This window comes from Myotis yumanensis, unplaced genomic scaffold (assembly GCF_028538775.1).
Source record: "Myotis yumanensis isolate MYYU_CA2020_CCGP unplaced genomic scaffold, mMyoYum1.0.hap1 SCAF_14, whole genome shotgun sequence".
Lineage (NCBI taxonomy): Eukaryota > Metazoa > Chordata > Mammalia > Chiroptera > Vespertilionidae > Myotis > Myotis yumanensis.
In genome coordinates, this window is record NW_027223765.1 from 7,839,634 (window position 1) to 7,899,511 (window position 59,878).

The window sequence follows — 59,878 nt, forward strand, 5'->3', positions numbered from 1 at the left end:
TGATTTCTCAACAGAAACTTTGCAGGCCAGAAGGGAATGGCAAGAAATATTCAAAGTGCTGAATACCAAGAACCTACAACCAAGATTACCTTATCCAGCAAAGCTATCATTCAGAATTGAAGGTCAGATAAAGAGCTTCACAGATAAGGAAAAGCTAAAGGAGTTCATCACCACTAAACCAGTATTATACGAAATGCTGAAAGGTATCCTTTAAGAAGAGGAAGAAGAAGAAAAAGGTAAAGATACAAATTATGAACAACAAACATGCATCTATCAACAAGTGAATCTAAGAATCAAGTGAATAAATAATCTGATGTACAGAATGAACTGGTGATTATAATGAATCAGGGACATAGAAAGGGAATGGACTGACTATTCTTGGGGGGGGGAAGGGGAGTGGGAGATGCGGGAAGAGCCTGGACAAAAATCGTGCACCTATGGATGAGGACAGTGGGTGGGGAGTGAGGGTGGAGGGTGGGGCGGGAACTGGGAGGAGGGGAGTTAATGGGGGGGAAAAAAGAGGAACAAATGTAATCTGAACAATAAAGATTTAATTAAAAAAATAAAATAAAATGATGGACACATACTTAGGTGGGTGCAGGATCAATTAACATGATAATGAAGGAATTTGTGGTATCTGTCCTGACGCCCAGCACATTTGGTTGTGCCCCAGGGGCTCCAGTAAAAGGGAAGTCACAAGTTACCCAGACATTTCAAGGGTATGTTATCATAGATGCAAAAAGACAGATAGGCTCAGTTAAGGTAAAGGTTGACCTTGTCAGTGAAGATACTGGCCTAGGACGTAACTGCCCACCATAACTGCTTTAGTTAAAGTTTAATTTCAGACCATCCTTTGTGGTTACTTTAGGTCTCTGAGTTTGCAAGACCGCCATGCAGGCCTCTCCTGAGCTTGTCAGGTCAGCATGTGGCCCCTTTCGTCCACACTACTCGCTGGAGCAGCAATTTTCAACCGTGTGCAGCAGGAAGCACATGGCTGTGCCATAAGAATTCTTAAAACATGCAATACCTGACTATTCAATAGGGGGCACTGGCCTCTTTTTCACTAGATTGTAAAACAACAACCAATCAAAGACAACAGTCAGCACAACCATAGCCGCCCGGGGTAAATGAATCAAAATTATTCCAATATGTTTGTGTGTTTTTTTTGCCAGATGGGCAGAAAATATAATACAGTTTTTGTTGTGCCCCAGAATGTTAGTAATGATGTGTGTCCTGAGATGAAAAAGGTTGAAATGGTTGCTCCAGGGAAACACATTGCCATTGGGAGTCAAGGGGGCACCTGGCCTTGCCCTGTAGGGTTGGGGGAGACTCAGTCCTGACCTGGGGGACTCTGGGTCATTCGTTCATTCTATAAGTATTTATGGATCACTTACTAAGTGCCAAGCATGCAGGCACCACGGCTACCTGCCTTGGTGGAGACCCCGGCCAAGTGGTTTTGGTGGGCACCAATCAAATCATCCCAAATGACTGTAAAATTGGTCATTTAGAGACGTGTATGGTGCTCTCTCTCCAGATAGGAGCTGGTCACATCTCCGCGCCTTTGTAAAATCCATTCTCTGGCCGCCTCACAATCCCAAATTCGATCAGTCTTCTCGAAAGACATCCCAGGAGAAGCCCACGCACGTCACGTTGGGACAGGGCTCTGGGGCGGCTCAGAATTGTTTAGGTGCTGGGACCCCGGAGCCAGCGGAGAAGACTAGGAACGGGGAAGAGGGGTTGGATTCCGGGCTTCCATCGGAGCAAGGAGCCCTGGCGGCGGGCAGTGGGCGGGGCAGTGGGGGAAGGAGCCCGGCAGCGGCGGAGCCTTTGCACGTTACCGAGAGGACTCGTGGAGCCCCGCCTCGGGTCTGGCAACCAGCGTGTGGCTGCATTTCTGGGCGGGGCTACGGAAAGCGGGGCTTTGAGTGGAAAGACCCCCCCCCCCGTTATAGGTGGTTTCGTTGAGGCAGGGGCGGGCCTTCAGGCAGACTCGCCTTCTGGTTGGCTACGGCGGTGGTGGGCGGGACTTTGAGGAGAAAGGGCGTGGCTGTCCGCAGGGCGGTGGGCGGTACTTAGGCTTGGAGGGCAAAGGTCCGGTGTCGCGGTTTCGCTGGCGACCGTCTTTTGGTTCCGGCCCTCGGTACCGGGCCGGGTGGAGGAGTCTATGGGGCCGAGCGGCACGATGCGGAGACTGCAGGTGGTCCTGGGCCATCTGAACGGCCGGCCCGACTCGGGCTCGAAGCCTGCGCTGCAGGCCGCGCCGTGCTGGGGCGGCCCTCCGCGCGCGTCGCCGGAGGACGTGGTCGTGGTGCACGGGCGGCGCACGGCCATCGGCCGCGGGGGCCGCGGCGGCTTCAAGGTGAGGCCCTGGTTCCGGGCGCGGGTGTGAGATGGCGGCGAGGGGCGAACCGGGGTCCGGCTCCTCCGCTCGGGACCCCTCGGCGCCCCCGCGGGGACAGCTCTGCCTCCCTGGGGTGGGAAAGGGGGGCGGGTAGCGCAGGCCACGGGGTCACCGCGGCCACGCTTCCCGCTGCAGGACACCACCCCGGACGAGCTCCTCTCCGCCGTCTTGACCGCGGTTCTCCAGGACGTCAGGCTGAGCCCGACCCAACTGGGAGACATCTGCGTGGGTGAGCTCGCTACCCAGGCCCTGGGCTCGGCGCTCTTCGCCCTCCCTCCCCGCGGAAGTCCTCCAACACTTCACCCCCAGGCACGGGCGGGTGTTTTCCCGGAGAGTTTGTCTTTTTAGGGCTGGACTCCGCCCCCGCCTCCAGGCACTTGCTACGCCCTCCAAGTGCCTTCGGTGCATTAAGTGGTAGGAAGCAGGGCTGTCAAGTGACAGACATTCCAACGCCAAGACACTGGGCACCGGGGTTTGAGGACATCCTAGGAAACAGAAAACTATAGGGTTCTTACTGACCCCGACATCCAGTCTCTGCTACAACAGAATGGAGGGAGCGCCCCAAACAGTCTAGTCCAGTTCCTCGCTTACAAATGGAGAAACTGAGGCCTGGGAATTTGCAGCAGAGCTTGGGATCTGAATCCAGAGCTGCCTGATCTTGGTCAGCCCTTCCCCGCACCCGCCCCCCCCCCCCCCCACCTCTACTCTTCTAGCCTCTAAACATAACGTCATGTGGCAAGAGCCTTATTAAATACTGTGGGTGCGGAAATCACCGTGTCACCTATGGAGTGACAGCAGGGATTGGCAGAGGACACCTGGGGAGGTGTGCGTTTTCAGAACCCCGTCTCCCTAAGTGACAGAACCAGTTTGTTAGACACCAAGCTTTGCATTGCGTTCTTTCCTTTCCATGACACCTGCCCATTGTGTGCCGATTTGGGAAGGTGGGGTGCACGGGGTGATGGAGCTTGGGACCCTCAGGGACTGTGTCTAGTGTATGGCCAGGAAGAGCTGCTATAGAGCTTGCTCCCCCAGCTCCGCACCTTGAAATTTCAGAGCCTCCAAGGGAGCCTGCTCAGGGCTTGTGTTTCTGAAGAAAGATCTGGAATGTTCCCTCTCTGGTATTCACACATGTACCTTAGTGCCCCAACCACCACCGGGCACTGAATAAAGGTTTGTTGTCCACAGGAAATGTGCTGCAGCCGGGGGCCGGGGCAATCATGGCCCGAATCGCCCAGTTTCTGAGGTAAACGTCCACTTCGAGCTCTGGGGTGGCCAGGTTGACTCTCCAGTGGGCTCAGGCTTCGGGGAACTCAGCTTGTGGTTGGGAGAGAATCAGATTGGAACCAGACCTGGAGGCAGCCAGGGTCCTCAGCACCGGGCTCGTGAGAACCCTACCTTTCCTCTACTTGGAAGGGAGAGGTGTTACCTGCCACAGGGCGGAGACAAACAGGACCTTTGGGACTGTAGCAAACCATCTCTGTGACCTGAATTTTAGCCAAAGTCAATTTAGCCCAGGTCAACTTTTCTAAGTCCTGTTTGGACTCTGCCTCTTTTGCCAGGTCAGTAACCAGGCAGGTACACTGAAGAGGGACGCTCAGTTTTTTTGCCAGTTGGGCAGGTGGGGACAAGGCAGAGCCCTAGGCCAGGGGTGGCCTGGGAGGGTCCCCGGTAAACTTACCCGTCGCTTCCTGCTGTCCCAAGACAGGAGTGCTTACGTTACTAGTATTTTCAAGTGTAGATTGAAGACCCACTTAGCTATGTACGCCCAACTGCTTAGAGAAGAAATAAGGGGAACATTGGCCTGTGAAGGAACAGGAAAACTGATAAAACCTCTAGGGATTAGAAGAGGTTCCGGCTGCTTAGCCTGGAGTTCAAGGACTCCCAGGATCTGGCTCCAGACTTACCTTCCAGCCTTATCTCCCAGCTGCTGACTGGCCTTGACTCTTCCCCTCTCAGCCAGCCTGTCTGCCTACTGTTCCCTATGCTGGTCATTCTTTCCCCTTGCAGTGCTGTCTCTACCTCCTCTCTGCCCTGGCTAACCTCTGCCCAGTTTCACCATTTGGCACGACTTCCCTGAGCCCCCAGGCTTAAAATGAGGACCTCTCCAGTAGCTAGCCCTGTGCTTCCTTGAGATGTTCTTTCCCATCTCGCTCTGTTGTTTCTGTCTCTGCTAGTTGATTCATCTTCTGTGTTGGTGAGGCATCTTCTAGGGCACTCTGATAAGCATGTCCGCAACCCTCAGGTGGTGTCTTGTACTGAGGAGATGTTCAGTGTACACTTGGGTTGGGTGAAGGGATGGTAACTAGAGAGCGAGGGGACCTAGGAGACTATCTGCACCCCAGAATCACCAGTGCTCTGACACCCCTACAGTTTAGTCCATGGGTCTGGGGAGGGTCTGGTGATTTCCCCAGGGCAGGTTGCATGAGGAGGGGCAGCCCACCAGCTTCCAGGGCAGGACCAGGGTGGGAGCCTGGAGGAACCCACCAGAACAAGAAATGTTAGAACGTCTGGTACCCATCAGGATCTCTCACCAGCTGGGAGCAGGCTTTCCGGAGAGAAGGGGAACAGAAAGGGTTAGCCACGTGGTTGCTCCTAAGGCTGAGGAGTAGAGATGGTTTCTGGCTTCATACTTTCTTTTGCTCTAACTGTCTGTTCTTTGGGAGGAGAAGATAATTTTCATTTTTTTAATCTTTAAAGGGAAAGAAGGATCCCTGTGGCCTAACTAGCCTTCCCTTGCCTTTGGCTCTGTTTGGCCTTGATTGAAGAGAATCACAGGATTGGGGGGGGGGGGGGGGGGCATGTGCTTGTACGGCCCTGGGAACAAGTGCCTGTAGAGATGGGGTCTGCCCAGTCGGGATCTGGCCTAGAGAGGGGAAAGGCTGACGGTGGCCTCACCTTCTGTTTCAGTGACATCCCAGAGACTGTGCCTTTGTCCGCTGTCAATAGACAGTGTTCTTCCGGGCTCCAGGCAGTGGCCAACATCGCTGGTAAGTTGTGACTGACTGGGTGGGTGCCCATTGCCACAGCCTGGCCTGGGGCCTGGCTCTGTGAAATTGGGTCAGGAGTCACTATCTACTGGGCAAGCAATGAGGATGCCTGAGAGGATTCTCATCCCAGAAAGAGGAGGAGCCCCCTGCACTACCCCCAGGCTTTTCTGGGCACTCCTGGGCCTTCCCAGTCTGAGGCTGGGGCCCACGTAGAGACCAGGTGGGGATAGGCCCCGGCTCCCAGAGCAGAACGACTCCAAGGATGTTTATGAAATGCTTTTGTTGCAGGTGGCATCAGAAATGGGTCTTATGACATTGGCATGGCTTGTGGGTAAGAATTCCTTTCTGCCAGAGCTTCTTAACCAGCTTGTAACAATAAACTAATATTCGTCTCCTGAGGTCAGAGAGGCCTGTGATTTCAGGATGTTCCCCCTTAGGCAGCTGCCTGGGAGAGGGTTCCTACCGATTCGGCTCAGTAGCCCTCAGCTCTGGCTGCTCAGGAATTGTTCGCACCTCTCACTAATGGGAAAAGGAAGTGGGCTTCTCAAAGCTTGCTTTCTCGGAACCTGGCGGGCTGGAAACTGGGCAAGCATGAGAAGATGGAGCTCTTGGGTTTCCTCCCACGGCCCTTGTTCCGTCACGGTGCTGCTGAGGGAGAAGTTGCAGTTTTGGTTCCCCAAAGCCAGGGACAACTGCCTACTCTAACTGGTTTATTCCCTTTCTGAGGCTGCCTCCTCGTCCTCCACCCGGGAACCAAGGGGCACGGTCAGATCTGTGGTGGTTTGGTCACTGTCCGCTGTGGCTCCATCTTTGGCTGCAGCTTATGGGGCTGCAGAAGTTGGACTGGGCAGTGTCTCCCGGGAGGGACAGGGTGTGGGGCCCAGGCGTGGTGGGATCTGGTGCTGGGAGGGCAGGCCAAGCAAGGGCTTTGGCAGGCCCGGTGGGGAGGGGGTGGCGAGTGGCCCCATTCAGTCCCCCTGGATAGCGTTTCTTCACTGGAGCATTGCTGGGCCGTTTCAGGGCTGTGCCCACTGGCGCTGGGTTGTATTGCCCTGTGTCTGCAACTGTAAATAAAACCAAAGGCCGCACTACAGGGACTTTGGACAGGAAAGGGCCACTGCCCAGGCTGCCCTCTGATCAGTCTCATGTCCCTCTATCTTACTGTGGGAGGGAGGAGTGGGGGTAACTGGGGAGAAGGCTGGAGCCTTCGTGAGTTTCTTAGACGCATCTGAGGTCCCATGCAGGTTAAAGACCTTGTTACTAGGGTATTAAGGTCTGAGCCAGGACTGTCCCTTCTTCGATCATGAAGAATATCCCAGAACATCCTAATTAGGAGTGGGCTCTGAGGCCAGAGTACCTAAATGTGGATCCCGGCTAAATGATCATGAACAAGTTAGCCTCTCTGAGCCTCAGTGTCCTCATCTGTAAAATGGGGATAGCCACCTCCGCCCTGTTGAAGTTGATGAGATTAAATTAACAACAGCTAATGCTCTAAGGCAGCGGTTCTCAACCTGTGGGTCTCGACCCCTTTGGCGGTCAACGACCCTTTCACAGGGGTCGCCTAAGACCATCCTGCAGATCAGATATTTACATTACGATTCATAACAGTAGCAACATTACAGTTATGAAGTAGCAACGAAAATAATCTTATGGTTGGGTCACAACATGAGGAACTGTATTTAAAGGGCCAGAAGGTTGAGAACCACTGCTTAAGGCATCTATGTGACTGAGTCTGTTCTGAGTACTTAAGACCTGGAAAGACTTTAAAATAGTGCTGGGCACAGAGAAGCATTCGGTCAGGGTTGTGTTATCAACCCTTGAGGCCTTGTGTTCCCCCACCTCCTCAAAGCCCTTTTCACCACAATAAACCAACCTCACTTCCTCTCGGCTCCTAGCGCTTCCTCATCCATGCAGGTCACATCACTCTTTGACCTGCATCTTGTAAAATTTTTGTCTCTTCTCTCCTCTAAATCTGTTCCTGGAGGACAGAGTCCTGGGCTTGTTGGATGTTTTCCCCTCTGTGGCGGGCACTAGCCCAAGCCAGGGGAGCAGCTAAGTTAGGGAAGCATAATCCTGCCTCGAGGGTGGACCATGCAGTTCTCTGTCCCCCGCCCCAGCTCTGGCTCGTTGGCCGTGTCCTGGGGCTCCCTACTTGCCAGCATTGTCAGGTGCACCGGGACCCTTGGCTGAGTCCTAATGATCACCTCTTCCTCCTCCTCAGAGTGGAGTCTATGTCCCTGGCTGACAGAGGGAACCCTGGAAATATTACTTCACGTTTGGTGGAGAAGGAGAAGGCCAGGGATTGCCTGATTCCCATGGGGTGAGTGTGCACCTGTTACGTGTGCCGTGTCCCTCAGCTCCCTACCTGGCCTGGCGCAGGGGCTCGGGAACTTGGATCATCTTGCAGCAGGTGCTGCCAACCCTGGCCTGCTTCCGGCTTGGTCTGCTCTGCAGGGACTCGGGACAGGACTCGATGTTGCCCTTTCTTGCACCTCCAGGCCCTCTCTGTGCCTCTGGGTTTCCAAACATGGCCTAGCCTGTTCCTCCCTCCCTGGGGGTTCAGTCACGAGGGATGATGCAGCTGCACCCAATGCCTTGGAAAATTAGGAAGATGAGGAACTAGGAAGCTTTGGTTACTGGACATGCTGGTGAGGGAACTTGGGCCCAGCAGATGCAACATGGGAAGCGTGTTGTCTGCCCAGCATGTTGTTAGCTCTGCTGCCAGAGCTTCTGGGCCACTTGGAGTCTGTGGGCAGGGAATCCTGGCTCCACCTGAAGCTCAGAGAGGGCAGTGCTCGGTCTGCCTCCACACCCAGGGACCCTGTCTCCAAGAGAAGCCCCTCAAGCCAGAAGGCCTCCCTGTGGCTCTGGGTTCCTTTGGGTTCCCAGGATGAAGGTGGGCTCCACCTACAGTGAGCAGGAAGCTGGGGTGTGATCTTTCCAGGGGGGACGTGGGAGTCCTCATCTCCCACATTAAAGCCATCTTCCTGAGGTGCAGGAGGAGCGGGCCAAGAGCCCCCAGTAGTGCCCCTCCCAGGCCCTCATCTGCCCCTCTTCTATTCTGGTCTCTGGTGTTCGAGCTTCTTAGGGCCTGAGTGACTCCCTGTCTGTGCCCCTACACTCCCTGAGTCATCATTACTGTCTCTGTGGCACGGACTGGCCTTCCTGTCCTCCCGGTGCTGGGTTCCACCACCAGGCCAGTCCCAGCTGCCAGACTCACCCACACTGCTGCTCTTTGTCTCCTAGGATAACCTCGGAGAATGTAGCCGAGCGGTTTGGCATTTCTCGGGAGAAGCAGGATACCTTTGCACTGGCTTCCCAGCAAAAGTGAGTGCTGCGTGGGGTGGAGTGTGTAAAGGCTGACCTAAGTGGTTTCAGGGGAGGCTGTCTGTAGACCAGCTACAGGGCAGCGAGTGCTTTCCACGTCTCATGCCTTGCAGGAGGGAGAGGGGGCAAGAGCCAGGGCCAGTGTGCGTTCCTAGCACTTCCACATCCTGCTATTGTCTGTTCACCCTGGGTGTCTCCTTCCTACTGGGCCTCAGTTTCCCCATCTGTTCATTTGAGGGGGGGGAGTGTAATGAGGGTCAGGACTCTTCTCTAACTGCTGTGCTTTGGTGATTGGACATGGTAGCCACAGGCTCCTCCGGATAGCCTGAGTGTGGGGCCAGCATTGCTGGGACCTGGGCATCCCAGCTTCTGGACCTGAGGCAGGGGCTGGGGGTGACATCAGAAGAACCCCAGGACTTGGGGCTCTGGGCAGGGGCAGGCTGAAGCTGGCAAGCCCCAGCTGCCCAGGGAGAGGATAGCAAAGCGGGGGAGTCACATCTGACCAGTGGGCTTCTCTGAGGCAGTGGTTCTTAGCCACTTGGGGTCAAGTAACCATTTGAGAATTTGGTGAGAGCTGTGGATTTCTCCCAGGGGACTGCCCTGGGCACTTGCATTTTGCCTGTGATTGTAAGCATGATCCTAAAATAGGGGACAGATGAAACCGAGCCATTCTGATCAAACAGAAAAGTGGGCAGAATCCAGCACAGATTCCCTGGGGCTCCATTCTCGCTTTGGCATAGAGAGCCCAGCAGGCTCAGTCCCTCGTGGCTGTCACCTAAACGGAGAGCCCCCACCCCATACTTTCTTCCCTTCGAGGTTGGGATTGGCCAGGATCTGAAGATCTGAGGTCAGTGGTGAAGAAGGGCCCATAAGGCCTTGGGCCTCTCAGGCCCAGGTTGGGGTAGTGGGGAACCCACACCAGTCCCTCCGAGCTCCCCAAGGCGGGCGTGCCCCAGCATCTAGCATTCTGAGCTGCGTGTCGGCCCCAGTGGGGAGGAAGTGGAGGCAGCAGAGGGACCCCAGGAAGGAAGGGAGCCTCACTGTCCATGGTGCTCCTCACGCAGGGCAGCCAGAGCCCAGAGCAAGGGCTGTTTCCAAGCTGAGATTGTGCCTGTGACCACCACGGTCTATGATGACAAGGGCACCGAGAGGAGGGTCACCGTGGCCCAGGATGAGGGCATCCGCCCCAACACCACCATGGAGGGCCTGGCCAAACTGAAGCCTGCCTTCAAGGAGGGCGGCTCCACCACTGCTGGTGAGACTGGGCTGGGGCACGTCCATGCTGGATGTTCTCTGGGAGCCTGAACCACCTGATAGGGTGGGGGCGCTGGGCCTCCTTAGACCTGCTCTGGGGCCTCCTTACCCCTAATGGTTTGCTTCTAGGAAACTCTAGCCAAGTGAGCGATGGGGCAGCTGCCATCCTGCTGGCCCGGAGGTCCAAGGCAGAAGAGTTGGGCCTTCCCATCCTTGGGATCCTGAGGTCCTATGCCGTGGTTGGGGTCCCGCCTGACGTCATGGGCATTGGACCTGCCTATGCCATTCCTGAAGCTTTGAAAAAAGCAGGTAGGCGGCTCCTTCATGCCCTCGGTCTGGATCCCACTTCTGCGCCTCATGCTGATGCCGGAGGGCGGTGGTCCTGTGGGTGTTGCAGAGTGAAGGTGGGACAGACTAGCACCCCTGCCAGAGCCCTTCCTGACCACACAGCTGGGACCCACTCCTTCATCTGGAACAGAGACAGACACACCAGGCAGCCTAAGGCCAGGGATGGGGTGGGACCTTGAGAGACTGAGAGTCCTGTAAGGGTCAGGGGCCACTGGGTCAGCTCAGGCCTTTCCGCCTTTGCCTGCAGGGCTGACGGTGCATGACGTGGACATCTTTGAGATCAATGAGGCCTTCGCCAGCCAGGTGAGCCTCTGTTTCTCCACATTGCCTGCGCCCTCGGCAGCCCAGTTGGAGCCAGGGGTGCCGGGGACGGGCGGGAGTGATAGCTGATGGTGTGCCTCCTCTCAGGCTGTCTACTGCATGGAGAAGCTAGGACTGCCCCCTGAGAAGGTGAACCCTCTGGGGGGTGCCGTGGCCTTGGGCCACCCCCTGGGCTGCACTGGGGCTCGACAAGTCATTACGCTGCTCAACGAGCTGAAGCGCCGTGGGAAGAGGTGAGGCCGACTCTCCATGGGGGTGTCCTGGGGATCCCCAAGCTGGGCACCGAGGGGAGTCGGGGGAAGTGTACTTGCACACACTCTGAAATAAGGATGCAGGGCTGTGACCCCGTTTTCCATGAGAGGCCTGTGAAGGGGACCCTGGCCGGCAGCAGACACCTGCCATGTGTGTGCCTAGGTGGGCAGTCGGGGAATTCCATACCCACGGCTTCCATCCTCTGTGCCCATGAACGCCTTGGTCTGCCCAGCTCGGCCTGGTCTGGAGAGAGCTTGGTGGGGCTTCTGCCCTTTCTGCCCTCACCCAGCCAACACGGCGTTCCTTCCACAGGGCGTATGGGGTGGTGTCCATGTGCATTGGGACCGGAATGGGAGCCGCTGCTGTCTTTGAATACCCTGGAAACTGAACGAGGCGCTGCCCACTCCGTTGGAGGCAAGAAAGCAACACTACAGAAGTGACGCCACGTGGGAAAATTCGGCGTGGTGGTTGCGGCGGCAGTGGGCAAATCGAGGCCCTTCAGCTAATTTGGAAACCGTGACCACTGAGGACATAGTACAGGAGGGGGTGAGGTACTGGGTCACCCAGGCCACAAGGCCACCATGTAATTCCTGGGGAAGGGGCCTTTGGATGAGGAGTGCAATAGACATAGTAAATGTGTCAGCTTCTTAGCATGTTTGTCTGGCCTCGGCTCAGTCTGAGTACTGATTCTTAACCACCACGGTCTGCACAGTGAGGTGGCCTCAGAGGACAGACGTGCAGGACCTGGGCTGAGACCAGCACCCTCTATCCAGGAGCTGCTCACAGGTCCTCCAGCGTGTGCCCTGCACAGCACACCTGTCCTGAGCTCGGGGCCATGTTTATTTCCATGTTGGCTGGGGGCGCGGTGGTTCTGAGGGCGGAGCCTCAGAGCTGGTAGGGTGGCACAAATCTCTCATCGTAAGAGCCTCGGCCCCGGAGCCGCAGGGTGCAGGCCTTCTCGCCGAGCATGCCTTCCACCACCAGCATGGACTCGTACAGCTCATTGCTCCTGTGGGCCGCAGGGGACTGAGGTGAGGAAGGAGTTCCGGCCTTGGCAGTGCCGGGGGCTGGGCGGGGCTGTACCTGGCGGTGAAGAGAACCTGCAGGATGATGGAGGTGGGAGGCCCGTTGACAGATCGTGCCTCCAGCAGCCCACTGCTCGGGGAGACCCTGAAGGCCGCAGGCTCCTTGTCCAGCTCCTTCTGGCCTGCACCGCGGGGAAGGGGGCACATGTGGGCAGGTGGCTACATGCACTGCCCCAGGAAGTCCCCTCCCTGCAGAAAACCCCAGGTGGTGTCAGCCACCTTCCTGGGGTCCCGGCCCAGCTGCGCAGGGGAGCAGTGGGCAGGAAGGACAGCATGGCATACCCATCAGCACAGTCCAGTAGCTCCGGCAGCCACTCAGGTTCATCAGGTAGATTTCCCGGACTCGCTCCTGGTTCACAAAGCAGGTCCCGAAATCCACCCAGCTAGTGGAGAGCTGCAGCTCGGGCACCACCACAGTGGCCCGCAGGGGCACCACCTATGGGGACAGAGCCGTTAACTTGATGGGGACCAGGTGACTTTGCCACTCCCGGTGGGCTCTGAGCCAGCGTCTTGGGGACACACGAGCCCTGCTGACCCCAAGTACTGACACTTCTGGGGAGCACACAGGCAGCACAGGGAGGTGGGTGGGGCCGGTGCTGCCATCTAAAGCCCGAAGCTGCTGGTGGGCTTCTGCACAGTGGGCCAGGAAGGCGCCCTCTGCTCCCCCTGCCACCCTTGCCCTGATCAAGCTCTGTGGCTTCTGCTCCTTGGTCCAGTGCATCCTGCCTTCCACCCTGCTCCCTCGGGGGCTCCAAGACCCAGCCCTGTTTTCCTTGGGCCCTAGGTCATCTCCCCCTTTCCCTTGACATCGGGCCCTGCCTGTGGAGTGCCCTAGCTCCTGACAGCCCCTTTGCCACCACTTCACCCTCAGGCACTGCCAGCCCACCTCCTCACCTCGGCCTCCCCTGCCCCTGGCTCCAGTGCTCAGATCCTCCTGGCCTCTCTGGAATCCACCTCTCAGGCCGGACAATTCCTTCACGTTCCCGATGGGTTCCTACCTGCCTGGGCCCCTCCAGCTCAGCGCCACACCACAGCCCGTGATCTGTCACAGTCCACAGAATAGGCCTGTGGTACTCACTCTGGTGCTCAGCCCCACACGAGCCTGAGAATCTGTCCCTCAGGAGCTCTCTGTTCCCACCCATCAGGCCATTCCCTCGGCCTGACTTACAATGTGGTTCCCTTTTCATTAAACAGTAATGAAATGGGAGGCTTCACATGCCACCTCCTGCAGGAAGCCTTCCCTGATTTTTTACTTACAGCACCTCACCTGGCTCTGAGCTCCTAAGACAAGCAAGGATAAATGACCCTCATCTCTCCCTGGCAAGGCCTCTTCCAAGACTGGGTCCTCAGTAAGGACTTGGGCTCCTCTCATTTCTGAGGGCCCTGTCAGGGTTTGTCTTCCTCTGACCTCACCAGAACAGCATGGGGGCAGGCCTGGGACTCACCTGGGTGGTCTGGTTGGCGTACTCCAGGAGCAGATTCTGGGTAAACACCATCTCTTTCTCTCCACTCCCGCTCTGCCGAATGTCCACTCCGGGCAGCATCTGGTCAGCTGGGAGCCTCTGATAGGAGAGCAGCTCCAGGGAGAGCGAGAAGGACACGTCCACCTGACAGACAAGGTCCAGCTGTCACCTGAGGCTGCTGAAGGCAGGCCCCACCAGGCTGCGCCCCCCCCCCCCCCCCGCTCAGTCACGACGCAGCACAGCCTGCAGGGCTCTGGCTGACCTGGCCCTGCCCTGCCCAGCAAAGAGCCCAGGCGTGTGCTTCCCCACCCCCACCCAGAGCCCGGTCAGACGTTGCATCCCACAAACACTATCTGCCCTGCTCTGCCCAGCACCCGTCACTCCCTGGATGAGGCTGTGCCTGCCCCTAGGAGCCGAGGGGCCAGAGGCACACTGTCCTTGATGCCCTCGCGTGAGCCTAGGCAAGGCCGGGGTCTCTCCCGAGGACAGGGAGGAGCCTCTGATGGGTTTTAAGCAGGGGACGTCCTGTTCAGCGTTGCCTTCCTCAGAGGCCACTGGCTGCTGCGGGAAGGTGGGCTGGGGGAGCTGGTGGGTGAGAGGACTTGGGGCCAAGGTGCAACTTGGGCCCAGTCATCAGAATGAACGGAGGCACTTGTTAAAAGTACAGGTTCTTTCTCATCTGCCCGGCTTGGAAACCACTGTCCTAGACCAAGACATGGGTGTGGGAGGAAGAGAAGGGCGATGTGCTGAGAGGCTGGGGAGAGGGCAGCAGCAGGGCTGGGTGGTCGCTCGGAGCCGGCCGGGGTTGGTGATACTTGCCGAGATAGTGGGCAGGGCTGGGTGCGGACAGGTGGTGTGTGGGAGGGAATTCTGGGCAGGAGTCAGGCGGGGCACTGCAGCACGGGGCCGGTGCTCGTTACACCCACACTGAAGTACACGTTTCGAAAGAAGCTCTGGATGTGGTTGAGGTGACCCAGGAGCGTGCAGAGTGAGGCGGGCGAGGGCCCAAGCCCCTCAGAGGACAGGAGGAAGGAGCCTCTGGAGCAGGAGGAGGGTGGGAGGGAGGGTGGGGCGCCCAGCCTGGCTGGCTGTCCTTGCCTCGCCGCTCACACCTGGGAGCCCACAGTGAAGATGGGGTGCACTCAGGTGGCCTGTGACCTGTCCTCGTTCCACGTGCCTCAGAAACCGAAGGAGGCGGCCATTCATGGTTCCCACCGCCTGGCACTCCCAGGGCCACCCCGCCTCCCAACTCTGCAAATCCAGGGTTCTGTTGTCACAGAAGAGGGAAGGTCACCTTGGGCGGATGGCAATCAAACTGAACTTACCTGAGTGAGGGCACGTGGGAAGGGAGAGGCTGTGTGCCAAGTGGTGCTGGTGGGAATGCTCAGCCTTGACCGGGTGCTGGCAGGGGGGCTGAGGGGTCTGCTTGCCTGGGACTCACATTGTGTTCACACGGGGACGTCTGGTCCTACCTGCCTGTGTGAGCACCTGTGCAGAGGGCCCGTGTTTGCCGGCAGTGGTGTGTCCAGTGGGAGTGCACTCCGGAGTGCCCAGGGCATGGGCTGAGGGGTCAAGCGTGTGGTTTGGACACAAATGTCTGTGTGTGTGTGTCTGCGTACAAACGTGTGAGGTGTGTTGTCTGCACACACGTGTGCATGTATGAGAGAGAAAGGTGACTGCCCAGGGGAGTGTGCCCATCGAGGCTGAGGACCCCAGGACCCTCCACTGACCAGCATGTTCTCCTGCGGGTGGAGCACCAGCTGCCTGCCGGCTGCGGCTGACGCCTCCTCACCCTCCTGCTCCCGGCCAGCACCAGGAGCCCCGTGGCCACGGCTAGCTCCATCTGGAGAAACGGAGAAGGGCCTGGAGACCAGGAGCCAGAAGTAGTGCGGGATGTCCGTGGTGTTGGTCAGCTTCAGGTGGTGGGTGGTCACCAGCTCACTCAGGACCTGGGTGGGCACAGAGGGGGGCTGGGCTGCATCTCCCCGTGCCTCAGGCCTGTGGCTCTGTGGTGGGGGTGCTGGGTCTCAGAAGGGTCTGCGGGGACATGTGAGGTCTAGATAAACGGACAGGGCCGAGGGGGCAGCACACTCACCCCAGCACAGGGCTGCTCGGGGATGAGGTCACTGGCTTGGAGCCGGAAGTGCGTGCCGCCGCCGTAGTCCAGCTCCACGCTTAGCCTGCAGCAACAGGCATGGCGGGGCCGCGCTGGGCCTCTGGGGCCTCCTGGCAGCCCCCACTCTGCTTGGCCAGCCTTTACCTGGGCTCACCTGCTGGCTGCTCCCCCGCCCCCCACTTCCATGGTCTTGCTCCCAGAACCCTGTCTGGTCCCCACCGGTGCCGGGTAAGGGAGCTCCCCACGGGGAAGGGAGGGAGGCCGGGCAGCCCAGCGGACTCACTGTGCGGGCCTCACGAAGCCCTGCAGGTCCAGCCTCAGGGGTCCCACGGCAAAGTCCTGCAGGCGCCGCCGCCTCCCTGGAAGCTCCCTTTCCACCTACCGAGCCCAGGCCTGATCACTGGCGGTTGCTGGGCTGAGCAGGCAGTGGCTGTGGCCCCACCCCAGGCCAGGAGGGCTCACCTTGCTGTCCAAGCTCATGAAGCCCAGGGCGTAGCCAGCACACTCCACCTTGTGCAGCACGTGAGGGCCGAGGACCATGGGCGTGAAGGAGATGGAGATGGCTCTGCTGCCCCCGGCAGGGACCACCTGGCACGGGCACGCAGGCTCAGTGCTGCTTGGTGCCACCGTCTGGCCAGGGGGCACTTTTCGAGGCAGCTCCCAGCCCAGTCCCAACTCACCACCTGCTTGGGGCTGATGCGGTACAGGTGGTCCGAGGGCACCCCCTCGTGCTCCTGCAGGACAATCGAGATGATGTGCTTGGCCCTGTCGCTGGCGCTGGCGCTGCTCTCGGCCTGTCATCAAGATGTTGCTGAGGCTCACACAGGCTCCAGGCCTATTGGCACCACCCCCCCCTCCCCCCCGCCTCCGCCCCACCCAACTGTGCTCACAGAATGGGCCTCTTCTGGGCTGGAGGACGACTCCTTAGAGACACTTGGGGACTGGGAGGAGCTGCTGCTCTCCTGGGTCTCGGGGCACAGGACCTCGTTTCCGTCTTGGTCCCGCAGCGGGAAAGGGGGCCCGTAAAACACCAGCAGCTCCAGCAGCTGGTCCTCCCGCTCCTCCGGCACGTAGGTCTCCCAGTCCAGGCGGATGTCTGGGGCAGGTGTGGGGAGGGGTGAGGAGGAGGGACAGGCAGTTGCGTCTTCCCACGCCCCCCGCCTCCCTGCAGCCCCTCCAAGGTGGCCTGTAACCCCACTCAGCGTGGGGCCTCGCTTCCTCTCTCCTGCCACTTCCGGGCAATGTTTCTGGGATTAAAAAAAAAAAAATCTACGGGTTTATACCCTCCTGCTCTATCCGGCTTCTCCCGGCCCGTCTTCCCTCCCAGCCTGGACCACCACCCCGCACAAACTGTAACGGGAACCCCACTTTCTCTCGTGTCTCACCACAGGGGCTGGAGTTATTCAGGCGCAGGACACGGGTGACTGTCTCTCCTCCAGAGACCTGGGTGCTGAACCTGGAGGCAGGAGACGAGGCTCAGCACAGCCCTGAGCAGCACACGGGGAGCTGGAGTGGAGGCACAGGCAGGGAGGAGGCCCCACAGGGGTCTGTCTTCATCCTGGACTCACCGAGACCAGGCAGTGCCTGGTGAACTATGACCTGGTGAACTTGACCCAGGGCTGCTCACTGCCCCAGTAACACCCTTCCCCTCTCCCTACAACTACCCTGACAGCCCATCCCACCGCAGTTGGCATGGGGGGCCCCAGCCACGCTGACTACTCATTGCTACTGTCCCCAGTAGCTGTCTGAGTTGTCCCCTGAGGCCTTTCCCCTCCAGAGCAACCCTGTCCTGGGGCTTCCTTGCTGGGTGGCACCAAGTGGCCCCGGGCCAGTTGAAGAGCAAGAAGAAAGCCGCTCAGGCTGGAGCCGGAGGGTCTCTAGGGGGCGGAGAACAGGGCGGCGTGGGCACCTGAGGACAGGCTCCTTCTGGAACTGGGCAGCGCTGTAGTTGGTCCTCAGAGAGCTGATGGGGAAGCCCACCACCACCATGTGCACTGGGATGACTGAGGGCGGCAGGTCTCCCACCTGCAAACACACGCCAATCCTTTGTCCCTTGTCGCCGGCTGCCACCACCTTCCCTGGCTCCCCGTTCCCTTCAATGCATAGCCTGTCCTTCTCCAGCCAGCCCAGGGCCTCCACGGTTGGCCCAGCAGGGCCTGGCCTCACTCCTCACTGGTGGATGCTCACCCCACATACCCCAAGGCCAGTTCCCTGCCCATCCCTCTGCTGTCCTACCCGCCCAGCCCCCCGACCCGCACAGGACTCCCAGCCTGGCCATCTTTTACCTCTTATAGCCCCTTTCATCAAATGTCTGTAGCTTTTAAGTGGAAATAACTATTATTTCTCCTGCTAATAAAAATTAAAAATGTTTTTAATTTCCCCTAGCCGGTTTGACTCAGTGGATAGAGCATCGGCCTGCGGACTGAAGGGTCCCAGGTTCGATACTGGTCAAGGGCACACGCCTGGGTTACAGGCAGCCGATCAATGATTCTCTCTCATCATTGGTGTTCCTATCTCTCTCCCCCTCGCCCTCCTTCTCTGAAATCAATAAAAAATCTATTAAAAATGTTTTAAAAACACAGTATGATAATCACTCACAATCCTTCGCCCCCAGCATGACTCACTGTCAACATTTTCATGTACAACTGTCTGGACAGACTTCTTTTGTGCACATGAAACAGGTATAAATGAAGAGCATACGGCATCTCTTTTCGTGACATAGAATTTTACTAATGAAGGTTTACAGTATCATATAAGGGTTGTGCAGAGTTCCATCGGATGGATGGAGCCCACATTTTAAAAAAAATATATTTTATTGATTTTTTTACAGAGAGGAAGGGAAAGGGATAGAGAGTTAGAAACATCGATCAGCTGCCTCCTGCATACTCCCTACTGGGGATGTGCCCGCAACCAAGGTACATGCCCTTGACCAGAATCGAACCTGGGACCCTTGAGTCTGCAGGCCGACGCTCTATCCACTGGGCCAAACTGGTTAGGGGAAATTAAAAACATTTTAACCAAACCTTCTACCGACAGACATGGATGCTTAGGTTGTTTCCTTCCTCTCCCCACTCTCCATTTATAAATGATGCTGAGAAGAAAAAGTAACCTGGCACCAAGTTATTTGTGTATCAATGCCCACCCCCTACTCAAGGGTTTCTTCTCCGTGAGATTTGAGTCAAAGGGCCAGGTGTTGGGGAAGAGAGAGCCTGGAGGTGAGGGCTAGGTCAGGTTCCCCACCCCACAGGCCGTGAGCTGCCTGCAAGCCCGTACCTTGCAGATGAGGCTGTCCCAGTACTCGCCCCACATGTTCGCGCAGCCTGTGATGTCGACGCAGAGCTGCTGGTGGGCGTCCAGCTTGCCCTGGGAAACGTGGGGGAAGAAGGATGCTCCTTTCCCGTGAGACAACATGTTTTCCATAAACTCTGGGGTGGGGGCGGGTGAGAACCAGGGAAGGGGATTCAGGACCCCAGGGAGGGGGGCTATGAGGTCCAAACCTCCAGGTGTTAGCAAAACACTGTACCAGGCAAGCCTCCCTCTCCCCTCCCCCCAATCTCTCCCTGGTCCAGCAAAACAGACCCTCCTTCTGGGATCCCAGGGTCCAGGGGCCAGCCCCCAGGGGAGCCCTCCCTTCTGAGCCACCACCCATCCCAAATCAAATCCTGGGCCTGTGCCCAAGCCTAATGCCCTAACAAGGAGATGGCCTCACTCAACAGAAAGCTGCTGTCAGGTGGGGGGCCACAGCTGTCTCGGGACCTTGCTAGAAAAGACACTGAGCCCCAGCCGGTTTGGCTCAGTGGATAGCATGTTGGCCTGTGGACTGAAGAGTCCCAGGTTCGATTCTGGTCAAGGGCACATGCCCAGGTGGCAGGCTTGAACTCCAGCAGGGGGCGTGCAGGAGGCAGCTGATCAATGATTCTCTCCCATCATTGATGTTTCTCTCTCTCCCTCTCTGAAATCAATAAAAATATATTAAAACAAAAAAGACACTGAGATGGTCAGGGTCCACATACTCAGGAAGCTGTGGACAATCCCGCTCTGGCCAGGCCTGGGCTCGGCGCCTGCCCCTGGGAGCTCTTACCCAGCTGCTCTCGCTTGGCCAACTGCTGGCGAATCCGATCCGTCTTCAGCAGGGCAGGGGACACGTCGGGGCTTTACCAGGAGGACACAGGAATAGCCTCAGGCCATCCAGACCCTTCCTCAGACCTGAGCCACCGCCCTCCCCTCCCCCCCAGCAACCAGCACTGCAGGGGAGAGCTGGCCAGGTCTCTTCTTCACCTCCTTCTCTGGTCTTTGCTCCAGCCACACGCCTGCCATCCAAAGCTACCCACCAGCCCAGGGGCTGCCTCCCAATAAACTTGGTAGGGCTCTGGGGTGGGGACCCCTGGCCCCGTTTCTGTGCCTTGGCAACCCCTGGATATAAGCCCAACGCAGACTCCCCGTCCTTTGCATAGCTTTCTGCAAAGGCCCCTGTTTCCAGTCTTTCCTGCTGACATCTGTCCATCGAGCACCATCGAGTGGGAGACTTCATGTTTTAGAAACTGTTAGTGGCCTCCCGCCGTCGGCAGCAGTGGTTTTCAAGTTAGGCTCCCCTGCGTTAGGCGATTTGGTGGAGAGGTGTTTGCAGTGGTGCGCTGGTAAACTGCCCATTGCTGTGGTGTAAATACTTCGTGGCTGATTTCAAGCTACAGATTTGCAGGATGCCTCACTGCCACATCTCTGCCCACACAGTTCCGTCCGCCTCCAGTAACTTCTCCCTCCTTCACTGGCCCGAATCAGAAGCCCTCCACTCAGCAGGCAGGCCAGGCTGAGGAGAAGGGGCCACCTTCCCGCCTCGCCACAGGGCCTCTCAGGGTGCGGGAGCCGGGCAGCAGGAACCATCTCCTCTCTGCGTTGCCCCAGGTCCACCCGTGAAAGCACGTCCTCCCGCTCCCTGCAGCCACCGGCCGCACAGAGGCCCATGGGGCCAACGCCACCTGGCCACCTCCTCCCCGGGGACTGCCCCTGAGAGAAACCAGACTTACATGCTGGGCTTCTGGCTCACGCGTTTCAGAGGGCTCCCGAAGTACTTGAACTTGAGGGTGAAGAAGGTCTGGATCGGGGAGCGATTGGTCAGGACGAGCTGGCGATTGACGCAGGTCCTCAGTGGCACTGCGGAGCCGAAGTCCAGGCGGAGCTCCTCTGTGTGGCCGGGCTCTGTACTGGGAACACTGCCCCGGGCCCGTGGGCACCAGGTCACACGCCACCCTTGGCCCTGCCCAGTGAGCCACCGTGGGAGGGGACGCGAGCGCTGTCCAGCAACCAGGCTTCACCCTCGGACTCCCACCTCGTCAGGCTGCCACCCCACCGACATCTCCTTCTTGGCAGCCTAGGAGGCCAAGGGGGGCCTCAAATTTCACCGACTCTCCCTGGCCCGGGGCGGACTGGCTTGTCTCCCAGTTGCTGAGCCTCATGCGGGAGAGCCCAAGGTACCCACAGCCCTGCCCCTGCCATCTCCTACCTGCCTGGACACCATGCCTCCAGCTATGGGGCGGGGGGGGGGGGGGGACCACAGAGAGGGCGAGAATGGGGTAGAGGGATCTGTCCCCACAGAGGTGGTTAGGGAGCCTAACCCACTGGGAGGAGGCTGGCACTAGGGGGCAATGCTGCTCCTTCACATGGTCGCCTCAGCACTCAGGCCCCGGCCCCAGCCCTGGGCTCACCTTCTAGCGGCGCCCTCCGCAGGGATGGTGATGCTCACTTGCAGTCCCTGGGGTTTCCCAGAAATGCCCAGAACCAGCGGCTCCTTCATGCCTGACACAGTGCAAGGGAGGGCCAGATCGGTCAGCTCGTCCTGTAACAGAGCCACCGGGGGCACATTAGCACCGTCCGTCCCGGGGCTGGGCTCCGAAGGTCTTCCCAGCGCAGGTGGTGGCTGTGGGAGGCGCTCAACACGGAGGCCTTGACGTCTGTCCAGGCCCATGTCTGTGGGAGGCTCCCCAGCCCCTCAGTGAGCCACCACCCACAGGCCCCGCCTCAGCCCGCACCCTGCGCCCAGGCCTGGCCCTTCCTCGGGGCTCCTGGCTGTGCCAGCGCCAAGTATCTGGAGGTGCCCACACGAAAGGAGACCCTCCAGGTGGGTGTCTGCAGAAGGGACACGTTTATTCTGATGGAACTGCTACCGTAGAAGCCAAGCTCTTCCTGCGAGGGTCGCGCCGGGCCAGGCGGGGCGCATCTGTGTCACCCTAGAGCTCAGGCTCGGCTGTGTAAGAAAGGGCACTGCCCCCTTGTGTACCAGTGAGGAAGTGCAGCCTGGGTCTGCTCGCCTCTGAAGGACGAAGTTTCCTCTTCACAGGCCCCCTGATGGCTTTCCTGTGGGCCTCTGCACAGGAGAAAGCTGGGTCCCGCTTTTTAATATGTGGTTTGGTTTTTAATTGATTTCAGACAGAGGAAGGGAGAGGGGAGAGGGAGACAGAAACATCAATGATGAGAGAGAATCGTTCATCAGCTGCCTCCTGCACGCCCCCTACTGGGGGGTCAAGCAGGCAACCGCGGCATGTGTCCTGACGGGGAATGGAATCAACAGTGACCTCTTGGTTCATGGGTCGATGCTCAACCACTGAGCCACACCGGCCGGGCGAAGCTGTGCCCTTCTTAGGAGACCTGGCTGCCAGCCAGCCTGCCAGCAATGCCAGCACAGGGCCTGCCGTGAGTGCAGCTCTGCTGCAGTCCTGGGGCAAATAGGAAAGACAGGCCCGCCTGTGGCCACAGAGAGCGGCCTGGGAGGGCTCAAGTCGGTGCCAGAGGCGAGATGTGCCAGTGGGTTTCAGGGCACATCCATTTCAGGCCTGCTGCAAGCTTTCTGACCTTGTGTCCCTAAAGAACGGGCCTAACAGGAATGGGGACCCCAAATACAAGAATTCTCTTCCCTACTCCCAAAGACCAGGTGGGGGCCAGAGCCCGCCTCCCTGCAGCTCAGGCTCAGGCAGCTGCGGTGCCTTCCAGTCCCGCGGCCCGTCCCCTCCCCGCTCACCTGGGTGTGAGCGGTCAGCTCCAGGGTGAGCTGGAACTCCTCACCGGGGCCCACTTTGCCACGTCTGGGGGAGACTTTTGCTTTGCAGAAGCTTGCTTGGTGCCCCAGGAGCTGGCGGACACAAGGGTGGGCCTGCTGTCAGGTGCTGGGCTCCCAGGATGGACCAGGGGTCCTGGCAGGGCGCTCAGCAGCTCTGCTGGAGGTGCCGATGGGGGGCCACAGCAGGACGGGAAGGCCGGGTGCTTACTGGTGGGGATGAACCCAGGTCCCTTCTCTTCTCCCCCCCCCCCCCCCCCCCCAGATGGCCCTGCCAAGGGTGGCCTGGACTAAATGAACTGCCCTGGAAACAGGGTGATGGGGAGCAGAGAGCAGCTGCCGGGCGGTCTAGCTCGGTGCACCTGAGACTCCTCAGGCAGGGAACTGGCCTTCCCTGAAGGCGAATCAAGGAAAAGCCAGACCAGATGTGCCACTCCTTTGAGGGGCCCAGCTTTTCTGGGCACTCTGAGCAGAGGACGGGCTGTGGAGGGGAGGCTGAGCATCTGTTCTGGGGGTGCCTGAGGGGCCGTGTCTCCCTCCCCAGGGGCCTCCAGTGCCGAGGGCTCGCTCACCTTGCCCCAGTGGAACCGGGTGGGCAGGAGCGTGCCATTGATGAGTGTGATGTCCGCCTTCGTGGGCACGCCCAGGTAGAGGTTGCTGACCACCACCTGGCTGCTCTGAAGGTACATGTAGGGCTCCTGCACCTCGGCGTACACAGGGAGGTAGCTGGGACACGAGGAAACAAAAGGCATATTGATGAGAAAAAGAAATAAAACTGGCCCTGACCGGTTTGGCTCAGTGGATAGAGCATCAGCCTGCAGACTCAAGGGTCCCAGGTTTGATTCTGGTCAAGGGCATGTACCTGGGTTGCGGGCACATCCCCAGTGGGAGGTGTGCAGGAGGCAGCTGATCGATGCTTCTCTCTCATCGATGTTTCTAACTCTCTATCCCTCTCCCTTCCTCTCTGTAAAAAATCAATAAAATATATATTTAAAAAAAAAGAAATAAAACTGTCCCCATTTGCAAAAGACACGACGGTCTATGTAGAAAATCCCAAGCAATCTATTTCTTTTTTAAAAAATATATTTTATTGATTTTTTTGTTTTTACAGAGAGGAAGAGAGAGGGATAGAGAGTTAGAAACATCGATGAGAGAGAAACATCTATCAGCTGCCTCCTGCACACCTCCTACTGGGCATGCACTCGACCGGAATCGAACCTGGGACCCTTGAGTCTGCAGGCCAACACTCTGTCCACTGAGCCAAACCGGCCAGGGCCCAAGGAATCTATTTCTTAAAAACTCCTAGAACTGACAAGGCAGCCAAGTTACAGGGAACAAAATCAACATACAAAAATCAATCACACTTTTATATGTTAACAGTGAACATGTGGAAACAGAAACTTAAAATTGCTCCAGAAATGAAAAAACTGAGGTATAAATCTAATAAAACATTCAAAGGATTTGTGTGTCAAACACAACAAAACATTGATGAAAGAAATTAATAAATGGAGGGACGTGTGTGTTCATGGATGGGGAGAGTGGACACAGTAAAGGTGTCAATTCTCCCCAAATTGATGTACAGGTTTAACACATTTCTTGTCAAACTCCCAGCAAGGATTTTGTAGATATAAACAAGCTGATTATAAAATGTAAATGGAAAGAAAAAAAGACACAGAATGACTAAAACAATTTTTTAAAAGAGCAATAAAATAGAAAATCACTCTACTGGATGCTAAGACTTACTATAGATCTACAGTAATCACGATCGTGTGCTGTGAGTGAGGGATATGGGCCACCAACAACAATAAAGAGACCACCCTATATATGTATATTTCTAAAAGGGTGAAGATCTCAATAGATAGTTCTCCAAAAAGGGTATACAAACGGCCAATATGCACATAAAAGTTGGTAATCATCACTTGCCACCAGGGAAATGCAAATCAAATCCTCATGAAATATCACTTCACACACACTGGGGTGACTATCATTGAAAGACCGAGAGTAACAAATACTGAGGATGTGGAGAGGATAGAGAAGGAGGGAGAGGGGGTCGTCAACTGTTAGATCTGCACCATTACATTATCTATATATATAAAAGCCTAAGTGACCGGCTGACCGGCCGACTTGCTGGTAGCTATGACGTGCACTGATCACCAGGGGGAAGACAACACAGGAGCAGAAACCACAGGCATGGAAACATGGAACAGACTGATGAATCTCAGAGGGAAGCGGGGAGGGGAGAGGGAGGGAAGAGATTAACCAAAGATCTTATAGGCATACTAGAGGCCCAGTGCATGGATTCGTGTACCGGTGAGGTCCCTCAGCCTGGCCTGCAGGGATCAGGCCGAAACCGGCCGAGGGACCCCACCGGTGCACAAACCCGCACACACTATATGTAAAAATAAACATTAAAGAAATATAATGCTATTCCAATGAGAAAAAAGAAATAAAAGAAGGATGTGATCAGATCAGTTAATAAAACAGAAGAGAACAAAACTACTACTTAAGACCCCTGGGGGAGAAGGCCGTGTAGAATGAATGTGGGAAACAGCCAGGGGGGCGGTAGCTAAAGGACTGTGGGAGATCAGTCAGCTAGTCCAGGGCCTCCAGCCTTGCGCTCACACAACACACAGAAGACTGGCTGCAGCAGGATTTATCCCCCCAGAAGGATGGGGTGTGGGTAGATCCTGCAGTAACCTTGGGCCTCTCAACTATCATGGAGGGAAAGCAACCAAACAGATAGAGCCTAGTCCTTCATGCCTATTTACGAATGAATGAATGGAATGGCTTGTGTAGCTGGCCAGTGTGGGTTCCCCTTGCTGCTTGACTTGGCCTGTTTAACCCCTTTGACAAGGCCCCTTCCTCTTACCGGGTCAGGTAGCTCCGTCCTCTGAGGGTTCACACCTGCACTCCGTGGGAGAGGAGTGCTCACAGCTACACCCACACCCACTGACTCAGGGAAAAGTTACACCATTAGCTCCTTATGCAAATCAACTTCCTCTTCCATTTAAAAACAGGAATGGGCAGCCAAGGATTACTAGACGTAGAAGGAAAACCAGCGAAGGAGAAGGACTCTAAACCAAAATCTGAGGAAACAAAAATTCATTTCCTTGGGGAAACGTAAGAGGCGGCTGCATCCATAGATAATAACATGACTATAAAAAAAGCAAACGATCCAAGAACAAAAAAAACTTGAGATTTCAAAACATGGCTGTCAAAAGAAGGGCATCTATCAAATTAGTGAAATGCAAGGCCAAGGCCCTCTCCCCGAACAAGAAGCAAAAACACTGAGAGGCGGAAAATATGAGAAAAACGGTTAAATTCATGCAATATAGATCCAGCAAGGCTTCTTCTGAGACAGACCCTCCCCAGTCACAGGGGGTGGGCACATGACCCAAAGAGAACCAATCAGAGCCTACCGCCAGCGGAGAAAGCCAGCTTCATCTTTCACGGAGGTTAAGCTGGGAGTGTGTGAGCCTGGAGTTCTAAGTGGACCCCTTCCTCAGGGCAGAGTGGCCAAGGGCCCCTCTCTAACAGGGGAGAGAAAGGCCAACAAAGAGAGAGGAGCAGAGCTGAGGGTTGGGGAGGGGCCGGGGTGGGGTAGAGGGAAGGCTGATGGGAATGAGAGAGAAGCAGAAGACCAGGCAGGGGGAAAGGCGGGAGCCCCTGCCGTCAGCAGGGCGGGGCTGCCCAGTCACATGCTCCACTTTGTTGCCTAGCCTGGTTGCATCTGTGTTTCCATCACCTGCGCCAGGAAAATTCTGATGAACACAAGATCCTTTAAGAAGAAAGATCAGGAATCGAAAAGGGAAGGAAATCAGCAAAGATGTAAAGGCGTTCACCCTGATGAGAAGACAGACTTAACCTTCATTCATAGTCCAGGTCCTCAGGGTGCCACGCAGGACCCGAGAGGAAAAGACGCACACTCGGACCTGTGCTGTGACCGGGGAACGGCACATTCGAGCGAGACACACTGCTGGTATTTACTCCCCCGTCAGATGGTCAAAGTATAAAATAATGAGTTCCTATCTGTTGCTGTGAGAGTGTGGGGCAGTGGGCAGCCTCATAGACTGTAAGTGGGAGTATAACACGGCACAGTATTTTTGGAGGATCCATAAAGGTTTAAAATGAGCATTTAAATGTTTTCATGACGAAATACACGCAGAAATGACTGTAAAACACAGTGTAAATACATTCCGTTGAAAAAATAAGAACACCCGTGTGCCACTGCTGCTCAGCTTATTACAGAATATTTCCACCGGGCAGCCTAAGGAAACCAATATTACTCTTCAAAATAATGTGGGAGGGGGCCGAGGCTGTGGATGACTCAATATTTGCAGTGATTGGATAATTACGAAGGTAGGTGCTGGGTACATGGGGGCTCATTATACGATTCCATTTTGCATATTTAAGGAATTTTCTGGAAGGAAGGAAGGAAGGAAGGAATGTCACTAATAACCGTTGAAACTTTCGTGTGTTCCTCCCAGAACCAACGGCATTCACTTGTTTAAATAAGCCACGATTATTTTGTGTCTGTTCTCCTGTTGAATATTGACTGTTTCCAGTTTTTCACTATTATGAACAGTCGGGCCCTGAGAACTCCCATATGAGCACACGGCTGCCACTGCACACGCGTAAGTCTCTCCGGGAGTCACGGGGTAGACACATATTTTACCATAATGGGCATTTTCTGTAATTTCCAAATTTTATAGAATAAACATGTATTAACACCTTTAAATTCTGAAATGTCTACAGATAAAAATTACACATCACATATGTGAATAGACTAGGATTATGCAGAAAGTGTGTTGTAAGGGGCCCCCCCTTACCTCCAGGGCCCGTTCACCACCTCCAGCACCAGGACCGTTTGCAGACACTGGGCTTGACGAGCCTCCAAGGTGATGTTCACCCTGCACTCCCCCAGAGGGTGCACCTCGCCGCCGGAGGGCTCAATGTCGAAAGGAGACACCTGACGGGGAGGTCACTTGGAATTGCAGAACTTGGGGCTGGCCATGCCCAACCAGGGTCACCCCAAGCTGCCCCCAGCTCGTCAAAGAGCCACACAGGATACAGAAGGCGGCAGGTGGGAGGGGGAACAGGGCTGCGCAAGAGTCTCAGGACTCAGAGGACAAAGACCGGGTCTCCAAGTAAAGGAGGAGGACCCCAGGCACTGGCCAAGATCTGAGGGGTAAAAGGCAGAGGGAGGCAATGGGGGGGGGGGGGGGGGCAAGTGGACAGCAAGACAGGAAGCAGTCAGAGGAAGGTGCCTGCACCAAGCAGACCAGGCCAGAGGCTCACAGGTGCAGCGACAACCTGAGGCAGCTCCCAAGGACTTGCTGCCGCTGTGGGCGAAGAGTGCAGTGACCTAGGCCCGGCCAGTGTGCTCAGTGGTTGAGCATCGGCCCATGAACTAGGAGGTCACAGTTCAATTCCCGGGATGCAGGCAGGCTCAATCCCCAGTAGGGGGCATGCAGGAGGCAGCTGATCAATGATTCTTTCTCATCATTGATGTTTCTCTCTCTCTCTCTCCCCCTTCCTGTCTGAAATCAATAAAAAAATATTTTTTTTTAAAAAGAGTGGATGGCCGTAACCGGTTTGGCTCAGTGGATAGAGCGTCGGCCTGCGGACTGAGAGGTCCCGGGGTTTGATTTCCGTCAAGGGCATGTACCTTGGTTGCAGGCACATCCCTAGTAGGCGATGTGCAGGAGGCAGCTGATCGATGTTTCTCTCTCATCGATGTTTCTAACTCTCTATCTCTCTCCCTTCCTCTCTGCAAAAAATCAATGAAATATATTTAAAAAAAAAAAAAGAGTGGATGGTTTACCGCTAACTGTCGCTGGGGAGTAACAAGGACCGTGGCTTGGCCGTCTTCGGGATCGCGCATCATACAGTCAAGTGTGATGCCACAGTGTGAGTGTGGGGGTGATGATACTTTGCCACCTTTAGTATTTTCTTATTTTACAGGAAAAAGAAAAGGGCTCTTTGAATGGAAATGAATCTTGAGTTCTCTCTTTTCGGAGCCTTTCGTTTGGCGGAGGAGCCCAGGCCCAAGCACCACCTGGTGGCAGGTATTCAAACTGCAGGCACACTCCCTGCCTGAGAAGTTGGGGACCCCGGGGGTGAGCCCACCCAGCCGGCCCCTCCCTGGAGGCCTGGGGAGCTTCCTGCCCAGCCCAGCTCCCTATTATCTTCCTGACTCAGGCTGCTCTGACCGAGGGAGAAACCCAGGTCCTATTTCTGCATCCGACTGGCAGAGCAAGTAACAGGAAAATCCTGTTTGGGGTCAAGTTCTGCTGCAGAAAGGACCCGCCTGCTCGGAGATGGGGAGAACTGGGGCCGCTGCCCTGCGAACGTCACCAGGCAGCGTCTCCTCTCCCGGCCCCCACCCTCTGCAGGCCCCGCCCAGGATCCACCGTTGAAACGGGGCACAGGTGAGTCGGCCCCGACTTACGCCCTCCTGCCTCTCCTCCAGGCAGACCGTGCTCTCCTTCAGGAGCCACGTGGCCGAGAGCGGGCTGGTGTTCTGGATGCGGACGCACTTGGTGGCCTTGCGGCCCAGGCGCAGCAACCCGAACTGCAGGGCCGAGACGCTGATGACGAGGGCCGGCCCCTGAGACACACGGGGCCCATCACTGGGAGTGGGCTCTGTGCCCCCGTTTCTCCCCCCGCCACCCCCCCCACCCCCGCCCGGCCCACCCAGCTGCACCTTGAACGTGGCCTCGATGTGTAGCACCACGGGCCAGGGGGAGTCTTTGATTTCACACAGCAGGTCCTGGCTTGTGGGGCCGGGGACGCCGCCTGTGAACTTCAACTCAAAGTCCTCGACCTCACTGGACGCTGGGGGAGGGGGAGAGAGAGAGAGAGCTGAGAAAGGAAGCAGAGGCAGGTTCCCGGGTACCTGGGCCTGGGTGCCTGGCCTTCGCCGACTTCTTGCCCGTGGGTGCCGGGCTGCTGCTGGAGCTGATCACGGGGCACCGGGAACCCGCACAGGCCCCGCACGCAGGCCTCCCGCCCCAGCCCCGGGCGGGCCCCGCCTCGCAGTACCGATGGTCCCCATGCAGGGCTCCACTTCGATGATGTGGCAGTCGCAGATCTTCCCCCACATGTACCTGATGCGGGACTTGCTGTTGTTCCACATCTGAAAGACACACCCCAGCTGTCAAATCCGGGCCTGTGGAGGGACACCCTCCCAGCTCAGGCCAACAGCACCCACCCCACACCACAGGGCTTGTGGGCGCCAGATCCTGCCGAGGACCCGTGAACACAGGAAGGGGCTCCCCAGTCCTGTCGCTTGGAGGATGCTGGGAAGCCGGTACAGGGACAGGCGCGCCCAGCCCAGCATCCGTGCAAACCCAGTTGGTCCCGGGGCCCAGGGACCCATCCTCTGTGAGGCGGGAGGCGGCCACCGTCCGCCCCTCCGGCCACCTTCCCCTCACAGCTGCGCCAGGGCAGCAATACCTGTGCCAGGGCCCTACCCTAAAGTCCTTCTTCACGTTCAGGCCGATGTAGTTCTCCCCGGGGATGATGAGGGCGTACGGCTCCAGGAGGATCTGGAAAGGTTCCGCCGAGCCTTTCACCTCGACCTCCAGGACGATCATGTCGCTCGTGGTGTAGCAGGGGTTTTCCAGGTCGGAGCTGAACACAGAGCACCGGGAGCTTGGAGACAACAGCCCCGAGCGCAGCCCTGCCCGGCCCTGCTTCTGCCCCAGGTGTCTGGTCTTGTGAAAAGCAAACAATCGCCTACCACGAGCCCCCTAGATCAGACCCGCCAGTCAGCGCCCTGAAACGGTGATGAATGCCTGTGGCGGCCACAGCAACTCAGGGCAAGGCCTGGGCCAGGGCCACCGCCCCTGCTGCCTCCAGGGACCACAGCGGGGGCGCCAGCCTGGGATCGCTACGGGGCTCCGGCTGCAGATCCCTGGCGATTGTCTAGGGGGCACTGGTAGCAATGCCCACCAAGGGGCACAACCTCCCCCCCACTCCCAGGGGCCACCAGCCTGGCTGCCCGGTGATAACAATGAACCTGGGCTCTGTTCCCTGCGTGCTGAGCCCACACCAGGCCTAGGTGCCAGGGCCAGGCAAACGGGGGGGGGCGGGGGGGGGGGTCAGGTGGCTCCTTCACCCCTTCCCGTCACCCTCCCTTGCAGCCCCACGGGGAAGGCAGGCCCCACTCCCCAGCTCTCATCCAGGGCCCGGGCCCTGCTCACCCCTCGAGCTCTGGGACATCCTCTATTACCATCTGGAAAACGCTGTGAAAATCCTTCAGCTGCAAGACAGACACAGCACCCTGGAACCCAACCGCATGCCCGCCTGGCCACCCCAGAGAAAGGCTGCGGCCGAGGCCCCAGAAAGGCCCTGAGGGTGCTGTTTCCCTGCGGGGCTCCCACCACCGAGGGAAGAGGGGTGGCTATGGGTGTGCCCCCCCGCCCAGCTGAGCCTGGGGAGCAGGGAGAAAAGGCTCTCCAGACCCCAACACTGCTCCCAGTGTGTCCCCGGCACCACCCCCTCCCAGGACAGGCATTGAGCGGCTGGATGCTGGGCTGAGAGGCAGACCTGCTGACCTCACCTGCGGGACCCTGAGCGCTCGCCTTCCCGCCCAGCGCTCATGCCCTCTCACCCGGGAGCTGCTAACCTCGCCCTCGGGCCCTGCGCCTCTCGCTCTCGGGGGGCTGCTGGGGGCTCCACAAGGATAGGGACGCCCTTGACGGAGCTGATACCAGGGACCCCAGGCTGAGGAATGGAGGCCAGGGTCTGGCTGCAGACGAGGTGTGTGCAGGAGCAGGAGCAGGAGCAGGAGCAGGCAAGGCGAGGGTCTTCACCCTGACCCCGCACATCCTCCGGCCCCTCTCAGCCAGCGTCAGCCTCCCAGGGCGCGGGGATCTGGCCAGGCCCCACGGCAACGGCTTCAGCGTCACCAGAGAACATGCCCCGAGGGTGCCACTACGTGACCCGCTCATGCGTGACCCGATCACGTCACCTGGTGAGGGGAAAAGCTCAGGATGAACTCGTGGTCCGCGAAGGGGTTGAGGGTGCCCCTCTCGGGGGTCATGGCGAAGGCCGTCTCCCTGTCGGGGCAGCTTTTGATCCTGTCCGGGCTGTAGGTCTCTCCGGGCATCAGGGCCTGCAGGTTGGGCACCATGACCTGCCAGTGGAAGGCCAGCTCCACGTGCCTGTGAGGTTCATGGACAGCGGGTCCCGGGTCAGGTCCCAGTTCTGTCTGGAACAGGTCCTCGCGTCCCTGCCCGGCCTGGCCCCCCTCCGCCAGGTCAGCCGCAGGCCCTGCCCGTGGAGGAGCCTGGGGAAGGCGCAGCACGTGGGTCAGGGGTCCAAGCTGGAGGCCCCCTGAGAGAGCCCCCTCCCCCCGCCGCCAGCAGCTGGAGGTTAGGGCCCCAGGGACGCGGGAAATGGCACACACAGGGAGTCATGCTCCAACCATCGCACTGCAGGGCTCTGGATGCCCCCAGATCTCAGGGAAGTGTCTGCAGTGTCTCCCACCACATGAGAGTTGCCACATCGACCCCCCCCCCCCCCCCCCCCCCCCACTCTCCAGCTATGGCCTCCCAGGACCGCTCTGGCCGGAAAGGTATGTGCCCCCTGGCTGCCAGGAGCGGTACAACTCCATGGCAGTGGGAAGGGCGGGACTCCGGGTGCCGCTGACGGCCGCTGTCAGCGGGAGGGCGGCAGCTGGGTGACAGAGCCTGTGTAAGGCCGCGTCACCAGGCTGCCAGACCAGGAGGCTCCGTGGTCTGTCCTGGTGCAATGGCAGTGAGCACTGGACCCACAGGCCAGTCTGTCGGACCCTGGGACTTGAGCTGCCCCCCATCCTGGGCAGGGCAGGGACGCTCTGGAGCCCCGTTCCTGGCTAAGGATGGTCCAGGATGATCAACGCTGCCCCATGTAACCGGCGGCGATGGAAAGATATCTGCGCTGTCCAGCATGAGGCCACCAGCTACAAGTGCAGTTGAGGACTTAAAATGTGGCTGGAGCCACTGAAGACGTGAGTTTTTAACTTTACTGAACGTCCATTGATCGCCACTGAAATAGCCACATGTAGCTAGTGGCCATCACGCTGGGCAGCAAATCTGGATCCCTCCGTTCTGTGCCCAGACTGCTCCCTGGCCCCTGGCAGGGACCTGCTGCCTCACTGGCTCTCGGGGCCTGGAGAGGAAGGAGAAGGGGGGTGCGCCAGGGGGCTGAGCATCGGGGTCACTCACGTAGCGTTTCTAATAAGCAGCTGCCTCCTCGCTGTGGACTGAAGGTTTTCAGGCTCAAAGCGTATGAAGTGCTGGGCTGTTAAGTCCGTGAGCTCTCCAGGCTCTGGCTGGCTTTTCTCCCCAGAAATATAGACCAGCTCCAAAGCAACCAGCTGCCCCATTCCTGACGAAACAGGGTGGCCAGGTTTCGCCAGGGCTGAGATCAGGACCCTCTGGCCGAAGGCTGTCGCAGGACCCATGCTCCCACCCACATGCAACTTGGTCATGACCCCGGGAATTGTACACAAGAGAACTGGGGGCCATTAACACATAGATTCACGTCCCCACGTCTTCACAGACCAAAAGGAGGTGATTCTCACAACCTAGCACGTTGCAGACACTCAATTAGTGCTGGCTGAGTGGAACTGGATGGATGGATGGACGGACAGGTGGGTGGACAAACAGATGATGGACAGATGGAAGAAAGGCTGGGTGGAAGGAAGGTTGGATGGAAGAAAGGAAGGACAGACAGATGGGAGGGAGGGAGAGAGAAAGGGAGGATAGATGGATTGGACAGAAGAAAGGACAGACGGATGGGAGGGAGGGAGAGAAAAAAGGTGGGTAGATGGATGGATGGAAGGAACAAGGGCATCTTGAAATCCAGCAGGATGCCCCTCTAGCCCTATAGGAACCTAGAGGTGCATCTGGGTTGTTTGTATGAGTCACTGCTAACTTCCCAGAAGGAGCTCAAGGTGAGTTTCAAGGTGAAGGGTAAAAGGTTTTGCCCAGGTTTCCATCTGTCTCCCACTAGAAGGCTTCCTGGGACTGTCCCCAAGGCCACACTGGCTTGGGTCTCCAAGGTCTGACCAGAGCGAGAGGCCCCAAACTAGACCCTGGTGCACGGAGGCTGCAGCAGCCCTCATGGTACCCCCTGATGCCCAGGCCAGTGCGGCAGCTTCCGGACCCCCACCCACCCCACCCCACTCTAGGCACACACGCCAGCCCACCTGACGTCACCAGCTCCTTTATCTGGCAGTTGTCGCACGCCATCACGAAGGTCTGCTCTGCCTTTCCAAAGCTCGTTGGGAGAAACCAGACCTGGGGGAGACAAGGCTGCCCTGTGGCCTCCCACTAAGGGGCTTCCCCCCACCTCCCAGGCTCCTCTTCTCTGACACGCACCCCGTCTCTACTGCCCTCCCTGCCGCTCCCCCTCCTACCGAAGGCCAGGAGTTTCAGCTGCTGCTCCACCCCAGAGTAATGTCAAAGGGATACGAAGAGCCAGTTCACAGGGACCAACACACACATGACAACATGTGCAACCTCATTCAAAACGTCAATGAAAACCACCCAGGACAAGAGGTTTCACTCTTCGTAGTGGCAGAGAGCAGGACATTAGCTCTCACAAATGCTATGATGTGATATCTTGATTTTCTTCAACGTCATCTAGAGGGACGGGTGAGGGTTGGTTGGAAGAGGTGGAGGGACGTATGCAATAAGGTTCGCCAAGAGCTCACAGGCATGAAAGCTGGGAAATGAGAACACTGTGTTTTAACATGTCCAAGCCCAGCTGGTGTGGCTCAGCTGGTTGAGCGACATGCCATGCACCAGGTCCCCGGTTCAATTCCTGGTCGGGACACATGCCTGGATTAGAGGTTCGGTCCCTAGTTGGGGGCGTGCAGGAGGCAGCTAATTGATGTTTCTCTCTCATCGATGTTTCTATCTCTCTCTCCCTCTCCTTTCCTCTCTGAAATAAATAAAAACATATTTTTAAAAAACAACCTAAAAATGTCCACGATAACGGTTAAAAATATTTGGAGAGCGTACTGTATTGGCAGGAGTGTGAGGAGACAGACACACGTTGTTGTTGGAAGTAGAACTGGTACGATCTACACGGTGGGGATTTGGTCAACATGTATCACAGTTATGAGCAGAGACCACCCCAGTCAGCACCTCCACTTCAAAGACTGCATCCTGCAGGCAGATCGTATTTGCCCAGACTGATGTATGCGTAAGTTATGTGCAAAAATAGCCAGAGATCAGAAAACACTCTTCATGGTCATCAGTAGGGAACAGCTGAACTCCTGACTGTGGTTCGCTCACACGGTGGGATACTGCGCAACTGCAGCAACATAAGGACGATTTCTAAGGGGCATCGCCAAGTGGAATCACACAGGACAGAGCAGGGGTGGAGTGGGCAGCCATGGGTCCGAAGGAGAGAAGGGAAGAAAGAGCGAGTGATCTGCTGGCTGAGGCATCGCATGTCTCAGGAAGGGCACCCGGAAACCTGGCGAGCGTGTGGCCTCTGGGTGGCTGAGGAACTGGGGTGAAAGGGAGCATTTCACTGTTTATCTGTTTGTATCTTTTGAGTTTTTAAGTGTGAATTTACTTCTTAATCGGAAATATGAATAAATTTTAAAACAAACAGACCCCCGAACCACCAATAAACAAAATACAGGAATGCAGAGCCAGGCCAGCGTGGCTCAGGGGTTGAGCGTCCACCTGTGAGCCAGGAGGTCACGTTTGATTCCATTCCTGGTCAGGGCACATGCAGGCTTGATCCCCAGTAGGGGGCGTGCAGGAGGCAGCCAATCAATGATTCTCTCTCATCATTGATGTTTCTCTCCCTCCCTCTCCCTTCCTCTCGGAAATCAATAAAAATTTATTTTAAAAAAATACATAAGGAATGCAAAGGGAAAAAAACTCTCCCCTGACTCCCTCACTGCCCCCCACAGACTCCTGCTGCGGCCCTCTTCCTTTTCCTGGGGGTCCTAGGAAGATGGAATGAGGGGGGCATCCTGGCCTGGTCAGAGGTGACCAGTCCCAGTTCCTTAAAGCCATGGTGAGGCTCTGACAAGGCCTGGGTTACGCCAAGAGGATCCTACCCGCCCCTCAGCAGTAGGCAAGGACTGACAAAGCCTTACTATGCCCCTGAGTCGGGGAGGGAGACAGGGACAGGAAAACATCCCATTTCTCAAAGGCTCTTCTGGGGAACCAAGGAGCAGGTGTGATGAGCAGAAGGGAGCACTTAAAGGGGCCGGTTTGGAACAGAGACGCCCACAGCCAGGGGGGTCAGACTCTGAGAGCTTCTGCAGAGGCTCAGAGTAAGGTCTAAGGAAGGCGAGTCTTGCTGACTATATAACTGAGGATGAAACAGGAAAGAGAGAACCAAGCCAGTCATCACCCAGGTACCCCCTTGGGGAGGGGGGTGTCTGAGAGAGACTGAAGAACCATGGGAAGATCCTGGAAGCAGCCTGGATGCTGGTGAAAGTGACCCCCAGGCTGACAGTGCGGACAAGCCATGCTCAGGTATCACGACGGAGAAGCTAGGGCAGTGATGGCGAACCTTTTGAGCTCGGCGTGTCAGCATTTTGAAAAACCCTAACTTAACTCTGGTGCCGTGTCACATACAGAAATTACTTGATATTTGCAACCATAGTAAAACAAAGATGTATATTTTTTATATTTATTTTACATATTTAAATGCCATTTAACAAGAAAAATCAACCAAAAAAATGAGTTCGCATGTCACCTCTGACACGCGTGTCCTAGGTTCGCCATCACTGGGCTAGGGCTTTCGGCACTTCCTTTGGGAGAGAGGCCATAAGCCAGTCAAGTGACGTCACCCCACAGAATGCAGGGACATGCTCCTCCACAGAAACCGCCCAGTCTGGGACCTGGGGTGGGAGTGGGCATTTGGGTCATGAAAACACAGAGATGACGAAATCATGCAAGCCGTTGAAGAAATAGCCATGACCAGTCATTCGGAGGAGGAAATACATGCCCTACCTCCATCAGTATCTCCTTCCCCGGAGCCAGCTCGAACACCGAAGGCATGATCCCAAAGGGAGGATGCTCAGCGAAGCCAGAGATTGTGATGGCCTGAAAGGAAAGCAGGTTACACAACAGCTGTGGAAGGAACTGTTGTGTAAAACTCAGTGTTCAGATTGCACCCTTCTCTCCTCCAAACTTCTGTTCAGCAACGTGAAGGATCTTAAGGATCACCAGTCCCTGGTGAATGAAGCAACCGAGGCTCCTTCATTCCACCAGCATCTGCTCAACCTTCACTGGGCACCAGATGAGGTCCTGAAGGTTAAAGTCAAGGACACCGCAGAGCCACTGACAAGGTTGCCACTGACAAGCGTTTCAGACACAAAGCAGGAGGCCTGAGACACGGCCTCACCTAGGAGGTTGGATCCCAAACCACAGTCCTTGCCCTCCTACAGCGCCCTCCGTGGCAGGCGCCAGCTTCCGGGTCTGTCTCCATCCCCGATGCACCTCTGCCTATAAGCTCCTGAGTCACAAGGACAGCTGCCATCCCGTCGGCAGCCCAGGTGCCTACAGCCCAGGGCCTACAGCCCAGAGCCTACAGCCCAGGTGCCTACAGCCCAGGTGCCTACAGCCCAGAGCCTACAGCCCAGGTGCCTGCAGCCCAGGTGCCTGCAGCCCAGAGCCTACAGCCCAGGTGCCTACAGCCCAGGTGCCTGCAGCCCAGGTGCCTGCAGTCCAGGTGCCTACAGCCCAGAGCCTACAGCCCAGGTGCCTACAGCCCAGGTGCCTACAGCCAGGTGCCTACAGCCCAGGTGCCTACAGCCCAGGTGCCTACAGCCCAGAGCCTACAGCCCAGGTGCCTGCAGCCCAGGTGCCTGCAGCCCAGAGCCTACAGCCCAGGTGCCTACAGCCCAGGTGCCTGCAGCCCAGGTGCCTGCAGTCCAGGTGCCTACAGCCCAGAGCCTACAGCCCAGGTGCCTACAGCCCAGGTGCCTACAGCCAGGTGCCTACAGCCCTGGTGCCTACAGCCCTGGTGCCTACAGCCCAGGTGTCTACAGCCCTGGTGCCTATAGCCCAGGTGTCTACACAGGAAGCCACGTAGCACCCCAGGGACACAAAGCCATGCCTACAGGTGCCTGGCAGGTGACAGAAACGGGTGAAATGAGTCTGTGGATCTATCACTTGTTTTCCGGAGACACAGGCACAGAGAACTCTCCCCGCCGTGAGGAAACAGCGGTGTGAGGGTGACGACGCGTGAGCGCCGGCTGCTGCGGGGACAGGCGCAGCTGAGCAACAGGAGAGAAGGCACACGTGTCCTGCTTCCCGACGGGGCCACGGGAAGTCCTGGCCCAAGGCTGCCCGTCATCTTCCACATTTCCCAAAGACCCCGGGAATGCTGATTCTGATGCGAACTCTCCCGGAGATGTTTCAGCACCGCGCCAAACAACGTGCCCCCAGGATGCAGCCGAAGAGCTGCCCATTTGTGACCTCCGATGTGATTCAAACTGTTACTGCATTTGCTGCCACAATGACCGCCTGGCTGAGCAAATGCAGTGACAGTGAGCCAGGCCTGGAAGGACAGGGTTGCTCGCGGGTGAGTGGCATAGCCAGAGCCACAGCACTGGTCTCCATGCACCCGGACCCTTGTTGGGAGGAAGAGGCTATCAAATTCCATTTTCTGTGTGTGCGCAACCTCGGGGGCACAAGTCCCTCCCGCGGTTCCTTTCTCCAGCAGCATCTGTGACCACTCACCCTGAAACTCGTGGGCGGCCAGGTCTTCTCGGGGATCACACAGAACTTGGCGGCGCTGAAGCCCACGTTCTTACAGAGGAAAGTGGTCACCTTCATTTCCCCGACAAGGCAGTAACCACAGTCCAGCACCGGCGACACTGCAGGGAAAGACAGCCCGTCCCTGGGAATGGGCCCTGCTGCCCTTGTCCTCCCGAGGCCCAGCCGGAGAGCATGGCCCCTGCCCAGCACCCCGACCAGAGAGGGTGAATGGGGACATGCCCTGACCCCCGCTCCCACTCCTGGCTAGAGCAGCAGGGGGTCAGCACCCACTGTGAACTCAGGCCTCCACCAGGGCCACCCGCATGGCCCTGGGGGGTTGTGGTCACAGTCCCAGCTTCCAGCCTGTACCCAGCTGAAGAGGCTTGTGATGGAGGGAGCCCAGCCAAAGTTAGCTTTCCTGAAGAAACCTCCCCCACCCCCCCTGCACCCCCGTCCCCACCCCCCCCCCCCGACTTCCCCCACCCCCCCACCCCCCCACCCCCCAGCCACAGAGGCAACATTCCCGCAAGGCTCAGGGCTCCTTCCCGGCCTCAGTGTGACCAGGCCTGCTCAGGGGTGACCTTGAGCCTGGGAAGCCCATGCTGGGGTTAGCTGGGCTGCGGCCTCCTCCCCTGCTGGGAGGAGACTGTAGACACTGCTAGCAGGTCCCTCCTCAGCACCCAGAAGGCCCTGCCAAGCTGTGTGCGGCCACAAAGGGCTCAGGAGCCAGCAGTCCTTGTAGGGACTCGCCAACCCTGACCGAATCCCCGGGGGAGGCGGGGAAGAGCAGGGCACACACTCACACGTCAGCACTGGGGGCGGCCTCCGGGCCTGCAGGGGGATCAGGAGTGGGTGGGCTGACTGGGTCTCAACCACAATAAAATCATCAAAGTCCCCCAGGCAGTCGGGGAAAAACTGGACAGTGTACTGGCAGATCATTCCAGGAGCCACCATTCCACTGTCTCCTGGGAACATTCCTGTACATGACAAAAGCGACAACTGAGGATCTGGGGACCAGGGCTTGGGCTGATGTGACTCAAACAGACCCTCCACCGCTGGGGCTGCTCTGTGAGCAAATGCCTCTGGGCCAAGGCCAGGCCACCGGGGTGTGTATGTTGGGGGTGGGGGGAGGGGGGGTTAGGCTGCAAGGGCAGGGACCCAGGTCAAAATACCAGGGTGGGGAGAGTGACAGGGCCCATCCAGAAGGGTGAGGTGATGCCATGCCTGACCCTGTGGCTTAGCATTTATTTTTGTGGCCAACAGAGCTCTTTAAGATTCCTGAGCTGAATAAGGACAAGTTGTTCTTGAGAATCAGATTGTGACACGGGAGGCTTGTACTGGTGTAGGTGACAGCGTGAAGGGAGAGGGGAGGGCAGGACAAGGGCCTGGAGGGAGGTGATCAGAGAAGGAGCTGTTAGGATTCGAAGACCCCGCTGGAGGGAACAGCGGGCAGGTGTCCAGCAGAGGGCGAGCGGCTCCCAGGGACCGCTCATGGCCCAGCTCAGGACACAGACCAGGAGTCACCGGAGGGCCAGGTGGGCCAGGAACTGGGTGCAGTCTAGACAACGGCCCTGCTGAGCTCACCCAATCCCAGAGAGAAGTACGGAGTGGCGGGCGGGATGACTCGCAGGTTGCGGCTGGTCGAGGTGGTGTTCTGCAGGGAGATGACCATCTGTGCAAAGACAAAGGCAGCTCGGAGGCAGCCACGCGCATGGACGGACGGCATGAGGCCTGGGGCAGGGGTGTAAATGCCATCAGCTCGGCCACGTGTTGGGAACGGCTGAGCTGAGCGATGGGCATGTGGGGACTCATGATGCCTGTCTATTTTGCTTTCTTTTTGGAGAAAAATAAGCTACAAGGTTGAGCATGCAGGCAGAAGCAGTCTGACCTAGTCTCTGCCCTGCTTAAAAGAACAGCCACTGCGTGTGACGCCTCCAACGCGTGCCCGGGCGGCCTCGCAACAACCGGGAAGGGTGGGAACCACCTGGAGATAGTTCTTGACACTGAAGACAGCGAAGTTCAGAGACCCCTCCGCCATGGGTGGCAGGGCTGAGATGCGAGCCCAGGCATCTGGCTCCCACGCCCTGCCCACCCTGCCTCTTACTCTCCGTCTTCTTCCCCACACATCCTTTGGGGCCACATCTTCCCACAGGCACCCGTATGCCAGGGTCGTCATTGGGCCTTCACGCAGCCCACCGGCCCAGTAAGCCCTGCCTTCTCCTTCCCTTGCTCAGGTTGGGAGACCCCCTCAGGGCTGGCCCTGGAACTCACACACGCTGACTCCCACCAGCACCCCGCACAGTGCCTCGCACAGACAGACGAGGAGCTCAATACATGCACCCATCTTTGCTTCTATCTCATGAGACATTACACTGGGGAGGGAAGAATGTATAGATTATAACACGCCCAAAATCATCCAGCTTAAGAAATAAACATTAAAAATACGGATGAAGCCCCACCCCAGCCCCCGACCGGATAACAGCGACATACATTGAAGTATGTCGTCACAGTTTTAGTCATAGGCATGTCTTCCTAAACCAGCATTTAAGTCCACGGTGGGCAGCACAATATCTTGGGCTAATCTGTCGGTGAACCAGGCCCGTGTGTGGAGAGACCCGTATTGGGGTTTTCGTTGTCACTCTGCTACTAATGGCGGTGAGCATCTTTTCGTAGGTTTATTTGCCATTTCATTTTCTTCTTGTGTGAGTTGTCACACAAGAGCAGTTTAAAAACTCGTCCAGCCTAACTGGTTTGGCTCAGTGGATAGAGCGTCGGCCTGCGGGACTGAAGGGTCCCAGGTTCACCTTGGTTGCTGGCACATCCCCAGTAGGGGGTGTGCAGGAGGCAGCTGATGGATGTTTCTCTCTCATTGATGTTTCTAACTCTCTATTCCTCTCCCTTCCTCTCTGTAAAAAATCAATAAAATATATTTTAAAAAAATAAATAAATAAAAACTCGTCCACAAGTTCTTGGACACGCCTCCCATCGAGAGGGGAGATCTTGTTATCTTCCCCAGGAGCCTGGGCCGACCTGAGCGACTTACTAGTATTTGTAACCTATAGCAAGCTGAGGAAGTAACGGCTTTCTCTACTCCTTCAAGGTAACCTCCAAGGTCAGGTCATAAAAAGTGATGCCACCTCTATCTGGCCCGCTAGGAAACTCACCGAGAAGCTCTGCTGTGGACTTTGAGCTGCGTGTACAGTCCCATTACCCTGAGGTGGCCACACGGAGAAGCCGTGGTGATGTTCCGGTACACAGCTGCAGCTCTCTGCTGACAACCAGCATGCACACATGCACACGCATACACACGCACACACACGCATGCACACACCACACAATTTTTTAAAGCAAAATAGGGCATCTTTCATTGGCTCTCGATTTACCTTACTTAGCAGGGGTAGACAAGACAGAGAGGTAGACCCATATTCAACTATTCACCGATTCGGTTGGCAGTTATTTGCTGAGGGCCTACTGTGTGCAGGCACCGATAATGAGATGGTAACACAAACCTAGAAATAAGTCTTGCTCTTGTCGGGCTTACTTACAGCCTAGTGGAAAAGATTAAAATAAAACTGGGCCACGAAAGAGCCAATGGCACAAAAAGAGGCTGCAATAGGGAAATCTAATCCCGTCAGGAGAGGGCAGGGTGGTCTTCCGGACGAGTGACAACTAAGCCAGCGGCCAGGGATGCGCAGCAGACCAGGCCGGGCCAGAGGGAGGACTGCCCAGCAGGCGGTTCCTCTCACCACAGGCGCCCGCAGCCGGCGCCTCCCAGCCCTGCATGGAACTGTCTTTCGCAGGGTCCCGGGCAGCTCCCCCTTCGCCCTATCGCTCCCCAACGAAAATTATTTTATCTCCCTTCCTCTGAGTCTTTGCCAACTTCCCCAACTGTCTTTGAAATGTGATAACCAGACACAAGTCCCAAAGATAACATATAACTAATAAGTTCAAGAGGAAAGTGAAATGATTTCACATTTCACATTTAGGACTAACATATCGGAATCATGGCTTTGCGAGTAGCGCTCTTTAAACTGCAGCGTACCATCCGCGTGACTGTGGAGGGACTGTCGTGATTAGGCCTCGGGGTCTTTGCACCAGGTGAGCAGAGTTGGCAACGGCTAGGCTTGGTCTTGACCTGATTCCCCAGGGCGGTGGGAGGCTAGCACTAATTTGAGAAGGAAACTGGGAAAAGGGAATGAGGAAAATTCTCTATCTACGGCTCTTGGAGGAATCACTGAATATGCTGTTAAGTGAAAAGAACAAGGCACAGAGGATAGTGAAAAGGAGAGGGGGTTCCAAGAGACATCTGTATTTGCTTATGGTTCCAAAAAGAAACAATGGAAGAACCCAAACTCATGAAATAGTCACCTATAGGGGTACTGAGAGTACACGGAAGAGCGGACAGGAATAGAAGTTAGAGGGAAAGTTGTTTTTAGAACAGGGAATCACAGCTAATCAAATGCAGAAGAATAACAGCATTAGAAATCACCATTTCGTAACCCCCTTTTTTTAAAAAAAAAAATGGATCTGCCCAGCTGGAGTGGCTCAGTGATTGAGCGTCGACCTATGAACCAGGAGGACACGGTTTGATTCCTGTCAGGGCATATGCAGGTTACGGGCTTGATCCCCAGGTGGGGCGTGCAGGAGGCAGCCAATCTAATGATCCTCTTTCATCATTGATGTTTCTATCTCTCTCTTTCCCTTCTCTGAAACCCACCAAAATATACTAAAATATAAATAAAATTAAAAGAAGGGAGAAATAAGAGATATTTTAACCAGATGTAATATTTGAGTTCTAATTCAAAGAAACCAACTGTAAATTGACTTTCTAAAAACAAAACAAATGGAGGAAAATCAGACATGGGTGGATTTTAGTGGATATTAAGGAACCATCATTAATATTGCTGGGTGTGATAATAGTTATTTTTTTTAAAGTTCTTAGCTGCTAGAGATACTGAAGTATTAACTGAAGAATGACATGATATCCAGGCTTTTCTTTGAAATACTAAATGTACAATGTGCCCACAGACAGACAGACACACACACACACAGACACACACATACACACACGAGGAAATTGTGGGGTAATAGATGAAACCACATTTGCAGACTGGAGTGAACTATTGGGTGGTGGGCACACAGGGTTCATTACAGTCGTTTCCTAGTCTCGTGTATGGTTTTAGAATTTCATAACAAAAGCTTTTAAAAAACAAGGAAGCAGATGGAGTAGATATATCAAGAAATAAAGATCTCTACCTCATACACTTTTCCAATTTCATAATCTGTGAAAAAGATGACGGGTGGGTTAGCGATGAACACCGGCACATCAGCAGAGCTGTGGGCGGGCAAAGCGGGGAGAAAGGCTGTCAGTCTCACCCACGTGGTGAAATACCATATAGCGACCCATTCATGTAAAATAAATGCATCCGAGCCCTCACAGAGATTCACAGCATGCCACTGGCTGGTTTCTGCTGTTGTTACAGCGGGTTACAAAATAATTCCACAGCATAATCGAATCTTTGTAAAACTATCGATAGCTACCTATTTCATTTTCAGTATGCATGGGGGAAACTCTGGATTCTTAAACACCAATATGTTAACGGGGATTTTAATAGAGTCGTCTTTTCCAATATTTCTTAATAAAAAAGATATTATTTGTCTAATAAAGAAAGGTTAATAGTTTTCAGCCCATTAAGATTATGAACCCACAAAGCAACTCATTTTCTTCTTAAGGACAATTTTCTTCTTAAGGGAACCTACCTAGCTAAAGGCACTCTCTTAAAGAAAAACCGCAATTTATACTAATTCTTTGTGATCAATCAAATTTTAAACATCTGTATTATCTAAGACACGTGAACCCCAATGGCAGGAGCACGTACTGTAGGGGTTCCTTCCATTTGACTCAGACTGTCCGGATATTAGGAGACTAACACGCACCCCTCTTCCTCAAGACACCAGCAGGTCAGAAAAGCACAAGCCCGGGACTCTGGGGACACCCAAGGCCAAGTCTAGCGGGGGCCCTGAAACCCTGCTCTGTTTCGGTAATGACACCCTGTCCCGCTGCGAAAGTCTAGGATCCTTCAGACCAGACCCGGACCTTCTGGGTTTTACTCGAAAGCAGCGATTTTCAACTCAGGGCACACATGCAAACTAATTACTAAAACTCGGCAGCACTCCAAAAAATATATGTTTTGTCAATCTGACAAAAAATGAAAGAAAGAAAGAAAGAAAGAAAGAAAGAAAGAAAGAAAGAAAGAAAGAAAGAAAGAAAGAAAGAAAGGAAGGAAGAAAGGCATAATTTTTTTTTCTTTGAATGAGGTATATGTGACATTTTGGGCTAAGGATGAGAGAAGGCACTTAGGGGCTTCAGAGGGGAGGAAGGTCACTGCGGATGCTAACAGGTGTTCAGGAATAAGTAGTTTGCCCTGCCATATAGATTGGTCAACACAGTTATTTCTGGTGATAATATTTTTTTACATATATTTTATTGATTTTTTTACAGAGAGGAAGGGAGAGGGATAGAGAGTTAGAAACATCGATGAGAGAGACATCCATCAGCTGCCTCCTGCACACCTCCTACTGGGGATGTGCCCGCAACCAAGGTACATGCCCTGGACCGGAATCGAACCTGGGACCTTTCAGTCCGCAGGCCGACGCTCTATCCACTGAGCCAAACCGGTTAGGGGGAAGGTGTAATTTTGATACAGTCACACCGACTGTCGTTGGGTCGGCTGTGGTCACGTTTTGATTTGACAGCCTAAGGGCAGCGAGGTCAGCGGGCCCTGGCTAAATAGCAGGGGGTGCCTGCTGTGAAAATTCTTACGGTTAGGTTTTCTGAGAATGCGCGTCGGGAGGGACACACCTCAGCTCTCCACTCTGGAATTCTCCCTCCGGCTTCCGGGGCGGGAAGATGAGAGACTTGCCTCCACGCGGCGTGTTCGGAGGGAAGAAGCGCGGGTTTCTCAGGAAGCAGGTCCGGTTCTCCATCTTGGCCAGGAGGAGCCGCTCCAGTCTCCGCTGGGGCATCGACAGGTGGTTCATCCAGCTCTTATTCGTGGGTGGACCTGCTTTCTGTGAGGCACCGATGGAGTCGAGAGTCAGGGTCAGCGGAGGGATGTGTGGGCTGACATCGTGGCAACCGCAAGGCCCACGGATGGCCAAGGCCGACTCTCCCCTCTCCTCTGCTGTGGACTGAGCACAGCTTCCTGCGTCCCTGAAACTCCTTCCCCTCATCATCTCCCTGTCCTCGCTCCCGCCCCCCCCCCCCCCCCCCCCCCCGCTTTCCCTACCCCCTGCCCTCCACCCCTGCGCACAGGCTTCAGCACTCACCTTGGCAGTTTCCGTGGTCTTGCCTTTGGCCTTTAAGGGCGAGTCCCAGGTCAGGCTGTCCAAGGTGTAGTCGGACTCGTCCTCAGGCCTCCTGGGAAGCTTCCTGCAGGGCGGCGCTGCGGGCTTCTTGGTCCACTCTTTCTTCGGGGTGGCATGCTGCTCACAACTGAAGGTCAGTTTCAAATATCCAGGCTCGCAGCTGCCTGTGGAACCAGAGAAGCAAACCGCGTGGCCACACCGAGGGGAGGGGCGGGACCTTTCTCCGGCGACTAAACAAACCATCGATGTTTTGCCCTAAACTTTCACATTTACTACCAGATGTGCTTGCTCTTTGGCATATAGGTGACTCCCAGACCGTGTTTTATGTCCTTGATGGCTTAGGACTTGAGCGGTAAACTGTCTGTTGTTGAACATGAGCAGGCCGCTGTCACCCACACACGCATGTTCACGTTCACATACCCCACATGAGAACATGCTTCTTAAAAGCTCACACAGGAGTCAATGTTTGTCTTGGCTTTTTACACCTTAAAGAACAGCCCCTAAAACAGTGGTTCTCAACCTTCCTAATGCCGCGACCCTTTAATACAGTTCCTCATGTTGTGGTGACCCCCAACCATAAAATTATGTTCGTTGCTACTTCATAACTGGAATTTTGCTACTGTTATGAATCGTCATGTAAATATCTGATATGCAGGATGTATTTTCATTGTTACAAATTGAACATCATTAAAGCATAGTGATTAATCACAAAAACAGTATGTAATAATATCTGTGTTTTCCGATGGTCTTAGGCGACCCCTGTGAAAGGGTCGTTCGACCCCCAAAAGGGTCTCGACCCACAGGTTGAGAACCGCTGCCCTAAAGGTTAAAGGAGAACATCCATTGTTATTAGCAAGAATGCAGTGAAACTGGTCCCCCCCCCGCACATTCCTCAGCACAACGCCTGATAAATCCTCAATACGGGTTCACTCCCTCCTCCTTCATCTCATCGGATAGGGGGTGTCCAGCTAACTTTAGAGGACTGAGTGGCTTAACCTCCCCCGACACTTGATTCTGCTACCGCGTTCTGCCTTCCCACATCAGCACGCTCAGCTCTCTGGATCCCAATCTTCCTGCCTCAAATGCCTTCTCAGCTCCAAAGCCCCAGAGATCAGCAGAGTCTCACAGACCAGGGCTGCTGGAGAGCTCTTCTTCTGAGCTTCCACCAGCGGCCATCTGATGTTTGGCCACAAAATCCAAACAGTGGCTCCCCCAAAACTACCTCCCTGCTTAAGCCCACAACCCAGGTTCCCACGCCATTCATTCTCAGATTATACCTCCCACATCACAAGAAACTAACCCAATCAATCAATCAATCTCTCTCTCGCTCTCGCTCTCACTCTCTTTCACACACACACACACACACACACACACATGCACACGCACACGCGCACACACATTCATCCTTCTCTGCCTTCCTCCCCAACCTTCCTCCCATACTCAGAGGGAGAAAAGCTGCTCTGGTCCTGCATGGGACAGGGGAAAACCCCCAGGGCCATGCTCGGACTCCATCAGGAACTTGCTCCCTTGCTTATGTATGTCTCACTGAAATACACCCGGTTTTTGTATTTGATTTTTGTACTATGATTCATTCAAATACATTTCTAACCGTTTTTTCTATCTCTTGGCGTTGAGTAGCTAACAAGAGCACCCTATTCCACATTGAAGAGTTGAGACTTGTCTTGCACGTGTCAAGGAGCATGCTCAGATCTGACCCTCCCAACGGTCACTATCAAAATGAAAGAAAAAGGGGGTGGGGAACCGCGTGAACAAGGAAATGGCAGCAAACATGGTCCTGCTACTAACGGGCTTCGCTGGGACCATGGCAGAGGCCCCGAGGGAGCGCAGAAGCATTACCTTTGGGCGCAGAGCAAAATGGCACTGGATCGCTGTAGTAATCGTCCGGGCAGATCAAGTGATGCTTCTGTAGCAACTTGTTGTCCACGCACCATCTGAAGATAGTCTTCACTAGGTACAAAGGAACAAGGACAAGAGGGTTTCAAGCCAGACTGACGTTGAAGCAGCTACCCCCAAGCTTCCTTCACCCTCTGAGCGTAACCATCTCACAAAATTCTTCCTCAGAACCCTGTGGTCATTCTGAGATTTAAGAAACAAATCAGTCAGTTGACCAGCCACTTAAAAGAGGACAACCATTGGGCAAGGCTGTGCTGTGATATGGTTTCAGCTAAAATATTGTTACTGACAGAGAGGCCTGTCACAAAACAGCACCAAGAGAAGCGTGGTAGCGTGAATCAAGGGCCACAATTCCTCATTGCTTCCGTAGCCACATCCTTGGCCGTGGGGCTCCTGCTACTTTAGACCGAGCTCACTTTGCCCTTGACTTTGGTCACATGATTGATGTGATTTGCTGATGAGATGTCGCCTGTGGTTTGAAACATGCTTGTACAGCTGAGCTTTCTCCCTCTTGTGTCTTTGCCAACATCATGAGAAGAGCGTCCCTGCCGAGGAGGGAAGCTCCTGCCCCTTCATTCTGGACCCCAGCATGAATCCACGTGGAGCAGACCTGAGCCCAACCTGCAGCAAGGAGCCACGTCCAGCCAGACCCACAGCTTGAAGCCGGTCCAGCCGACCAGGTCCCACCTAGATCATCCAACCCCCAGCTGACCCATAGACACATGAGAGAGAAAATCTCACTAACGGAGTGGGGAGTCAGTGATTAATATTTATGGTTGATGAGCCAAGAAATAGTCGTCAAGACATCTTAGTTAGAGGAGAACAGAAGAATTACAGCTAGAAATGCCCGCCATTAGCAATGGACTGAGGTTGAAAGAGGTGAGGTGGAGCATTTTTTTCCAATGGACTTTATTTTTAGAGCAGTTTTAGGTTCTCAGCAAAACTGAGAAGAAGGTACAGAGATTTCCCGTGTATTCTGTCTACCCCCCCACCCCCACCTACACAGCCTCCCCATTATCAGAGGACCCCACCAAAGTGGGGCATTTGTTACAATTGACAAATCATCATCACCCAAGGTCCACAGTTTATACTATGGCTCACTCTTGGCGCTGTACATGCTAAGGGGTTGGACAAATGAAAAGTGACATTCAGCCGAAACCGGTTTGGCTCAGTGGATAGAGCGTCAGCCTACGGACTGAAAGGTCCCAGGTTCGATTCCGGTCAAGGGCATGTACCTGGGTTGCGGGCACATCCCCAGTAGGAGATGTGTAGGAGGCAGCTGATCGATGTTTCTCTGTCATCGATGTTTCTAACTCTCTATCTCTCTCACTTCCTCTCTGTAAAAAATCAATAAAATATATTTAAAAAAAAAAAAAAGAAAAGTGACATTCATGGGTGATGGCTTTTTATATTTCATTAGAAGCTTTCCTAAATTACTTAATTTTCTTAAACCATGTATAGTAATACATTGATAAAAAAAAATTATGGAATAAATAGGATGAGTGGAAGATTTGGAAGTTTTCAAACTTTGTTGCTCGCTCCATTAACCAACATGGTGATTTTAAATGGTCTCCCTTTTGGAGGGTCCTATAACCAAGGGTAGAGGAGAGACAAGTGAAGAATACATGTTTCTCCCATCGTATGTTAGTTTGGGGATTTTGAGATTTGGCTTAGTTACTGTAATAGCCAGGGTTCAATCAGGAAAACAGAAATTACTCTACGTGAATCACATAGTAAGGGTTGGTTTGAATGCAGGGGATTATGGAGGGCGGGGAGAAAAAGTCAGGGAACTACCATGAACCAGTTCAGCCAGCAGCCCTGAGGCTGGGGGTTCTTGAGGAGTTACCTGGAAGCTACTGTGAAATTCCACGGCCGCTCAGTCGCCTGCCTGCTACTGCTTCTTGAGACCAGTGGCCTCCCCTTCCAAAACTCACCAAGGGCCTCTGACCATCGGGAAAAGGCACATTCCGGGAGATGCTTGCGCGCCCCCCCCCCCCCCCCCACCCCGCCTCCTCTCCTTTCAACACAGAGACCTCAGCAGGGACCGGCAGCAAGGCCAAGTTGACACAATCTAGCCCAGTTCTCAAAGGCTTTGGTGATGGTCTATTTGAAACATCATGGGATCAAGCTTTCATACAAAAGGCAAAGACCACGCGGGAAGGAGATGTACCCTCTCCCATCTGATACCGTTGCCTCCACGGCCCTCCCCCGGGGTGTGGGAGGTTGGGTGTTGGGTCTGCGAAGCAGGGAGCAGTTTGTGTATCTGAATCTTTGGAAAGTCTCTCTCCCTGTCGGGCCTGCATTACGTACCAGGTGAGCCTTGGGAAACTCTGCACGGCTTTGTGACCATCCTCCCCACCTGGGCAGGGTGGGCCTCCTGCACTGGCCCTGTGTTCCTGAGCATGACTCTGTCAGGGGTGGGGCCATCCAGTCCCCCAAGATAATGTGGAAAATTTACCAGCAGGGGAAGGGAATGAAAGCGTGAGATGTTCTGCAGAATTCTGACCTTTCTCCCTCGGCCTGGGAACATCTGTGTGTGTGTCCAACCCTGTGACAGCTGTAGTAGCCAACAGAGGAAGGCTGCCTCTGGGCCTCACGGAAGGAAAGTTTCAGGGGCTGTCCTCTCCATCAATCATCTGAGTTAAAAGAGGCTGTGGGCCCGGCTGGGTAGGTTGGTTGGTTGGAGCATCCATCATCCAGTACACCAAAAGGTCGCGGGTTCCATCCCCAGCCGGGGCACATGTGGGGTAGTGGGGTGGGGGTAACCAATCAATGTTTCTCTCTCACATCAATGTTTCTCTTTCTCTCCCCCCGCCCCCTTTCTCCCTTCCTCTCTCTCTCTAAAGTGAATAAAAACATATCCTTGGGTGAAGATTAAAAAAAAGAGTTTCTTGGGTCACCTTGCCACACACTGAGAAGAAGGGACCAGAGGCATGTTCAGGAAACTGGATTAAGATCTCTACTTCTGCTACTTTTGAAATAAAAGAGAACATTATCAGCAGAAGGCTCAGAAACCCGAGCAGAAAATATCTGATTAGGACTCAATATTATCTTGAGTTAAAAAAATGAAGGTCATTGCAAAATTCTTCTGACTGATCTTTGTTTCCCAGTTCTCAATGTTTTAGTTCACTTTCATTTAAAAACACACACACACAAAACCAAAAACCACAACCAACCAATTATTTAATCTCCTTTGATCTCTAACCAAAAGAATCCTATGAAAGACAGGGACACACTGACTCCCAAAGCTCAGGGTTGATTATCAGGCAACTAATAAAACCTCATGAGAATCTGCTACCAAAAATCTCCGCCTACACACATGGTTGAGGGAGGGATTCTGGCAGCTCCACGGCTCTGCTGTGGTGGAAGGGGAACAGGAGGAGATGTGGAATCCGTGCTGAGCCTCTGAGGTGGCAGGTCTGACAAAGGACAGGTCCTCCTGCTCAGAGCCACCCCCTAAGGGAAGTTATCTAACCAAGCGTGACACTGTGTCTGACCAACGATTCTTCAAATCTGGGTCCCAGCCCTTCTGCGCTGTGGGGATTTAGGGAAGTTATTTGATCCTCTCTCTGAGTTCAGTTCCTACACCTATAAAATGGAGAGAAATCTACCTCACAGAATCATTGGACAGATTCCGTGGGAGAACCTATCATCCCATAGTGTAATGCCTTTCTAAGCCACTGTATCTTCTACTTCTCCCTCCCTCTGAGCCACAGATATGTCAGGTCTTCCAACCCTACAACCACCGTCCCTTCTGCCCACTGCACGGGAAAATAATGACTTTCAGGGATGCGGGAGGATAGATCAAAGTTTTTGTGTGGGAAATAAAAGGGAACCAGGGCTTCTTAGAGAAATGGCTGATTCTAGGTCTGGGGCAATACACACACAAGATGAGCCTTCTGACCATTCCAGAAGGTAAGACAGTCATCAAAGACAATGTGTCCAAGAGTTAGGAGTCAACTTGAAATGGCTCAATTTGGCCAAAGATGGGACGGCTGGAGCATTAATAAGGATGATAAATATAATTGTAGTTATGAAATCCACGAGTTCATCATGGTACTGAAAACAAACTAAATAAGCCTCATCAGTCATGTTTGAAAGATGCCAGGGGGACCAACTTATTATTTTAAAAACTGGCAAATACGGGGAAAGAATTAATTTTGCTCATATCTTGGGGTAATCAACATAGTTGCTGAAAAGTTTCTCTTTATGGAAGTATCCCAGTACCATTAGCATTTTATTATAATAAAAGCGTAATTTGCTAATTAGACCTGACGTTCTTCCGGAGGACCTCCTGGATGAAGCCGGGGCTTCGAGGGAAGCCTGGGTCCCGGGTACCTGCTGGCGGCCAGAGGGAAGCCTGGGTCATGGATGCCAGAGGGAAGCTGGTGCTGGCAGCCGGGGGAAGGAAGGCCTACTCTTGCATGAATTTCGTGCACCGGGCCTCTAGTTTTATTATCATTTACAACCCCCAAGGAAACAACAGGTCCAGGAAAAAGCTGCCAGCATCATGGAGAGAGAGACATCAGATACCATGTACCTCCTGAAGGAGGCACACAGCACCAGTAAAGTGGTCTTGCTCCTCTCCCCTCCCCCCCCGCCCCAAATTGTACCTAAACCTCATTAAGCCTCTAGAACTAATGACTGAGTTGCAGGCAATAGGGGCGTCATAAGAACAGGTTAAACACCACCACAATGTTGAAATCAGCAAAAGCAGACTGTGGACACGTCTGTAGGAAAAAGAACACAATTTCTTTAACAAATGCATTGATTAAAGACAGTATCACCATCGAGGTGGCTGGTTAAGGAAGTTTTCAGCAAATGCTGGTGGTGCGGTGATAGAGCTTTGATGAGGAGCAAGATCTTGGAGAAACCTGAGAATGCCTCTCCGAGAAATACTAAGAAATTACCACAGAACTCAGTGAATTTAAATTCCTGTAGGTTCTGTGTGCGGAGGGTCAGCCTGGGGTGTAAACTTCAGGTCTTCTCAGGTCTTTTCTGAGCCTTTCCTTGGGCATGTGCGATCATATTTTAATTTCCCCCATGTATCCAGTTGTTTTTTAATGTCACCGTATTTATTGATTTCAGAGAGGAAGGGAGAGGGAGAGAGAGATAGAAACATCAATGATGAGAGAGAATCATTGATCCGCTGCCTCCTGTGTGCTCCCTACTGGGGATTGAGCCTACAACCTGGGCATGTGCCCTGACCGGGAATCGAACCGTGACCTCCTGGTTCCTAGGTCAATGCTCAACCACTGAGCCACGCCAGCTGGGCTAGAATGTATTTATACCAACCACTGAACGATACACTTAAGAATGACTAAGACGGTAAATTTTATGTTATGTGCATTTTGCCACAATAAAAAAATTGGAAAAAAATAAGTTGTCAATACCATGAAAGACAGGAAAAGATAAAAGAATTGTACCAAATGAAAAATCTAATAAAAGAGATATGACAAGTATATGCAACATGACTTCCTAGACAGGATGCCTGACCAGCGAGGAGAGAGAGAGCCACTGTCCACCAGCTGAGAAATGTGAATGGGGTCTGTGAACTGGAGGTTAATGTTGCACCGATGGTGATTTCTGGGCTTGGAGGGTTGTGTGCTGGTTATGTAGGAGAGTGTCCCTGTCTTGGAGACATGCACACTGGAGTGTTTTGTGGTAATGAAACATCACATCTGCAACTTGCTGTCCAAATGTTCAGGTAATGACTAGCGAGTGAGCACTGGAGCAAATACGGTAATATACTCACAGCCGGGGAGTCAGGGTGAAAGCACATGGGGGTTCTTTATACACACCCGGAGGCATCTTGATGCTAGGCTCAAGTTCCTGGACTTTGGCTGGGTGCGTGGTCCGCTCTCTCTCCGCAATGGTCCGTGCACTGGCCTGAATGATATGTCTCTCCAGCATTTCAAACTCATCCAACCGCTGCTTATAGAGCTTCCGAATCTGGCAGGTGGATGATCAAACGCACAGAAGTGTGAGATCACATAGCTTTACGCAACCTCACCCCAGCATCAGGGCTTCTTGGGAAGCACCGAACTATAGAGGCCATCGGGTCTACCCTGACCGATGTGAAAACTGAGACCTACAGGGGAAAATGGTTTAAAGGTGTCAGAGGACAGTCAGGAACGGAGGCCAGCTGGAAAGCCCATCTCCTGACTTCACAGTAAAGAGAGCTGCCATCCAAATCTTGAAATTCCAAATACAAGTCAGCACACCACGTGGTAGACAGAGGGCTGTGCCACCCAGATCCCCATTCAAAGGACTTGCTCCTGAGCTGCAGGCGGCTTAGCGCGCACATAGCCTCCAGCTGCCAGCCCTTCCGAGTAAACTCGGCTGCTTGAGGGCTCTCAGCTGAGCCTTCCTGCAGGGAGTCGCGAGCAGGCAGCCCTGGCAGAGAGGCCTCAGGTTGCCTGCTTTCCTCTTTGCACAGATGAGGAGGTAGAGCTGCTGTTCCAGAGACAGGGCATGCCTCCTAACATCTGGGCACGAATGTCCCGGCTAAGACTATTTTTTCCCATACAAAGGCAGACGCCCCCCCGCCCCCCCCCCCCCCCGCAGGAGGGGGAGTGACTTTCAGCTTTATCTCCAGGGAACAATTGTTCCGCCATCTGCCCCAGTCATAAAATACAGGCATACCTCGTTTTATTATGATTCGCTTTATTGCACTTCACAGGTGTGTTTTTCTACTAATTGAAGGCAAGACCTTCCACCAGCAAAAAGATTACCACTGGCTTTATTGCGGTGATCTGGAACCAAACCCGCAGAATCTCCGAGATCTGCCTGTATACTGTATAATGTGTGTGTGTGCAGAGAAATGAAGGTAGGTGTTACAGGTTTAGGCCTTCTGTGTGTAGTATGCATTTGTATAATTGTGTGTTGAGTGTTCCTGGAACGTGGGGAACATGTGACAGGGACTTGGCTCTTTCCCAGCTGCATCCCGGTGCCTGGAACAGCGCTTGGCAGCCGGCAGACGCTCACACTTGTCGAGCAGCAAATACTGCAGGGGGAGGGGGGGGAGGGGGGGCAGCTTTCTGGGGGGCGCGTCCACGGGCCCCACCAGTAGGGAGCGCGCGGGGGCGCAGGGCCGGGGGCCCGTGTTACCTGCTGCAGCTCATCCACGAACTCCTCGTGGACCTCATCCTCGCTGCCGCGGGCCTTGATCAGATTTGTGCTCACGTCGTCGCCGAACACCTCGGCCGTGTACAAATTCCGGAAGACGCCGGTGAGCAGGTGCGAGATGTCCTGGGTGCGCAGGGAGGTGGGGCGCAGGCGCAGCAGCTGCGGCTCCGGCAGCTGCGGGAGCGTGGGCAGCGAGAAGCGGCGGGGCCGACTCCTGAAGCTGGGATGGAAAGACTCGGGGTAAGCGAGGGAGGACAGCCAGACGGACTGGCTGGGGCTGCAGATCCGCGGCAGACGCGAGGTTGTCGTCCATGTTGCCCCCGCGAACGCGTAGGATCCAGACTTGGAGGAGCGGCGGTCTCTGGCTGGTCCGGGCTCCATGGCAACTAAGACGCCGCTAACGGCACTTCCGCTGCTGGCCCCGCCTTTTCCGCTTTGCCTCCCACCTCCACAGCGTCGTCGGTGTCGTCATCGTCATAAATAGGCTCATCACTAGCGTCACCTGTGTTCAGGTGAGCTTATTGGAGAAAAGGTTGGAACTCAATGGAGAAAGGGTTAGTGGACACAGCCAGGACAGTCTGGTTGCAAAACCCTGTTCCTAACTACCTATCTTCACCCGTCCGTTCTGGGATGTGTTAAGCAATCGTTAATTCGCTCTTTTAATATTTACTGTATAAGATTCTGTTTCAGGTCTGTGCCGGGAGCTGGAGATACCAAAGGAAGTACGATGCTGCTTCTGTCCTCGGTAGCTCACTGTGTGTGTGTGTGTGTGTGTGTGTGTGTGTGTGTAATAGAGAGAGAGAGAGAGACCCCAGGGTGGTGAACAAGGTGGGAACAGACACACAATGACAGTGTAGCGGGTTAAGGCCAAGCTGGAGATAAATGTTGGTGGTCATGGAACCACAAAGGACAGGAGCTTAATCGGTCTATAAAGTGAGTGTGAACAGTGGTGTTTGGAAGAAGTGAAGACCAAGCGGAGATTTAAAAGAATGAGTAGACTCACCGTTAGTCATCAAGGCAGTGGAAATTAAAAGCACAATGTGAAAGCACCACACACTTTAGTAGAATATGAAGTCAGTCAGTCAGTCAATCAACAAATCAATAAAAACAAATGAACCAACCCACCTAGTGCGGGTGAGATGTGAAGCAACGCGAGTTCTCACATATTGCAATGGGAATGCAAACTAGCATGGCAGCTCTGGGAAAACAGTTTGGCAGTTTCTTATAAAGTTACCCATACGGCAGCCCCACTCTTAGGTATCTCCCCAAGTGAAATAAAAACTCGTGGGCACACATAATCCCATATACAAATGTTTAAGGTAGCTTTATTCATATCCTCCAAAAACTGGAAAAAACCAAATGTCCCATCCACTGGTGAAAGAATAAATAAACTGGTCCATCTATCTATATATTAGACCAGTGATGGCGAACCTTTTGAGCTCAGCGTGTCAGCATTTTGAAAAACCCTAACTTAACTCTGGTGCCCTGTCACATATAGAAATTTTTTGATATTTGCAACCATAGTAAAACAAAGACTTATATTTTTGATATTTATTTTATATATTTAAATGCCATTTAACAAAGAAAAATCAACCAAAAAAATGAGTTCGCGTGTCACCTCTGTATTAGAATAATCTCAACAATAAAGAGGAAACAGACTATTGATGTACAACAGCATAGATGAATTATCGAATTGCTAACCTAAGAAACATTCAAATCTGTAGAGGATTTTTGTGAGTTTACTTGAGCCAAACTGTTGACCATTGCCTGCCAGAAAACAGAATCTCAATGTATTGAGACAATGTTCCAGAGAATAGCTGGGTTTTTGTTTTTGTTTTTACCTACTTTTATAAAATATCATCAAAGGAGGAGATGGTAAGAGGGTTACATGAAATCCATTGGGGATAGATTAGGGAGGTGGGAGAAAGCAAAGGGCAAGGGGGGAGCTCTGGGATTGGATAAAAAGTAAAATAGACACATGCTTCTTTTACATATGATAGTTAACAGTCAACACGATAACAGTAACAATGAGGGAACTTGTGGTTTCGCCCTGGTGCATTGCTTGTGCCCTGAGGGAAGGTACAAGTTACCCTGACATTCCCAAGGTATGTTATCGGAGATGCAAAAAGACAACAGGCTCAGCTAAGATCAAAGCTGATCTTTGTCAGGGAAGATACCGGCCTAGGACATGACTACCCACTATAAACTGCTTTTTAATTTTAAAAGTTTTAATTTCAGACCATCCTTTGTGGTTACTTTAGGTCTCTGAGCTTGCAAGGCCACCACACAGACCTTCCCTGAGTTAGGTGAGCATGTGGCCCCTTTTCATCCACAAAATGCATCATGCTGGGTAAAAAACAACCACATTCCAACAGGCTATGCTACAGAATGATTCCATTTATATAACGTGGAAAATGCAAACAGAAAATAGGCCAGTGGTTGTCAGGTGCTGGTGGTGAGAATTAGAGTGAGCTCCAAAGGAGCATGAGGGAATTTCTTGGGGGTGATGAAATCTTCTGTCTTGACTGGTAGTGGTTACAAAACTATGGATTTGTCAAACCTCATGGACCACAAACCTCCAGCTGCCAGCCCTTCCGAGTTTTCTTCCTTCCTCTCTATCTGTACCCTCTCTAAAGGGTACATTTTACTGTATATAAATTCTATTTCAATTTTTTTTTTAATATATTTTATTGATTTTCCACAGAGAGGAAGGGAGAGAGATAGAGAGTTAGAAACATCGATGAGAGAGAAACATCGATCAGCTGCCTCCTGCACATCCCCTACTGGGGACGTGCCTGCAACCCAGGTACATGCCCTTGACCGGAATCGAACCTGGGACCTTTCAGTCCGCAGGCCGACGCTCTATCCACTGAGCCAAACCGGTTTCGGCTATTTCAATTTTTTAAGTGAAAAGAAAAAATAAGGATGAGTAAGCCAGGAGAGAAGGAAAAAGGACAGTCCCTGCAGAAGGTCCCCATTGCGCAAAAGTTGGGAGAGAACACCGCACACGGGGGGACATAAGAGAAGTTCAGGAGTGGAGCCGATGAGAGATGGACCTAAAAGGTAGAATGGACCAGACTTGCTGATGGATATTGGGAGTGAGAGAGAAGAGGGGTCAGGAATGACTCCCTCATATCCTGTATGTACGACCAGGTGGATACCTGTATGAGCTGTTCAATGAAATGTTCAGGAAGAGGGCTGCTCCTGTCCAGGGCAGCAGTTTGACATCACATGGACCGTCGTCATTGGCACAGCGTGGCTTCTGCTCACGGGCGATACAACTAGCCGCTTTTACTCCCGGGGTGAGTCTGTGTGCCTCGCAGCCTGAAACCCACTTCCTGAGATGAGCCCAGGATGTTTGCCCACAGACCTGGCCCACTTCCGCTTCTCTTGGTTGGGAGTACCTCCCTCGTGGGTCCTTTCCAGTATTTTGTCCTCAGAGCTGGCAATCTAGGGCCCCTGCTGATTATGTACCTGAGAGAGGCCCCTGCTCTGGCTTTCCTTCAGTCGCATCCTTCTCTACGGAGTGAGGAGACCACTAGGCCAAGGTAACTTGCCCCCAAATTATTCGCCTAAACGTCCTGAGCCATTGACAGGGCCTGTGCAGGCCTCTTTAAGTCCTTCCTCCCATGGCTCACTGGTGTTTGCACTAAGGGTAGCTTTGGTGGGAGGTGGAGGAAGCTTGGGTAAGTGGGCTGGTTGTCCAAGTGTCTACACCAGCGGTTCTCAACCTGTGGTCACGAACAATGAAAATACATCCTGCATATCAGATATTTACATGACGATTCATAACAGTAGCAAAATTAGTTATGAAGTAGCAACGAAAATAAGTTTATGGTTGGGGGTCACCACAACATGAGGAACTGTATTAAAGGGTCACGGCATCAGGAAGGTTGAGAACCACTGGTCTACACGCATGCAAGGTCCCCAGTGGTGCACAAGGGAGATGTGTGTGACAGGAGACCTGGAACAGTCTGGGGGCCTCCGTCGCTCTGATCTTAGGAGTAGGCCAACTCAAACCAAGCGGTCTTCTTAGTGAGGAGCAGTTCTTCTTATGGAGGCTCCCTGGCCCCCTTCCTGTCCTTGGGAAGGGCAGGCCAATGGATACTTGCCATCACTTTTGGCCTCTCCATCCTGCCTCAACAGCCTCAGAGTAGGTCACAGGGAATCTGGGACCGCCTGGGAGGTCTCCCCCTTTTCCGATCCCTCCCACCCACTGGCTTCAGTCCCCTCTGCTCTGTCCAGGCTGATGTCTCTAGCAACCTTTCAATTCCTCCAATGCCCATGGCCACTCCTCTGTCTTCCTCTTCCTCCACCTTTCAGCACAGTACTCCCTCTTAAAGACACACTCTCTTCCCTTGCTTTCCCCTTTCCTCTATGCTTCCCCCATCTCCTCTCTTCTCCCTCTTCTCCTGGTATCTCTCAGCCCAATAAGCTGGATTCATCCCTGATTCCACTGTGCCGAGCATTCAATTTGTTTGCTCTCTGACCAACCAAATAAATGAATGGTTCAATCCAGGCACAGTAACAAGGGCAGGGGCCACCTTTGCACCACTTGGCAGCCCTCCCCTGGGAGGGATTCAGCAGCACAAAGGGAGTTTCCTGAGCTGCCTTCTTTACTTTCTAACCTGTGCTGCCCACCAGAATTTTTCTCTGTTTATCTCTGGGTTCCCACACACATTGCTTGGCCTTTTTAAATTGTTTTACTTTTAAGATTCAAAAGTTATATGTCATCATGGTAAAAAAAAAAATAGCACATAAAGAATAAAAGTAAGTGTCCTCTTCTCAAACTCTTTCCCTGGATGAGTTCTGCATCCTTCCAGCTATTTTTCCTGCCTGTGCAAATATCAGTATCTATAGTTTTAAAAAAATTTATTGAAAAGCACAAATGACATCATATTGTACATTACACACACACACACACACACAGCCATTTGCTTTCTTTCACTTATGTCCTACATCAACTCACAGAAAACTGTTTGTTTTTTAAACAGATGCAAGAGAACCTGATGTATGGAATGTAGGTTATGTAACCAGGTCCCTGCTAATGAACTTTACCTTGTACAGTGTTTCTGTGCAGTGGTTCTCAACCTTCCTAATGCTGCGACCCTTTAATACAGCTCTTCATGTTGTGG

At 54.3% G+C, this 59,878-nt stretch overlaps 2 protein-coding genes across 2 annotated transcripts; one reads left to right on the plus strand and one right to left on the minus strand.

The window, feature by feature from the left end:
• The first annotated feature begins 2,070 nt into the window (after nucleotides 1–2,070).
• Nucleotides 2,071–11,540, plus strand: ACAA1 (acetyl-CoA acyltransferase 1). The gene is made up of 12 exons (XM_070391608.1): nucleotides 2,071–2,359; nucleotides 2,537–2,630; nucleotides 3,587–3,644; nucleotides 5,309–5,388; nucleotides 5,677–5,719; nucleotides 7,610–7,708; nucleotides 8,635–8,715; nucleotides 9,780–9,970; nucleotides 10,099–10,278; nucleotides 10,565–10,620; nucleotides 10,726–10,871; nucleotides 11,203–11,540. The coding sequence occupies exons 1-12, from the start codon at nucleotides 2,165–2,167 to the stop codon at nucleotides 11,276–11,278; spliced, it is 1,299 nt and encodes a 432-aa protein (XP_070247709.1). The 5' UTR covers nucleotides 2,071–2,164; the 3' UTR covers nucleotides 11,279–11,540.
• On the minus strand, nucleotides 11,170–55,177 carry DLEC1 (DLEC1 cilia and flagella associated protein). The gene is made up of 37 exons (XM_070391604.1): nucleotides 54,726–55,177; nucleotides 53,417–53,567; nucleotides 47,559–47,669; nucleotides 45,663–45,865; nucleotides 45,196–45,404; nucleotides 43,590–43,668; nucleotides 39,918–40,005; nucleotides 39,137–39,310; nucleotides 38,316–38,452; nucleotides 36,582–36,674; nucleotides 33,803–33,893; nucleotides 32,817–32,979; nucleotides 31,580–31,772; nucleotides 30,810–30,868; nucleotides 30,078–30,237; nucleotides 29,647–29,740; nucleotides 29,309–29,439; nucleotides 29,054–29,212; nucleotides 27,432–27,571; nucleotides 23,175–23,328; nucleotides 22,567–22,677; nucleotides 21,257–21,387; nucleotides 20,579–20,764; nucleotides 19,636–19,706; nucleotides 18,828–18,979; nucleotides 17,464–17,579; nucleotides 16,940–17,010; nucleotides 16,445–16,650; nucleotides 16,235–16,348; nucleotides 16,017–16,142; nucleotides 15,838–15,932; nucleotides 15,534–15,618; nucleotides 15,169–15,387; nucleotides 13,421–13,582; nucleotides 12,258–12,411; nucleotides 11,974–12,097; nucleotides 11,170–11,899 (listed from the first exon to the last, which is right to left on the minus strand). The coding sequence occupies exons 1-37, from the start codon at nucleotides 55,122–55,124 to the stop codon at nucleotides 11,776–11,778; spliced, it is 5,235 nt and encodes a 1,744-aa protein (XP_070247705.1). The 5' UTR covers nucleotides 55,125–55,177; the 3' UTR covers nucleotides 11,170–11,775.
• Nucleotides 55,178–59,878: the final 4,701 nt, after the last annotated feature.

Coding starts and splice junctions, on each gene's coding strand:
- ACAA1 (XM_070391608.1), top strand. CDS start 2,165: ATGGGGCCGAGCGGCACGATGCGGAGACTGCAGGTGGTCCTGGGCCAT. Junction 2,360..2,536: donor GGGGCCGCGGCGGCTTCAAG/GTGAGGCCCTGG, acceptor TTCCCGCTGCAG/GACACCACCCCGGACGAGCT. Junction 2,631..3,586: donor ACTGGGAGACATCTGCGTGG/GTGAGCTCGCTA, acceptor TGTTGTCCACAG/GAAATGTGCTGCAGCCGGGG.
- DLEC1 (XM_070391604.1), bottom strand. CDS start 55,124: ATGGAGCCCGGACCAGCCAGAGACCGCCGCTCCTCCAAGTCTGGATCC. Junction 33,894..36,581: donor GGAAGGAGATACTGATGGAG/GTAGGGCATGTA, acceptor TGTCTCCCCCAG/GTCTGGTTTCTCCCAACGAG. Junction 15,388..15,533: donor CCGAGCAGCCCTGTGCTGGG/GTGAGTGTGCTG, acceptor GTGCCCACCCAG/GTCCTGAGTGAGCTGGTGAC.